Source organism: Macaca fascicularis, chromosome 2 (assembly GCF_037993035.2).
Source record: "Macaca fascicularis isolate 582-1 chromosome 2, T2T-MFA8v1.1".
NCBI lineage: Eukaryota > Metazoa > Chordata > Mammalia > Primates > Cercopithecidae > Macaca > Macaca fascicularis.
In genome coordinates this window covers 173,822,364-173,894,452 of record NC_088376.1, presented here as the reverse complement: position 1 = coordinate 173,894,452, position 72,089 = coordinate 173,822,364, and the positions used below count along the sequence as shown (strand labels likewise).

The window sequence follows — 72,089 nt, the reverse complement described above, 5'->3', positions numbered from 1 at the left end:
GACTCTTGGAACATTTTAAGCACTGACAATTGTAGTCATAAACAGATGACTGCTCTTTTCTTGCCCCCGAGCAATGATAACAAACATTCAATTGTTGTTACCTTTTTTTATAAAATGTGTGAAAGGATTTTTTTATTCACACCTTTGACTATCACCACTTGAGTTCATGTGAATTATATTTTAACACGCCCTGAGTTTTTACTAAGCCATTCTGTACTGCTGGATTTAAACATCTTTGGATGAAGCAGAGTTAGTGTGCCATTATACATTGCAAACTTGTGCTTCTCTTGTTTTTCTGGCTCAGTACCTCTAGCACTCCAATTCCAAAAGTTCTTGGACTCCACCTGGTTCTACAATCCAGTGTCTTCATCATGATTCACTGTTCTTCACTCCACTCAGGTCCTTTCTTCCGTCTTTACGGGGCTTAGAGGTCATGGTCCATTGTTGTAACACTTCCTTGTAGACACCAAAACTCCCTCCCAACACACAATTTCTTCCTCTAACTTATCTGAAAAAAAAATCCTCAATTCTGATTACTCCAGCTCTCTGTCTACTCTATGCCTGCACTTGTGCTGTGGTTGGGGAAAAAAGCAAAACACAGCTATACTGACAGATCTCACTTTAAATTCATGACAAGTAATCTCTCACATGGGCCCATGGCACTGCCAAGGAAAGTCCACCACATTTCCAGAATCTCCTTCTTTCATTTCTCTAGGCAAGCATTTAATATCTTCTCCTTTGACAAACTTGTAGTATCTCCTCCTCCACCCTCATTCTTGGCCAGTGGCTTTGGTTCCTATTTCCCTTAAAAAATAAAAATGATAAGAAAAAAACTACATACTCCCAATCATATCTCCTATCCTACCTGTACCCATGCTCCTATATACTCACATTCCTCCAGTTATTCAAGATATAAACTACCTGGACTCCTATCTGAGGACAGCCCTCCACTTATCACTGGATTCTATCCTCTTCATCTGTATTCAAGAATATCACTATTAAAAAAAGGAATATCACTACAGCCATTCTCTCCTCTCTCCTCTACATCATCAATTTTCACTCCTTCTACTTGTTTCTCATCAGCCTATAAACGTGCTATATTTCTCCCACCTCAAAAGAAAAGGAAAAGAACCGTTTCTTGGTCTCACATTCTTCTCCCTCTTCCTCCGCTGTTTCTCTGCGCCCATTAATTTTCATCCTCGCCTCCCATTTATTCATGAACCCTCCAATTTTTTTGCCCCCAATACCACCAAAACAGTTCTTGTCACGATCAACAATTTGTAAGATCCAATGGTCAGTTCTCGATTCGTATTTTACTTGACTCATCAGCAGCAGTAGGCAGAATCGGCCCCTTCTGCTTCATAAAATACGTTCTTTACTTGGTATTTGGGACATCTAGTTCTCTTCCCACCTCACTGGCTCCTCCTTTTCAGTCTTTTTCGCCGATTTTCAAATCTTTCTGACCACTAAATGTTGCCATGCTCAAGCTAAGTGCTTCTCTTCTCTATTTACATTCTCTCTCTTAGGTGACTGTAGCCTGGCCTGTAGCTTTAAACATTACCTATATTCTGACAATGTCTAAATTTCTGTCTCCAAATTGGAGGTTTCTCTGGATTTCTGGATTCCTATATCCAACTCACACTAAACATTTTCACATGGATATCTGTTAGGCATCTCAAAATTAATATATTCACTGTTCCTGTTCTCTTCCTCCGTTCCACAAAAACCTGCTTCCTGCCACCCATTTTTCCCACGTTGGTAATCGCCAATAGGTTTTTCCAGCTCCTCAAAACAAAGACAGTGCAGTATTCATTACTTTTTAATTGAGATAAAATTCACATGCCACAAAATTCACTCTTTTTAAGTATACAATTCAGTGGGTTTTGTGCAACCATCACCACTATCTGATTGCAGAAGATTTTCATCAACCCGAAAAGAATCCTTGGTTCAGTCGTTCTTTTTTCTTGCTGTTTGTTTACTCTACTTTCTTGTCTTAGGAAAATGCAAATTAAAACCACAATGAAATATTACTGCATACCTCTCAGAATAGCTAAAATAAAAAATAGTGATAACAACAAATGCTGGCAAGAATGTGAAGAAAGTGGATCATTCATACATTGCTGGTGCACATGCAAAATGATACAGCCACTCTGGAAATAGAGACGTAGTTTGGTAGTTTTGTTTTTATTTTTCATTTAAGTCATTCTTGACTCCTCTTTTTCACATGTTGCACTTCGAATCTATCAGCAAATTCTGCTAGCTTTACACTCCAAACATATCCAGAACCTAAGTACTTTCTGTCACCTACACTGTTATTAAAATTGGGATGTTCCAGGATTACAAAAACAGTGCCCTAACTGGGCTCCTTGATTCTCACCCTTGTCTCCCTCTCAAAAAAATAGCTGTAAAGAGCTTTTTAAAAATCGAAGTTAGTTAGATTGGCTGTGCGCAGTGGCTCACGCCTGTGATCCTAGCACGTTGGGAGGCTGAGGCAGGCAGATCACCTGAGGTCAGGAATTCGAGACCAGCCTGGCCAGCATGATGAAACCCCATCTCTGCTAAAAATACAAAATTATCCGGGTATGGTGGCGGGTGCCTGTAATCCCATCTATTCGAAAGGCTGAGGTGGGAGGACTGCATGAACCCAGGAGGCAGAGGTTTCACTGAGCCAAGATCACGCCATTGCACTCCAGCCTGGGCGACAAGAGTGAGACTCAGGAAAAAAAAAAAAAAAAATCTAAGTTAGATTGTCTGAATACGCTCTTCAGAATTATCTCATGGTTTTCCTTCCCTTTAGAGTAAAATCTAACCTTTACACAGTTTCCTTCAAGGCCCTGTATGATCTGGTTCTGTTCTCCAACCTCCTCTTCTACCTCTCTCTCCAGCTTGCTTAGTGGGCTCTAACCACAGCAACCTCCTTGCTGCTCTTCAAACATACCAAGTACACCCCCAACTCAACCTCTCTCTCATCAAGTACCCAAGAGGCTGCCTCCCTCACTTCCTCCATGTCTCTGCTCAAATGTCACCTTATCCATGAGTCCTTTCCTGAAATTTTTATATTAAATAATATGCACCAGCACTCCCAATCCTCCTGGCTTGTTTTAGGTTTTTTTCCCCCTATAGCACATATTTCCATTTGACAGAACACCAATACACTTGTTTATGTATTTACTCTTTTCTTTCTTTTTTTTCTTTTTTTCTTTTTTTTTGAGACAGAGTCTTGTTCTGTTGCCCAGGCTGGAGTGCAGCGGTGTGACCTCGGCTCACTGCAACCTCTGCCTCCCAGGTTCAAGCAATTCTCCCACCTCAGCCTCCTGAATAGATGGGATTACAGGCACCCACCACCATGCCCAGATAATATTTGTATTTTTAGTAGAGATGGGGTTTCACCATGTTCGCCAGGCTGACCTTGCACTCCTGACCTCAGGTGATCCACCTGCCTCGGCCTCCCAAAGTTCTGGGATTACAGGCATGAGCCACCATGCCCGGCCTATACTTACTCCCTGACTTCTCCCAACTAGTATCTAAACTTCAAGTTGGCAAGGAATTTGTCCTAAAACAGGACCTGGCATGTAAGAAGCACTCAATTAATATTCATTCACTGAATGAAAGAAAAAAGGAAAGAGCATATGGCCAGAACAACAACAACAACAACAAAAAGATGGGATAAGCAAGACAATCTACGCTTACAACAGAAGAATTGAATCTGGGGGTGCTTGTTAAGAATTGTGATCAAGCTTAAATTTTTCCCAGAAGAAAAGAAGTTTAAATAGTACAAGAATGTGAATTTGACAGATTGCATCTTGTAATAAGTAAGTTCTAAAGAGAGAGAGTGTTTTGTGTCTGAAAATGTCTAGCTAATAGCATCATGGGCATAATAATGGATCTTCATCTAAGTTTATTCAGTCTTTACCCAACTTGTCATGGATGGCCAAGAGACTAGCAAAGGTTAGATGCAGGTGGAACATACTCTGACTCAGGGATATTTATTTCGTGATTAGACAGCAGTTTCCTAATTGCTGTCCATCCTTTCTTCCCATGCACATGACTCAGCCCTTAGGGTTATCTCTGGATACCCATCACTTAGGTTGCTGGGCACTCCTGTGTAAAGAGAACCAGCCCTGAGAAAAGAGAAATTTCCTCCAGTGGTCTACACCTTAGTAGATGAGGGTAGCAGCAACAGGAGAAATCTATTTTACAGATTAAAATCAGAAGAAAGGAGAAATTTCTGCTAAGAGAGGGGAGAACAGTAGACTGTCTATCAACAAGATAAACTATAGAAAAGTGATCACTAGCATATGAACCATTCCCCAAGGCACTGTAGGTCAAAACAGATACATGTGTTGGAAGATCTAGGAACCTGTAGATGAATCCCTCTAGAACAAGAAAACAACATTAATAACAGTTTATATTTATTGAACTTTTTGTTAAATGGTGACCTAAACCTTTTATGCATATTGATGAGTTTAATTCTCACCATAACTTTACTGAGTAGGCATCATTATTATCTGAAAGGCAGCGAGATTAAGTAACCTGCTCATGGCCATGTAATTAGGAAATGAAGGGGTCTTGAGATGAACCCAGACAATCTGGCTTTGGAGTTCATCATCAATTTTTTTTTCTAAATCCTGTCAAGATATAATTTATATACTATAAAATGCATTTTAAAGTGTATAATTTAATTATTTTAGCATATTTGTGAAGTTGTGCGACCATCATTACAATTTTAGAACATTTTCATCACTCCAAAATAAGCTCCATACCCATTGTCAATCACTCCCCATTTTTCTTCAGCTCCCCAAACCCAAGAAACAACTAATCTACTTTCTATCTCTATTGAATTAGCTCTTCTGAACCTTTCAGATGAATGGAATTATACAATACGTGGTCTTTGATTCACCCATGTCTTAGCATGTATCAGCACTCCATTTCTTTTTTATCAAATAATATTTGGCTGTCTGGATACACCACATTTTATTTACCCATTCATCAGTTGAAGAGCATTTGCATTGTTTTCATCTTTTCCTGTTATAAATAATGCTTCTGTGAACATTCATGTACAGGCTTTCATTGCTTTGGGGTATAAACTAGGAATGGAATTGCTGGGTCATACAGTAACTTGGTATTTAACCTCTTGAGGAACACATGGTCTTAATCACTACACAGGATATTTCACACAGCAGATATGAAGTCACAACTGTCTCTAAAGATTTTGGGGTTATTATTGCCTCTTACATTCTAAAACTTTGTGGTTTTTCTTCTTTTGAAATTCAACATCCTGTTATTTCAGCATAAAATGGAACTTGGCTAATTTGAAGCTTGAGGTGAACACATTTTAATGAATCTATGATAAGTGACAAGAACTATTATAAGATCTGTGATGGATACAGGGAAAAAATATATTTCTATGAACAGTCTCTACACCTTTAATAAACCTTTATTGAGCATCCACCAAGTGCCACTCACCATTAATCCTTCACTGGCCAGGCATGGTCGTGTTAAGTCTGTAGTCTCAGCTACTCAGGAAGCTGAGGCATGAGGATTACTTGATCCCAGGAGTTTGAGGCTGCAGTGGACTATGATCGTGCTTGTAAATAGCCTCTACACTCCAGTGTGGGCAACATAATGAGATCCTGTCTCTAAAAAACAAATCAAGACAAAACAAAATGCCAAATCTTAAACCCTGTCTGCGTGTAACTTAAAATCTTCTGGAGAGGACAACTACATGTCAGTGTGAAATTTTATAAGAACAACTAAGTAAATAAATATGTGTTGCTTTGAAATCCTGTAATAGGAGCATGAACTCAGGGAGGTCAGAAAAAGCTTTCTTGAGAAAAAAACACTTAAGTGAGGATCTGAAGGGTTGAAGCAGTTAACGGGTGAAATGCAGGAGGGGAGAGGGTCACTGGCAATTAAAACAGCCTGTGCCGAGGCATTGATGCAGGAAGAAACCATGCAAGTATGAAGACTCCAAAGAAGAGAGAGAGTGCTCAGGGAGCAGAGGATGCTGGGAATGAGAGGTGAAGGGGCCAGACCATGCAGAACCTTATAGGCCAAATTAAGAAGTTTGCAGCCAGGCACGGTGGCTCACACCAGTAATCCCAGCACTTTGGGAAGCCAAGGTGGGCGGATCACCTGAGGTCAGGAGTTTGAGAACAGCTTGGCCAACATGGTGAAACTCCATCTCTGCTAAAAATACAAAAATTAGCCAGGCATGGTGGTGGCTGCCTGTAATCCCAGCTACTGGGAGTCTGAGACAGGAGAATCACTTGAACCCGAGAGGTGGAGGTTGCAGTGAGCCGTGATCACACCATTGTATTCCAGCCTGAGAGACAAGAGTGAAATTCTGTCTTAAAAAAAAAAAAAGAGTTTGCTTTTTAATATTAAATAAAAGAGAAGTAAAATGTGGTGTGTTCGTGTAATGAAATAGTATTCAGACATAAAAAGAAATGAAGTTCTAATACATGTTACAACATAGATAAACTTTGGAAACATTATTCTAAGGGAAAGAAGCCAGACCAAAAAAAAAGGACAAATGTATGATTTAAATACAAAACCCAGAATAGGCAGATTAACAGAGACAGAGAATAGACTAGAGGTTAGCAGGGGATGGGGAGGAGGGGGAAATAAGAAGATATTGCTTAATGTTTATAGAGCTCCTGTTTGGGATAATGAAAAAGTTTTGGAAATAGATAGTGGTGAAAGCTGCACAATATAAATGTACTTAATGCCACTGTATTATACACTTAAAAATTGTTAAAATGAGAAGTTTTTTTTTTTTTTTTTTTTTTTTTTTTTTTTTGAGACGGAGTCTCACGCTGTTGCCCAGGCTGGAGTGCAGTGGCGCGATCTCGGCTCACTGCAAGCTCCGCCTCCCGGGTTCCCGCCATTCTCCTGCCTCAGCCTCCTGAGTAGCTGGGACTACAGGCGCCCGCCACCGCGCCCGGCTAATTTTTTGTATTTTTAGTAGAGACGGGGTTTCACTGTGGTCTCGATCTCCTGACCTTGTGATCCGCCTGCCTCGGCCTCCCAAAGTGCTGGGATTACAGGCTTGAGCCACCGCGCCCGGCCGAGAAGTTTTATATTATATATATTTTACCACAATAAAATTTTTTCAAAAGAAGAAGAGAAGCCATTAACAAATTTAAAATAGGCTGTGTAGGGGAGTAGAACATGACATGATCAAATTTAGATTTTTGTCAAGGTCACTTTAGTTGTAGTATAGTAGAACTGGATGGGATCCAAAATGGATATGAATGGACCAGTTAGATCAGGACAGATCTAATAAATATAAATTTTAGATTACTAATTGGTGGAGATGCAGGGAGGTAATAAGGATGTCAGTCTGAATAGGGAATACCATAACAGATCCAAGTTTGAGTAGGTCAAAGTTTGAGTTGTGTGATGCCCATGGAGTGATATCAACTAGATAGTTTCTCATGAGTCTGGAACTCAAGGGAAAGATACAGACTCGAGTTATAATACAAAGACTCAAATCTCTCTTTTAAAAAACTGTGACATTGTTGAGGCCACAAGATTTGCCTATATAGACAAATTTGGAGAAAATAAAATGTAGTTAGTGATCAAATATCAAAATGTTTTTTATCAATAATAATTTTTAAACTACGTAAATATAGAAAAGAGAGAAACAAATGCAGTCCAGAAATACTGGGATATATTACCTGAAGGAGTGGGATTGGAGGTGGCCTGAGAATTTGGCATGATTTGATTTGTCAAAGAGGAAGGGGAGACAGGGTTATTGGTGGAAAAGCTATGCTAATCAGTGGGAAACTGTGAGGGCTCAGCAATGGTACAACTAAAGAAAAAGAACTGAGGCTGTGATGGATAGTATAACAAGGGTATAACATGATTATACATCACCACCACTGGGTGCTTCAGACCACTAACTCAAGTGCATGGGAGGCGGTGTGCTGGCCTCTCACCACAAGGCCTGTGGAAGCAGCCCAGCCTGCTAGCAGGACTCCAGGCTCTCCTGCTGAAGGTCTATTCTGAGAGCCAACCACCATACCTAACTTGGCGCTTGCAGCCTCACCACTCTGTGGAGCACTTGTGCTGTTCTCTGTAGGTGGGACCACCTGGCCTCCGGAAGAAGCCATTGAAGACCCAGGGCCATCAGTGACTCCCCACAGAGCTGGTTAATGGAGATGAGCATTATTCAAAGGGGAGCACACTCTGGGGCTCTGAGCACAGTGGATCCCTTTCAGGAACACAGAAATTCATCACCACACATCCCTACTGCTGAGTCAGTGCTCAGATTATACTCCTGGATCCATTGCTTGGAACTTGGCAGAAACAAATGTCTAGTATAGGGTACCCGGCTTAGTGCCTATCCCCACATGTACCCTTTAGCTTTTGTGCTTTTGAGATGGGAAAATGCGTCAAATCCACAGAAATTTCAAAAAGAAAAGAAAGATAGGAAGGGAGAGAGGAAGGACGAAGGGAAAAAAGGAAGGAAGAAAGGATGGAGGAAGGGAGGGAGGGATTGAGAGAGGAAGGAAGGACTCACTGTTGAAGGAACTATGAAATTGGCATTCCTGATTTTTTTTTTTTTTTGAGCAATTTGGCAAAATAGTAAATTGTTTTTAAAATCTGTGCAGTCACTCTACATTAGGAAAATGACTCTAAGAACATAACCTAAATAAGTTTTATGCACAAATATTCATTATAGAATTATGTAAAATGTAAAAAATTGTAACAAAAAAAACCCTTAATGTCCAACAATTAGCAAATAGTTAAGTGAATTAAGATACCATGCATTGTAATATTAGTCATCAAAAATATTTTATAGAAACTTATTTTTATTTACTAAAGCTTAAAATATGTTGTATTGCAATATTAAGCCACAAAATCAAAATAGTGTGATCTCAACTTTTTTAGGAGGAAAAAAAGACTGAAGAGACATTTGAAACAAAATCAATAGCAGTTATCTCTATGGGTAATGGAATTACAGGTGATTTTTAGAAAACATTTCCAGCTACACTTTACAGATTTTCTTCAGTATGAACATAGTTAATTTGTCATTGTAAATAAATATACAATTAGAAAGAATAGAAAAAAAAACCACAATGGGAGGGTGAATTGGAAATTCTGATTAAATCATTTTACTTGTATGGAATTTGGAATTACATCACATTCTATTCTGTCTATTGACCACAAGCACTGCCTTTCCCCTCCCCAGAGTCTTCCCCATTAGTCAAATATTAGGTCAGTGGAGGCTCATTCTTAGAGGAAGTTCCAGGGCAGGCATCTTTTTTGTTTGCCATCAGAGAAGCTGGCTGGCATGGTTTGGAAGGAAAGCATCCCGCCTCGTGAGTGTCAAACACTGATTTCAGCATGGCCCCTGTGCTACGGTGCCTCGTGTGACAAGGTGCAAGGCCAAGCAGGGGCAGCCTAGACTGACAGCTGGTGCCTTGGGCTTTGCCAGCCTCACTGAGTGGCTAGCCAGCTTGAAAAGGCAACAGGAAGCAGATGGCCAGCCCAGTCCTCTCTTTGGCTGGCCTATGACAGCCATCTGGAGAAAAAGAAAATTGATCCGCCGCCTGGAGAGGAAGGTGCTGGTAATAAATAACTCTGATTGTCACATTTTGCACATTCAGGGCCCAGGGAATGGCTGTGGAAGCTCTTCAGGTGTTGATGGGAAACAATCCCAAGCATCATAGCTCATAGATACACACGATACCTTTACTGGAGGGCAGCAGCTTTCCGGGATCAGGAGCCCACAGGACTCAACAATCCCACTAATACAACAGGACCCACAGTGGTGTGAATGTCACCCAAGCAGGCATAGAGTAATGCAGAAAGCCCGTGCAGGCTGAACAACATGCCACTGCATGAGATCCTCCATTCCTCTGCATTTGCCTCTCTGTCCCCAAGTTCTCCAGCTGTCCTCTATGCCCCTGAATGAAGTATCAGTTCTGTAAGGAAGCAATTGCAGTCTAAGTTCAGTTGCTCCATGTGTCTTCAGATGCATTCCTTTTTGACTTAAATTTCTGGCTTCTCCAAATGAAGATTATAAACCCTAGTTCTTTTTTTCTTTTTATTTTTTGAGACAGAGTCTTGCTCTGTCACCCAGGCCGGAGTGCAATCGCCTGATCCCGGCTCACTGCAACCTCTGCCTCCCGGGTTCAAATGATTCTCCCGCCTCAGGCTCCCAAGTTGCTGGGATTACAAGCACCTGCCACCACACCCAGCTAATGTTTGTATTTTAGTAGAGACAGGGTTTTGCCATGTTGGCCAGGCTGGTCTCGAACTCCTGACCTCAAGCGATCCACCTCCCAAAGTGCTGGGATTACAGGCATGAGCCACCATGCCCAGCCTAAACTCCAGTTCTTTAATGTTTAGGAGGCTCTGTGTTCTGGAAGTTGAAATGTCAATAAAGGGGTGTGTAAGTGAAGGCAAAAGGAAAAAAGAGAGAAAAAGGTGGGATAATCAACTAAGCCTCCTGCTTCTGAAGGTCAGTGTGCCGTCTGCATTTTCTGTGCTTTCCTGCAGCTCTGTAGCCCACTGTTCAGTCAGGCAGACCATCACTCCCGGGTTAAGAACCTCAGCAGTCTCTTAAATACCACCGCAGGAAAGTTCTGCAAATGACTCTGGGCAAATAGAAAAAGTGTACTCTCCAGGCCGATGCAACTCCTCGCCAAGGAACAGGACATGTAGTGTAGAGCAAGGGCTGAATTTTGGACTCAGTCACCCCTTTGGTGACATTAAAGCAGGGAATCACCAGAACAATAGCCTGCAGAGACACTGACTGGAGGGTTTAGCCCATTTCAGGTTGTGAAAGGAAAATAAATCTTGGGACAGCAAAATCACTACACTAAAAGAAAAAATCAAGCTGGGAACCGGTTAAGGCAAACCTGCCTCCCATTCTATTCAGTCATCCTTCTGCTCACTGAGATAAATGCATGTCTGATTGCCTAAAAGGCTAATGAGAAACTCAAAAGAATACAACAATCTGTCTCTCACCTATCTATGACCTGGAAACCCCTCACCCACTTCAAGTTGTCCCACCTTTCCAGACAGAACCAATGTACATCTTACATGTATTGATTGATGTCTCATGTCTCCCTAAAATGTATAAAAGCAAGCTGTGCCCTGACCACCTTGGGCACATGTCATTAGGATCTCTTGAGGGTGTGTCACCGGCGTGCATCCTTAACTTTGGCAAAATAAACTTCCTAAATTGCCTGAGACCTGTCTCTGATATTTTGGGTTAACAAGGTCTTCACCACTAACACAAAAGTAAGGCCCAAATTTTGTCATGGTCATAAAGTGCAATTCGTTAAAGGATCTCAAAAGCCATAGTTTGTTTGTTTGTTTGTTTGTTTGTTTGTTTGTTTGTTTGTTTATTGAGACAGAGTCTTACTCTATCACCCAGGCTGGAGTACAGTGGTGCGATCTCAGCTCACTGCAACCTCTGCCGCCCAGTTTCAAACTATTCTGCCTCAGCCTACAGAGTAGCTGGGATTACAGGCACCTGCTACCACCCCTGGCTAATTTTTGTAGTTTTAGTAGAGATGGGGTTTCACCATCTTGGCCAGGCTGACCTTGAACTCCTGATCTCGTGATCCACCCACCTCCGGCTCCCAAAGTGCTGAGTTTACAGGTTTGAGCCACCGCGCCTGGCTGGTTTATTTATTTAAGCATCAATGCATTTATTCAACAAACGTTTATGAAGGCCTACTCCATGCTCACTGCCAAGATAAAAAGTTGAGTAAGCCATGATCTCTATCGATAAGGAGCCCCTTTGATAAGGAAAACATAAGTGTTTACATATATGTGCGTGTGTGTATGTATGTGTGTGTGTTTGTACCTGAATTTATCCATTGACTATTGATTATCTATCATCTATCTATCTACCTATCTAGCTAGCCATCCATCCATCCATCCATCCATCCATCCATCCATCGATAATGAAAACTAAATGTTTGGTAAGCATGAGGGGAACCTCCTCTGCATGGAAAAGTTAGAAAAGCATGAAAACATTTGAGCTGGCCCTTAAAACTGTGAGTAAGACTTCTTTCTATCGAAAACTCTATTTTGGGGGAAGAGGGGCAGGCAGCATACCCAGTTAAAAATCTACATTCTGGGCCGGGCGCGGTGGCTCAAGCCTGTAATCCCAGCACTTTGGGAGGCCGAGACGGGCGGATCACGAGTTCAGGAGATCGAGACCATCCTGGCTAACACGGTGAAACCCCGTCTCTACTAAAATACAAAAAAAAAAATTAGCCGGGCGAGGTGGCGGGCGCCTGTACTCCCAGCTACTCGGGAGGCTGAGGCAGGAGAATGGCGTGAACCCGGGAGGCGGAGCTTGCAGTGAGCTGAGATCCGGCCACTGCACTCCAGCCTGGGCGACAGAGCGAGACTCCGTCTCAAAAAAAAAAAAAAAAAAAAAAAAAAAAAAAAAAAAATCTACATTCTGACTAATCATAATGTGACTAATTTCTAGCCAGTGAGATGTGAGTAAATATGTGAGACTTTCAAGAAGTCTTCTTAAAGGGGAAGGAATGAATATTTTTATTCTTTTTGCTTTCAGCCTGGAACTTAAATGTGATGGCTGAAATTCTAGAAGCCACCTTGAATTATGAGGTGTACTTAAGTTACGGGGTGTACTTAAGTCATGTGCTGGGGGTGGTAAAACAGGGACATAGGAGTCTGGGGCCTTGACACCTGTGGGGCTGCCACACTATCCTTGGACTGCCTCATTCTTGACTTTTTTTATGTAAGAGAAATTTAAATTTGTATCTTGTATGAGACACAGGTAACTTTTTTCATTTTATATACACAAATCGAGGCTGGTTGCAGTGGTTCATGCCTGTAATCCCAGCACTTTGGGAGGTCAAGGCAGGCAGATCATCTGAGGTCGGGAGTTTGAGACCAGCTTGACCAACATGCAGAAACCCTGTCTCCACTAAAAATACAAAATTAGCCGGGTGTGGTGGCGCATGCCTGTAATCCCAGCTACTTGAGAGGCTGAGGCAGGAGAATCGCTTGAACCCGGGAGGTGGAGGTTGCAGTGAGCCGAGATTGTGCCATTGCACTCGAGCCTGGGCAACAAGAGCGAAACTCTGTCCCAAAACAAACAAACAAACCAACAACAACAACAAAAACAAATCAAAATCTAATGACATAGCTGCTGGGCGCAGTAGCTCAGTTGGGCGCAGTGGCTCATGTCTGTGATTCCAGAACTTTGGGAGGCTGAGGCAGGTGGATCACCTGAGGTCAGGAGTTTGAGACCAGCATGGCCAACATGTTGAAACCCCGTCTCTACTAACAATATAAAAATTAGCCAGGTGTGGTGGCAGACTCCTGTAGTCCCAGCAACTTGGGAGGCTGAGGCAGGAGGATTGCTTGAACCCGGGAAGTGGAGGTTGCAGTGGGTCGAGATCACACCACTGTACTCCAGCCTGGGCGACACAGTGAGACTCCGTCTCATTAAAAAAAAAAAAGAAAGAAAGAAAGCTAATGACATAGAGACTTAAATGGCGTGATATGTTTGAAGAATGATATAAAGCTCATAATATTAGGTTGGAGTTGGACAAGGAGTATGGTAAAAATAAAGATGAATAAGTATTCTGAAAAGAGATTAATTAGGGTTTTGAATTCATATTGAGGGATTTGGATGTCTTTACAAACAAAAGGGATGTGATCATAACCGTTTCTTTGGAAACTGTATAGAAGGAGAGTGGGTTAGAAATAAGAGAAACATGGAGCAAGGAAATCATTCAGTAGGTTGTTGCTAGAGTCCAACCAAAAAATGACAAAGGAGTAAAGATGTGGACAGATCAGAAGATAGTTCTGAGCCAAGAGAATAGGGAATTAGGGTAGCCAAGGGTTGGGGCATAAGCAAAGGAACAGCAGATGCAGCCAGTTCTAGGCAAGACTGTGCAGTGTACAGGCCATATCTTCAATCCTGTGACAAGACAGATGTTTCCACTTCAGCCTTTGATTGGTTACAGGCCAATCCTTCATAGGGTGTAACCAATTGGAGGTCTCTAAAGGGCTCCTAGGGGTGTTGCCAAGTTCGTTTGGCTTTATAAAAATCCTAATTGGAGAGGCTGTTGTGCAACTTGCTGGAGCCCACTCCCATTCAGTGAATTGTCTTCAATACATATGTGCTTTCATTACTCCGTTCTTCTGTTGCTTTGGCTTTGGTTGCTTCATTCTTTTGTTACTTTGTGCATTTTGTTCAATTCTTTGTTCCACAGGCCAGAACCTGGGCAACTCTATTCGGTAACAGTTCTAGGGCAGAACTGACCTCCCAGTGGATAAGGAGGATGGAGTTCATGATTCCAGCTTGAGTGGATGGTCATAGCACTAGCTAAAACAAAGACGTGGTTGGAGAATTTCAGGAGGCAGGTTCTAGTGAAGTCCCACAATTAACTATTTATCTTGTGACCTTACACAAGTCACTTAACCCCGGTGAGTCTCACTTGTAGTAGTGGTAAATCGGAAAAGTTGAACTCAGAAGTCTCTGCCTCTTTTGTGTGTATATATATATTTATAAAATATAAAACATATACAATATATCTTACATATTATATAAATATAGGTATTATATAATTTATAAATATAATTTATAAGTATAAATTTATAAATATATAAGTATACAAATTATAATACATATTGTATTATATATCCTATATATAATATATAGTATAGATTATATTATGTATTTATTATATATATACGTTTCACAAAACAGTTAAATTCCCATGGTTCTGTGTGGTGACATCTCAAGGAACAGAAGCTGTTGATTCGACTCCATGTACCAGGACACAAGCTCTCACATGAAACATCTGAGGAACTATTCAACAAATGTATAGTTGATCCTCTCCTTTTGTTAAAAGTCTATACATTTCCTTTTTGTTTTAGTAAATAGGCAATGGATTCATACAACTTGAAGAGGAAAGAGGCCGACAGATACATTCAGTATATTTTCCAGAGCCTGAAGCTCCTAGGAAAGAATATGAATTAACTCAGTCAATGTGGCTGGGTGCAAATTACACGATGTAAATAGATGTCGGGAAAATTAATAGATTTTACATCATACTTACATCATTGTGCCAATTATTAGAATCTGAAATAAATATCTAGAAAGATTTCTAGTTATAAAATCTCAAATTGTATAGATTACTTTTTCTTTTGCCCAAATTTTGGGAATTCAACTCCCTCTTTTACCATAGCCATGTTCCCAAATCAAGGTCCTAGCATCCTCAATAAGAATTGGTTCTTTTAGGTAGCATTTTTGTTGTTGCTGTTGTTACAGCTTGAGACTTCAAATTGAATTGCTCTGCAAGGGTTTTCTGATCTTAAGTATAACAAGATGGTAGTGAAGGTGAGGTATGGGAATTCATTGAGTTGATGTCAAAAAAGTCCTTCAAGTTTTGGGAGCCTGATATACTCCTCTCCTCAAAAGCTAACTTTATCCATACATTCATTTATTTAATAAATATTTGTTGAATGTCAGCCAGTCTTACAGATCCTGAAAAACGGAACAGGAAGTAGAAAGATAAATATTTCTACCCTCATGGAGCTTATTATAGTCTAGCACAGAGGAGCAGAAATGGGTAATAATTTAAATGTAAATTCCGGCTTGGAATGTGGTAAGTACTAAGGAGAAAAAAATAGCACAGGAAAAAGGGATTGTATATATTAGATTTTTTTAAATTATCTTTTTTATGGGGCAACACCTTCTTCTGTAAAATAGAATGAGTGCTCCTGATTGTGCGTATTAAAGAGGAAGATTAAAACTTTAAATAAGGTCTTCAGAAAGGCCTCACCAACAAGATGAGTAAGGACCTGAAAGAAGTGGCCTAAGGATGTGAGGCCCATATTTGAGGAAGAGCAATCCAAGCCGGTACAAAGGCACTGGGGCAGGAAGTTCCATAGGCCGTTTGAAAAACAGGAAGCAAGCCAATGTAGTTGCCACAGAGAGAAGGGAGTGGACAGGGGAGTTGAGAGAGTTAAAGAGGTAACAAAATAAGAAGCTGAGATGTGAAGCCTAAGGGGTCTCCATCAGACTGGATGGGACAATAATAAAGTCGTTTCTAATGATCTGCCAAATTACAAAGCAGAAGATGAAGTCATGGACAGCTGCTGAAATATCAGGGAGCCAAAATGTCCCATGTTTTAAAGAAAAACCCATTCTCTACCAGACTTTTTGATTTCTGTACTGATTTTAAATTTAGCTATGAGAATAAAACAAAAGAAAACTGACTTAAGGGAAGGTCAGGAACTCGGCTGTTAAAAAGCCTTTCTAAGGAAGATATGCAATATTTTCCAGGTATGCTTAGACTGAATTCATTAGGCTTGTCCACAGTGAATGATGACCTCTGAGTCACTCACAGCGCTGTGATGCTGCAAGTCATCCACCCCTCTGCTGCTTTCCTGTTCTCCGTCTTATTCTGCTTTGATTTTTGTTTTTTTAAAATAAGTCCATCATCCCATTCAGCCTGATTTCTACGGCAGGCTGAGTTCTACAATCAGTTCTCAGCTCACAATGAAATTTTCATCAGCTGAGTCATTGCAGTTGAATAGACATAGTCCCGTCCCCAGGAAGAGGACAAGATGACCTAATTGGGCTTTTTCATTTCTACCACCAGTGATACCATGAATACAACACAATAAGTAGTGTGCTTAGCATTGTAAAAGAGTAGAACTTCTCTATATTTAAAATAATCAGCGCTCATTAGAAGCAGAACAGTGTAAATTAGTGACTCTAACACTGGAAGTTAGAACATGAAAGTCTAATTCCTAGTTTTATTACTGATTTACCATGAGATCTTAATTGATGTGTGGCATTGTCCTCAGCCTTATTGTCTATAGCTGGAGAATCTAAGCCTTCTTTTATTCTGTAGCTTCTGATTATTGGCAGTATCAGAAATGAATCGGAGCACAGTAATCAAAGCCATTTCCATTTGGCTCAAGAATTATTAATTTACTTTTGTGAAACTGACTTTTTGGGAAGTCACAGCATTTGTAATTAAAGTATAAAGCACACAGCTGATTCAATAAAAATTAGAAATTATATGTACTGTATATGCTTTGTATCTCATGACCTTCCTCCCTTTCTTACTCCTCTTTCGTCCTTCCTTTCTCCTCTTTTTTCCTTCCTTCACTGCCCAAAGTAAATCTGTCCTTCATCTTTATTTTCAAGCAAGCTTTCTAGATCACACCTTGTCTAGAGGCTGGAAAATACTTAGTTTTTAAGAAGGGAAGTTGGAACCTCCTGGACTTTAAATGCTCATGTTTATAATATCTTTTCTCAGATAAAATAGCAGGTTAAAAAAAAAAAAAAAAAAAGCCCAGGTAACTAGATCAGATTATAAGTACCAGCATCCAAGGTCAGAAAAATCCATGCACAACAGTTTCCACGGACTACCCTGCTTTGAGTAGACCAAGGAAGCCGTCAGCAGAGGCAGGCTTTTTGCTGCATGCAATGAATCCAAGGCTTAACTTTTGAACTTGATGCCATCTAGCGTCTTATCTCAATTCTAGATGAAATCTAAAGTATTTTCTTTCCTCCAGTAATCCAAGTTACCTACTATCTAGGCCTCTTAAAAACAGGGAGTCTTAGAAAATACCCTCAGAAGTATTTAAGGAGCTGAACGCAGTGGAAGTTTATACACACACACACACACACACACACACATACATACATATATACACACTTTATGTTCTGGAATACATGTGCACAACGTGCAGGTTTGTTACATAAGTTTACACATGCCATGGTGGTGTGCTGCACCCATCAATCCATCATCTACATTAGCTATTTGTCCTAATGCTCTCCCTCCCCTAGTCCTCACCCCCTGACAGGCCCTGGTGTGTGATGTTCCCCTCCCTGTGTCCATGTGTTCTCATTGTTCACCTCCCACTTATGAGTGAGAACATGCAGTATTTGGTTTTCTGTTCCTCTGTTAGTTTGCTAAGAATGATGGTTTCCAGCTTCATCCCTGTCCCTGCAAAGGACATGAACTCATCATTTTTTATGGCTGTATAGTATTCCATGGTGTATATATGCCACATTTTCTTAATCCAGTCTATCATTGATGGGCATTTGGGTTGGTGCCAAGTCTTTGCTATTGTGAATAGTGCTGCAATAAACATACATGTGCATGTATCTTTATAACAGAATTATTTATAATCCTTTGGGTATACACCCAGTAATGGGATTGCTGGGTCAAATGGTATTTCTGGTTCTAGATCCTTGAGGAATTGCCACACTGTCTTCCACAATGGATAAAAACCCTGGAAGAAAACCTAGCCATTCAGTGGAAATATTTAAGGGGCTGAATGCAGTGACTCACGCCTGTAATCGTAAGACTTTTGGAGGCTGAGACAGGATGATTGCTTGAAGCCAGGAGTTCAAGACCAGCCTGGACAGTATAGTGAGACCTAGTCTCTACATTTTTTTAATAAAAAATTAAAACATTAAAAAAGAAGGGCAAAGTGCCATGATACATAAAGTTTACCCTTGAATGGTTTCAAGGGAAAAAATCTAGATAGATATCACAAATGATAAAGCAAATGGAGTCAAATGTTAATAATTGATGAATCTGGGAAAAAGGTATATGAGTGTTATTTGTACTATTTTTATTTTTGCAACTTTTCTGTAAGTTTGAAATTATCTCTACACATATATAAACAAGTACTAACAGTATGAGTGTATTTTGTATATATATATATTACACATATGTATGAGTCTATATATGTACATGTTACATGCACAGAGAAAGCTCTAAAAGGAAAGGCACTAAGGTATTACAAAGAGGATATCCAGGTGGAGGGAATGTAAAGTTTTATTTTTCTCCTGCCTATATTAGTTTTCTACACCACACACATACTATATCTGTAATAATAAACATATTTTTAAAGAGCAAGTAAATGAAAACCAGAACAATATACCATTTGTATTAGAAGGAACACCAAAATTTTGGCCATAAGTCCTTCAAGAGGACTTACGAATCATAAACTGCTTTGACTCCTTTTGAGCAATGCTCTTACCATCATATATAAAGAATCTTTAGGGATATGCAGCCACATATCTTGATGCTGAGGCTTGATTTAAAATAAACACTAAATATGTCAGCTACGTCAACCACTCACCATGGTGTCTGGTTAGGTCTGGATGAGCATGAATTTAAGTATATTGCTATTCATTCATACCTCAAAGTCACCTCATTTACATATCCCTGAAATTTGTCAGTAATGGTTTGTCTTAGGGCTAGAAATTACCAAGGTGTGAGTAGTGTATGAGGTTGCAATCCAACAGACAATGGCTGGTGAATACCACTGGCTTGTTTCCCTTCTTTGACTGGACATAACAGTTCCCAGACCTCGATTTTGACATCCATACAGGTAACAAAGTCATAGCAGGGTTCGTGAAGGTCAAGTTAACTTTCCCCAACTGCCTTTCACTGCCTGGGTTCAGGCTTTCAAGCAGCAATTCCTGAAAAGTTGGAGAGGCCACATGGCCATTAGCTGGTGTCTTGCACCCTCACGGGCCTTAGTCCTCTCCTGATAGGGCAATCTGTGAAGTTGTTAATGGCTTAGCTTTTAGAGAATACCCTTCATACTCTACTCTGTTCATCACTCACCTCAAAGAAGCTTTTAAATTTGATGTCATTTGGGCTAACAGGTATTTTTTTCCAGAAACAGTATTCACTCTGCGCTATGTAGGTTTGTCGGCATTTGTACTAATCAAGGGACATCCTCAACCCTGCCCTTGCTAACTTTAAGTCTTTGCTCTGGCTTTCCCAGAATCCTGCCAAAAATGATTATGTCATCTAAATAGATAAATGCCTCTAGGTAATTTATATCCCCCAATTACCTTCTCCATTAAACACTGAAAACTGTCAGAAGCCCTGGAAATATGTTTGGGCAGTTTTCCAAATTAATATTCCACCCCTTTCTCACATACAGGGCTGATGAAGTCAATTTTTTTCTTGATCTCCTTTAGCCATATGTGTTTAATCATTCTTATGCTTCAAGTCCAGACGTGACCTCCAGTGTCTCCTTGGCAGTCAGTCCAAGGTGGCTTGAACTTCTGGGACAGGTTACTAGTCCATTTTGGTGCACATATTCAGAATGCAATAGTCCATGTAATGATAGTTTGCCAGATTGTTTTTATACCACCATGATGGGCCATACCTAAGGCTCTAGAATTTGGGTATAATGATGCTAATGACTCCTTAATATGCTGTCATATGTAGTTGGTTTTTGACCTTACAGCCTATCTGGAATGCTCCTGGAAAGTGTGTGGATCATTTTAGTTCTATTCTTTGTTGTCACTCTGAACATAATGTAGTTTTCATTCAAGGAAGGAGAAAAGTTGTCCTCCTAGCATCTCCTTCCCCTTGTTGAGTATTGAGAAATCAAAATCCAAACATTTTGCTTTAATTTGGTAGATACTATGGATGCTACTCTGTTTAGAAAATCAAGGGTATGTCATATGTCTCTGTTTGGCCAATGTGTCCATTCTCTTTTTTTAGGTAGCAGAAAATAAACATGAGTAGAAAAACACATCTAACTATGAAAGATTGGCTGGGCATGGTGGCTCACACCTGTAATCCCAGCACTTTGGGAGGCAGATCACGAGGTCAAGAGTTTGAGACCAGCCTGGTCAACATGGTGAAACTTCGTCTCTACTAAAAATAAAAAATTAACTGGGGATGGTGGCAAGCACCTGTAATCCTAGCTACTCAGGAGGCTGAGCCAGGAGAATTGCTTGAACCCAGGAGGCAGAGGTTGTAGTAAGCCGAGATGATGCCACTGTACTCTGGCCTGAGTGACAGAGCAAGATTCCATTTCAAAAAAAAAGGCAAGGTCTGCCGGCTGCTAACACCACCGGCTTGCCTTTCTAAAAGATTGGAATTTATTCTCGTAAGTAATGACACCCTCCAGAGGCCTCCCAGAACAGTGCATATAATACTAGATTATCTACCTCCTAGATGATCCCAGAGTCACTGGGAGAAATTCAAGTCTAAAATTTAAAAAATTAATAAAAGCAAGAGTAATTCTCTGAACTTAAGTCATGCAAGCTCAAAGCTGTTTACCTCTGACTTGTGAGATGACATCAACATTTCCCATTAGAGCTTCAACCTTATATAATTTTAGGGCTTTCTATAAAAGAAGGAATATAAAATTACATACGCAAAATTAGATATAAAGGAGAGTATTTAATTAAAATGAGAAAAAAATAGCAGCACATTACAAAATTCAATAAGCTGGCTGTGGCAAAATAAAGACGGCCACGATTTCTTTGCTATTCGTCCCATTGAGAGGCGAAGTCTAGTTCCACTTCCCTTGAATGTGGACTGGCTTCAGTCACTTGACAAATTTGCTGCGGCAGAAGTGAGACTAGGTCACAAGAAGCTTGTTATACTTTCACTCAGGCCTCTTGGAACATACACTCTTGGAACCCATCCACAATGCTGTGAGGAAGCGCCAATATTCCCGGGAGGCCTATGTGGGCAGGAACCGAGGCTCCTGGTTGAACAGCTTCCAACTGAGCTGTCAGTCAGCAGCCAGCAACAACTCTCCAGCCATGCAGTGATTACTCCCACTGTTGTAAACCACTCTCTAGCCATTTGCCATAGTGATTAGAATGAGGCTTTGGAGCCAGACTGCTTAAACTTGAATATCTGATCCCACTTTATAGCTGCATGACTTTGGGAAAGTTACCTAAGTACTATACTTCCGTTTCTTCATCCAAATAATGGAGAAATAACTTTCTATTGCAAATGGTTTTTGGAATTAAACAACCTGAACTGATCATTACGTATAGAGAATTTAAACAAATGCCTGCAAGCGCTCAATAAATGTGAGCTATTGTTATAAATAGGTATCATCTAAGCTTCCACAAAACTCTTTGATGCTGGCTACTAGAGGGCGTTCAGCAGTCTCCTAATGCTAACTTGCCCCTCTTCTGTGTGATTCTCTGAGATCTTCTCTTTGGTCTCTTACCCTCAGACCTCCCCTCAGGCTTCAGTGCTGTCCTGGCTTCCCCCAGGAAGATGGAGTAGCTTAGGCACATCATCAACTTTCCAGGTGCATCTTTCTGGCATAAATTCTGTATCCTTTTTCTTCAGGTCTTCCCTTTGGATACTTTACTACTTACCAGTATTTTATTCATACTATAAAATTATGATTTCTCAAGGCAATCTGTATGTTCTGATTAAGAAAAAGTTTTCACACAAGGAGGTTGGCTCAGGTGAGTACAAAGATGAATGTTTTAAAGAAACTTGTTTTCCCTATACTTAAGCATCAGACAGGAATTTCCGCATCTTCTTTGACCTTTCTGCTCTGAATCTCATTCCTTCTCACCCTTTCAAGAATTATACTCCTGAAGTTATGCCTTTTCTCTTCTGCATCAGACAAATTTTCTTTCCTATTGGTTGCTTCCTCGTATGCAAATATGCACCATTACCATTCACCCTTAAAAATAAAATCAGAGCTGGGCGAGGTGGCTCACACCTGTAATCCCAGCACTTTGGCAGGCCGAGATGGGTAGATCACGAGGTCAGGAGATCGAGACCATCCTGGCTAACACGGTGAAACTCCGCCTCTACTAAAAATACAAAAAATTAGCTGGATGCGGTGGCAGGTGCCTGTAGTCCCAGCTACATGGGAGGCTGAGGCAGGAGAATGGCGTGAACCCGGGAGGCAGAGCTTGCAGTAAGCCGAGATTACGCCACTGCACTCCAGCCTGGGTGACAGAGCGAGACTCCGTCTCAAAAATAAAATAAAATAAAATAAAATAAAATAAAATAAAATAAAATAAAATACACCTCTGACCCAACAATCCCTTCCACTTATTAACCCAATTCTCTTTTCTCCTTTACAACCAATTTTCAAAATGTTTCTACATACATCATTTCTATTTCTTCATCTCCCATTAACTCTCAATCAACTTCAATCTCAACCATAACCTGAAACTCCATCATCCTAAGGTCAATAACGACATCCAGTTCTCTGACATCATCTGAATTGACCACACAGAAGCACTGGCACAGCTGTACGCTATTCTATTCTTGAATTATTCTCCCCTTAGCTTCCCTGACACCATGTTCTCCTAGTCTGGCCACTCCATTTCACTCTCCTTTTGCTCTTCCTCATCTGAATGTTAGAAATGTTAGATTCTACCTGGCTCTTCACCCATTTTCTTTGGATGATCACATCTATTTATGTAGCTTTTAAAACCATCTATTTGTTCACATCTCCTTAATTAATATATCTATTCCACCTTCTGTGCCCCTACGGTTGTATATTCAACTGCCCCCTTGACATTTCTTAGCAGTTTTACATGCATCTCAAACACAACAAACCAAAATACAACTCTTGATTTTTCCCAGGACTTGAAGGGCAAACTTGGGCATAAAGCACAACAAAATAGGGGAAACTCCTCCCCTAATAATTTTTTAAGGAAATAACTTAATATTTAATATTTTAAAATAACACCACATCAGTAGACAAAAGGGTTAGTACTTGATTAGACATCTTTATGATTATGTTATAATTTAGTATTGTTTTCATTTCATCTTATGTTTAAAGAGAGGAGGAAACGCAATATTTTTAATGCGTAAGACTTCTAAAGAGGCTAATCAGGCTCCATCCTCCCTCAGTTTTCAACCTATCAGTAAATACGTCGGCACTCTCATCCATTCAGTTTTAGAGCCAGATACCTGGTTATCACTCACGGTAAGCTCTCCAGTTTCCCACATTCAATCCGTGAGCTAGTCTTGGTATATGATTCCCCAAGATAGCTCAGTCCATGGGCTGCTCTTTACCACTGCCACAGTTACTCACTTGTAATCTCTCACCTGGACTACTGCAAAGAACCTGCTTACTGCATGTTCCACTTTTACACTTGCTCCCTTCTAATACGTTCTCTAATCAACATAAAAATTGTTTTAATTCCAGTGGCTCACACCTGTAATCCCAGCACTTTGGGAGGCTGAGGCAGGTGGATCACCTAAGGTCAGGAGTTTGAGACCAGCCTGGCCAACTTGGCAAAACCCCATCTTTACTAAAAATACAAAAATTAGCCGGGTGTGGTGGTGGGCACCTGTAATCCCAGCTACTCGGGAGGCTGAGGCAGGAGAATCACTTGAACCCAGGAGGCGGAGGTTGCAGTGAGCTGAGATTGCACCACTGCACTCCAGACTGGGCGACAAAGCCAGACTCCATAAAAAATAAAATAAAATTTATAATGTAGCTTTAGAGGTCTTTTAAAAAATTCATAATGTTACTTCCATTGCTAAGCACCCCTTAATGGTTTCTCACTGCTTTTCAAGTATTATTTCAAGCAGGGCATGGTGGTTCATGCCTGTAGTCCCAGCACTTTGGGAGATCAAGGTGCACATTTGAGGCCAGGAAATTGAGACCAGCCTGGCCAACATGGTGAAACCCCCATCTCCACTAAAAATACAAAAATTAGCTGGGCATGGTTGCAGGCACCTGTAATCTCAGCTGCTTGGGAGGCCGAGGAAGGAGAATCACTTGAACCTGGGTTACAGTGAGTCAAGATCATCAAGTCACTGCACTCCAGCCTGGGTGACAGAGAGAGACTCTGTTTCAAATATAAATATATATAATATATAATTGTATGTAATATATAATTTTATATTATATATAATACATAGATAATTTCAACTCCTTGCCATGGCCTTTTGCTCTGCCTATCCCGATAGGTCACTGTACTTTTCACAGTCACACCCTGGACACCAGTTCCTATTCCAGTCCTGTCTTGTTCCTTCTTATCTTTTTGTCTCTGCATTCTTCAGTGACATCTTCTCAGAGAAATCTTCTCACTGGAACCCACCCTCTAGCCTTCTCTCACTTAGCCCTGTTTGTTATCACAGTTTGTAATTTTCATTTCATTTTGAATGTTCATTTCTTTTGCTTGCTTCCTTTTCAAACATCCCTACCACTGTACTGCCAACTGGATCAGATCAGAGGCCTTATTTACTCTGTGTCTTTATGCCTGATGCATAGTAGGGGCTCACAAAATTAATGGTGAATTAATGGATTCTACTCACAAATGGAATCAGGGCTCACACTAATCCCATGACAATAGATCCAGTGCTTCTTCCACACCCTTTCCCACTAAAATAAACAACTCGAAAATTCTGGGCCTAGACTAAGTCAACTTATTTGCTTTTAATCGCAAGACACAATAAAGAATCCAGCCCGTAACCTGTTTTTAGTGACTGGCAATAGAAAGAATAAATAAATAAATGAGCAAGTGACTCGCATCTTCTATTTCCTCATTAGTAAAATAAGAAGGACAATAATTTTTAAGTTCTTTCCAGCTCTAAATTTCAAGACCCCTGAAAGTGTCATCAGGCAAATATTTCAATGACAGGCAGGAGGTTCAGACACAAACCTAGACTCTACTTCTGGAAGCTTCATAGCAAGTTTACTCTTGGAAGTAATACAGAGATTTTTCAGGAATTCATCACAATAATGTCATCTTCCTGTCTCTGTTCTGTTTGAAACAAACAGAGATGTTATTTTGCCTATTTCTTGTTGAAAATGGGGATGTTATATGAGCTTCACCATTACTTTGTGAATACTGATCAGCTTAAGAGGTGCTTATAGTTTACAATATAATCCACATGAACACTTAGCAAAGTGTCTGTTGCAAAATAAGTCTCTCATAAATGGTAGTATATTTACGTACGTATATTTTCTATAGGTATACATATATATATATACACACACCAAATTTCACATTGTCTGTGACACCCGAGATGTTCCCAACATGAAAATAGGAAAAACTGGCTTTTTTTTTTCTTTTTTTTGAGACGGAGTCTTGCTCTGTCACCTAGGCTGGAGTGTAGTGGCACGATCTCAGCTCACTGCAACCTCCGCCTCCCAGGTTCAGGCAATTCTCCTGCCTCAGCCTCCCCAGAAGCTGGGATTACAGGCATGCCCCACCACGCCCAGCTAATTTTTTGTATTTGTAGTAGAGACGAGATTTCACCATGCTGGCCAGGCTGGTCTCGAATTCGTGATCTCAAGTGATCCACCTGCCTCGGCTTCCCAAAGTGCTGGGATTACAGGCGTGAGCCACCACACCTGGCTGAAAGCTGACTATTTAAACTTTCTGTCTCAATCCTTTCCAAAGAATAAACATTAGACAGCTTTGAAAGATATTTTAGAAGCATAGATTTGGCCTCTTTGACTATGCACATACTGTTTTTCTACTCTGAATATGGTATATTAAGAAGAGTGAGCAAGCTGACAAAATTCAGTAAGGTATTTAACAGCTTCTGATGCATTCTAAACCAAGGTTTCTTGGAATTAATATTCTAACATCCGTGGAATTTTTTACTAGACTTTAGTAAATCTATTTGATGTGTTAAAACTCAGTCACACACTTAATGCAGCCGGGCATTTAGACTGTTAATTTCAGTCCCTCTATACATGGGTATTTACTCCAAATGACCTATCACATTAAATAAAGATTGTTTTCTAAGACATTTTTTAAAGCCTCTCACTAGTGTCTACTGAATTAGTGGTCAAATACTAAACCATAAAAATCATCCATTAGAAGCTGGGAAACATACAACCCAACATGGAATATGCTTGGTAATCATTTTGACAAGAGTGAAATTGAAGTAAGAAACCTTGCTTAATCCACTGAACCAAACGTGGGGAAGTGTAATAAAGACACCACTCTCCAGCACTGTACTCAACCAGATACTTCCGTCTGGGTTGGAGGAAATGGAACCACCAGAAGCAGCCTAACTCATGACATGGCGGTCTGTACTCAGCTAAGCTTTGACAAGCTGGCACCCAGTCCTTACTTGGGCACAGGCACAAATCTAAAATCTGCTCTTAGGCACAGATGCATTGGCATGAAATCTGTCCTTAGGCCCAGGAACTGGGACTTTTGGATACATTTGCATAATATATCATTCCAACAAAGTAATTGAAACTGTGGGGGGTGGGCAAATGTGATAAAATACAGCAGGCAGAGGAGGAAGAATTCAGACATTGTTGGCATCAGAACCACAGTCTTAAGGGGGGAAAAAAGTATTTTTTGTAGAAAATTTCTGGAAGAATGTATGCCAAATTGTTAATAGTAGTTATCTCTTAGAGAAGTGATTGTTAAAGTATTTTTCTGAAGTTGCACATTTCTATAATTTGATTTTTAAAGCACATATTACTTATGTGATTGGAAAAAAAGAATTGGAAAGCAAGAAATGTGCCACACCCACAATTTATTTGCCAGCAATCAATTCCCAAGTCTTCACTTACAGACCACTAAAAAAGAAATTTGGAATTTCTCCTTTTTGATTTACACTTGCAAGGAACAACCTAGCAGCCCCTTCACAAATGTTAAAAGATTCCTGGTCTTCTTTATGGAATAAACTCCCCACCAAGTAGATTTGCCTAGTATTCAAGGTGAGGTTGAGTCATATGTATAAATAAAGATTTTTAGTTCATCTTCATAGTTCATCTTCAATAAAACAGAATATTTTTTAAACCAATGGTACTGGAGTCAAATAATTTCATTAAAAAAAAGTTTGGTCAAAATATTGAATGGTGCTTTTTACCTGCCACAGCAATTAAAATGCCTCTAATGAAATACCATTGAAATAAATTATAGTCCTTTGTTCAGAGCTCATCAGAAAAGATCTAATTTATAACATTGACTATAACTTGTGAAAAAGTCTCTGTCTGAAAGCTAATACCATGATAAATTTTAATCATGTGGCTGGAACTAGCTTCAAAGCTGTATTAATTATACATTTAAGCTCTACATACAAACTCATACATCACAGTACACCCAGAACATGTAAAATATAGTCTGAACCAAATTAAAATATGCCAATTTCCTCAGCAGTTGTTTGCTTTTGATATACTGTAGTTATTTCAGTCCAGTCTTTATAAACATTAAATTACTGCTGTGTTTTCCTAGCCATTTTGCTTCCTCAGAGAGAACTCTAAGCTCTGGTTAACTTTCTGGTATGATTTTATACTTCTGCAGAATACAAAGTGACATCCAGAATGCCTTTCTTCATCCAAGCTAAGTAAAAAGGTTAAAAGTTGCTAGCAAGTTTTACCTTATCGCAAAGTCTACCGGCTGCGCCCACCACCCACCACAATTCCTACTCTCACACTCCTATTACTCTAGTTTTTCACCCCAGCATCACAAACACAGGTCAAGTCACCAGAGTCCCATAAGTATAGGCATATATTCCATGCTTCAGAAACAGCCTCACTACCACTACTGAAAGCAGCCAGTCAGCAAACTGTTACCAATCTGTGGCAGGATAAGGAGCTGTGCCAGATGTAAATGAACACACTGCTTCCTTCATTGAGAAAGTCTTTTTACAAAGAAAATATGAGCTGAACTGAATGGCATGCTTAGCGTTGTAGTGAGAATTGCATATATGTGATACATCACAGTGAAAAATAAAAATAAAAATTTATAGATTCAAAATTTAGTTTTCTAATCTCTCCTGTCATTTGTTTCCTAGCTGCCTTCCCTAAAGCAACCACCTTTACCATTTTATAGATATTCTATGCATATGAAATTGTGTTTGTGTAAAACAAAAAAGTATTATATACAACATTCTTTACTCTTCTAACATTGCATATTGGATTTTGTCCCAAATCAATACATATAGAGCAGCTTTATTCTTTATGAAGTTTGCATAGTTTCTCATGCCATGCCTGTACATAATTTATTTAACCAGTTCTCTAATATTAATATTGCTGCTGCCTTCAATCTTTTTGCTACTCCAAACAATGCTATATGAATATATATGAATATACTTTTAAGTTTGTCATTTAGGGTGTGGTGAGTATATAAGTAGGTAAACTCCTGTAGTAGAATTGCAAGATCAATGAATATGTGCATTTGTAATTATGATAGATATTGTTAGATAGCCTCTTACAGAGCTTACACCAAATTATATCCCCAAAGGCAGTGTATTAAGATGCCTATTTCCTCATACTCTTTCAATACAGTATACTATCAAAATTCTTTTTTCTTTGCTAAATTGACAAGGGAAAATGGCACCTCAGGATAGTTTTAATTTTTATTATGTATAAAGTAAATACCTTTGCTTATGTTCAGACCCATCTATATTTACTTTAATGCAAACTGTTTTATACTGTGTTCGTTTTTTATTGGATTGTTAGTCTTCTTCTTACATATTTATTTGTATATGCTGAGGAACATATCCTTTGTTCTGTGTCATGAGGTGCAAAGGAATATGTTTTTTTCTGGTTTGTCTGTCATGCCTAATTTGTCTTGCTTAAGGTATTTTAATGCCATGACAGTTTTATTGTAATTATACTGGCCAAATTAATCAACTTTTTCATTTATGATTTCCTATTTTTTGATTAACCTTAGAAAAGCCTTCCCAACACACACACACGAACACACACATACACACACACCTGTGTGTATACATATATAGTATTTTCCTAGTATACTTAAGTTTTCTTTGTAAGTCTTGGAAAAATCTGGAATTTTGTTATAAGTAATGATGTTAGGATCCAAAATTAATTTTATTTTCCAGATAGCTATCCAGTTGTCCTAATACCATTTATTATTAGTTTGGTGCAAGAGTAATTGTGGGTATTGCCATTACATCGCTTAACCCCTGACTTTCTATCCCATTCTTGCCATATATTAACATCTGATACATATTTGGATCTACTTACAGACTTTCTTGTTTATTCCATTTACCTGCCTGTCAATTCATGCAATAATTAATGTAATTGTTATTATATTAATGTAATTACAGTAGTGCTATATTTTAACATTTGGGTGGGTAATTAACTTGCTACTCTTCTTTTTCAAGAATTTTCTTGGCGTTTTAAAATTCTCTGTATGAATCAACACTTCCACTTCCAAAAACAAATGCATAGACAAACAATAAATACTCTTACCACATTTATTGGTACAGTAAGAGAATTAAGCTTATTACTTAAATTAGGAAGAACTGACATACTTATAATATTGAATCTGTATATTTAAGAAAATATATGTTTTCCATTCGTTTGTATAGGTTTTGTACACTTCTTGTTACATTTATTTCTAGAAATTAATTTTTGTTGCTATTGTAAATGTGATGAATTTTTTTCATTATATCTTCTAATCGGTTATTTTCTGTACCCATGAAAGCTGTTGATTACTGTTTATTATTGTACTCAAGTAGTTATGAATTACCTTACTGTTTGCTACAATTTTTTAGTTTATTCTTTTGTGCATTCCATGTAAGCAAGTATAACATTTGCAAAAACAATTTTACTTTCTTTTTTCAAATATATATATAACTCATTTCTTCTTTTTTCTAATTTCATTGTCAAGTATAGTCAGGACTATGTTAATAAAGTAGTAGTGATAGTAGACACTCTGGCTTTTTCTTGATATTAATGGAACAACATAGACACATTTTAAGCTAATAGTCACCATCTAAAAGCTAGCATCATATTTAATATGTTCCCAGTGTGTTTTAATTAAACATAATGCTGACTTTTAAAAAGTGACTATTAGTTTAAAATGTGTCCGTAAAGTCTTTAGTTGACTGAGTTTTTTTCAGTGCTTGATTGGGTGATCATATTATTTCTCTTATTTGTTCTTCTCATAGGTGAATTATATTAACAGAGTTACTAATGTTGAATCAATTTCCCCATTCCTAGAATAAGCCAGTACTATTATCCTCACCAATGCTCAGTCATTGCCTCAGGGGGCAAAGCAAGGGAAGGAAGTGTGGTTTTTTCATGAACACCATAGTGGATCTAAAAGGGTGGCATCCAGAGGTTGTCATCAACTACGCTCCTCATAGCAGCTTCTCTTAAAGGAAATTTGAGCGACACATTTCTGCAGCCGACACGTGAGTCAATAAAGCACTGGACGTCAAAGAACCTGAACTTCAGAACAATGACTTCCAACCAGCGGTCCATGTGATCTTGGACCAGTAATATACCCTTTGAGACTCACCTTATTTCTTGCTGGATAATATCACAAAATAGTGTGCTAATGTTTTTCAAGGTATTTATTCTAATGTTAGCTCCAAGAACAGTGTTCAGCACATAACAGTCACTCGATAAATATTTGTCTAAAGAAAAGAAATGAATGAATAAGTGAAAGAGACATTAGGAAAGAGAAGACGAAGCCCTTTAAAAACATATGTATAAAAGGAGCTTCAAAATATGGATTCTATCTATATCTTGTTACCATTCTCTTCCTATCACATTCCATTCCTCCGATACTGCATTTACAGAGCATAGCAGCTGCTCGAACATATAATGGCTTTTATAACTCCACATCTTTGTGCATGCAGGTCTCTTGCCCTGGAACGCCTTTTGATCCTCTGTGACTGACAAAAACTATCAGAATCCAGCTTCAATGTCCCTTCTTCTCTGAAGACTTTCTTGACATCTCCAAGTTAGGGATCATTTCTCCCTCCTTTGTGTCGTCACGGTATTTTGTTGGTATATCTGCTATAGCATTTACTTACTCCATAGCGATTCCTCTGTATATCTTCCTCCTCCCACTAGATGATGGGACACATTAAGGGACCCTTAACTAATGAGCTACAATTGAATGTAGGCATGGAAGGATATTGATTTCTCTTATTTATTCTCAGCTCCTGGGGTAGCCAGACAGTGAATCAGAGGCCTCTGACCACAAGTAAATTCATCCATTCATCCCACTGTGCAAAAACACATCTGCTAAGCATGCCGTGATTTGAAAAAGATAGGGAAGAACTGCCTTAACATAACAATCCATGTTCTAAGTCTTTGTACACTGGGCACCTTGGATGGAGACTGGTACATAAATATTAGCAATACATGAATTCACATCTTTTGCATACTGAATGAGTAAAGAAACTGTTCTTAGTTTCAAATTGTTATTGAGACTTGGCATTCACTGTTACATAATTATTTGATTAATATCTTTTGGCCAGACTAAAATCCATTGGAGATGGGTTCATGTTTATTTTTTGGTTATCATTGTATCCCTAGCACAATATTTGGCTGGGGCTGGAATATGGTAGATATTTAATAAGTACTTGTTGAATAAAGAAAAAAATAAACAAATTGTAAGACCGCCTCAGGTGGCTTAAATTAAAATCTTTTTAGAATCTTTATACCTCAGGTTGGCCTGATAGGCCTGCCATGTCGTCAACAGTTCCTGGGGATCCCTATACTATGTTCCAGCTCATCTTTGCAGAGTGCTTTCTACCTGCTCGGCTTTCACAGTAGCTGCTTATTTCCTGATTACCATTACCTCGCATGTTCTGCATCTGTCCAGCCATCAGAGAAAAGGCAAGTATAAACAGAGACTAACTTTGGTACTAGTCCCTGGCAGTCTCCTTCCAGAGACATAGTTAAGTACTCATATTGCCTTCAGAACACATCTGCCTATGGGCTCATCACAAGGTACTGTAATTGTTGGTTAACCTTAATCTTTGTTGCTGCAATGCTGGACCAAATGGCTAGCATCTCATAACTGCTTATCAAATGTTTGTTGATCACTCACTATATTGGAAATTATTAATCAACCAACCAATTATCACATCGAATAATCATTAAATCATCAGGTGTTCTCTGCAGTCAATATTGAGTCCGGCAATGGGCTTGGTGCTGAATGGATGCCAAAGAAGGACAAAATACTTCTCTGCAGAGTTCACGGAAAAGAAAATTTTTTTAAAAAGGGCAAAAGTGTTCCAGGGAAGGCTAAAACAGTGTTGGGACAATGGAAAGGGTAAAAGCATGTGTTTCAAAGCCCAACTTCCTGAGCTTGAATCTCATCTTTTCTACTTAGTAAAGAGATGCTCTTGGGGAAGCATATCCGGGATATCAATCTTGTCACTTATAAAAGAGAGATGATAAAAACAACTATCCCTTGGGTTGTTTCAAGGATTAAGCAAACACGTGCATTTAAAGTGTTTGGAAGACACCAGGCATAGTGGCTCACGCCTGTAATTGCAGCACTTTGGGAGGCCGAGGCAGGCAGATCACATGAGGCCAGGAGTTTGAGACCAGCCTGGCCAACATGGCAAAACTCCGTCTTTACTAAAAACACAAAGATTAGCTGAATGAGGTGGCACACACCTGTGGTCCCAGCTACTCAAGAGGCTAAGGCAGGAGAATCTCTTGAACTCAGGAGGTGGAGGTGGCAGTGAGTCGCGATTACATCACTGCACTCCAGCCTGGGTGACAGAGCAAGATTCTGTCTCAAAAAATATAAAACTTTTTAAGAAAGTGTTTGGGCTAAAAGAAGCTATTTATTTGAGACTCAACAACCAGCCCAACCATATGCTTCCATTTCAAAACAATTGGAGATGGCCTAATAGGAAGAGCTCCGGTCTGCAGCTCCCAGCATGATCGATGCAGAAGATGGTGACTTCTGCATTTCCAACTGAGGTACCTGGTTCATCTCATTGGGACTGGTTGGACAGTAGGTGCAGCCCATGGAGGGCGAGCTGAAGCAGGACGGGGCATCGCCTCACCAGGGAAGTGCGAGGGGTTGGGGGATTGCACTTTCTTAGCCAAGGGGACCATGACAGACAGCACCTGGAAAATCAGGACACTCCCACCCAAATACTGCGCTTTTCCAACAGTCTTAGCAAATGGCACACCAGAAGATTATATCCTGTGCCTGTCTCGGCGGGTCCCACACCCACGGAGTCTTGCTCACTGCCAGCACAGCAGTCTGAGATCAACCTGTGAGACAGCAGCCTGGCATGGGGAGGGGCTTCTGCAATTGCTGAGACTTGAATAGGTAAACAAAGCAGCCGGTGAAGCTCGAATTGGGTGAAGCCCACCACAGCTCTGCAAGGCCTGCTACCTCTGTAGACCCCACCTCTGGGGGCAGGGCATAGCTGAGCAAAAGGCAGCAGAAACTTCTGCAGACTTAAACATCCCTGTCTGACAGCTCTGAAGAGAGCAGTGGTTCTCCCAGTATGGCGTTTGAGGTCTGGGAATGAACAGACTGCATCCTCAAGTGGGTCCCTGATCCCCATGTAGCCTAACTGGGAGACACATCCCAGTAGGGGCTGACTTGACACCTCATACAGGCAGGTAACCCTCTGGGATGAAGCTTCCAGAGGAAGGATCAGGCAGCAATATTTGCTGTTCTGCAATCTTTACTGTTCTGCAGCCTCTGCCGGTGAAACCCAGGCAAACAGGTTTCTGGAGTGAACCTCCAGCAAACTCCAACAGACCCGCAGCTGAGAGACCTGACTCTTAGAAGGAAAACTAACAAACAGAAAGGAATAGAATCAACAACAACAAAAAGGACATCCACACCAAAACCCCACCTGTAGGTCACCAGCATCAAAGACCAAAGGTAGATAAAACCACAAAGATGGGGAGAAACCAGAGCAGAAAAGCTAAAAATTCTAAAAACCAGAACACCTCTTTTCCTCCAAAGGATCGCAGCTCCTCACCAGCAACAGAACAAAGCTGGATGGAGAATGACTTTGACAAGCTGACAAAAGTAGGCTTCAGAAGGTTGGTAGTAATAAACTTCTCCGAGCTAAAGGAGGATGTTTGAACCCATCACAAAGAAGCTGAAAACCTTGAAGAAAGATTAGACAAATGGCTAACTAGAATAAACAGTGTAGAGAACACCTTAAATGACCTGATGGAGCTGAAAACCATGGCATGAGAACTATGTGACACATGCACAAAATTCAATAGCCGATTTGATCAAGTGGAAGAAAGGGTATCAGTGATTGAAGATCAAATGAATGAAATAAAATGAGGAGACAAGTTTAGAGAAAAAAAGAGTAAAAATAAATGAACAAAGCCTCCAAGAAATATGGGACTATGTGAAAAGACCAAATCTACATTTGATTGGTATACCTGAAAGTGATGGGGAGAATGGAACCAAGTTGGAAAACACTCTTCAGGATATTATCCAGGAGAACTTCCCCAACCTTGCAAGGCAGGCCAACATTCAAATTCAGGAAATGCAGAGAACACCATAAAGATACTCCTAGAGAAGAGCAACCCATCAGATTGACCAAGGTTGAAATGAAGGAAAAAATGTCAAGGGCAGCCAGAGAGAAAGGTTGGGTTACCCACAAAGGGAAGCCCATCAGACCAACAGCGGATCTCTCAGCAGAAACTCTACAAGCAGGAAGAGAGTGGGGGCCAATATTCAACATTCTTAAAGAAAAGAATTTTCAACCCAGAATTTCACATCCAGCCAAACTAAGCTTCATAAGTGAAGGAGAAATAAAATCCTATAAAGACACATGCACATGTATGTTTATTGTGATGCTATTCACAATAGCAAAAACTTGGAATCAACCCAAATGTCCATCAATGATAGACTGGATTGAGAAAATGTGGCACATATACACCATGTTATACAATGCAGCCATAAAAAAAGGATGAGTTCATGTCCTTTGCAGAGATATGGATGAAGCTGGAAACCATCATTCTGAACAAACTATCACAAGGACAGAAAACCAAACACCGCATGTTCTCACTCATAGGTGGGAATTGAAGAATAGGAACACCTGGACGCAGGGCAAGGAGCATCACACATGGGAGACTGTCATGGGGTTGGGGGCAGGGTGAGGGACAGCATTAGGAGAAATACCTAATGTAAATGACTAGGTGATGGGTGCAGCAAACCAACATGGCACATGTATATCTATGGAACAAACCTGCACTTTGTGCACATGCATCCTACAACTTAAACTATAATAATAAAAAATAAATAAATAAATAAATAAATAAGACGTTGATGTCTAGTTCAAAAAAAAAAAAGAAAGTGTTTAGAAAAGCCTCTGATATGTAGTCAGTGCTCAATAAATATTAAGCATATCATTATTGTTATTATTAGAAATAATTTCAAGGAGGAGCCCCAGACCCTGAAGAGTAGTAATAACTGCCATTTATTGAACCCTTACTACATGCCAGGGAGTCTGCTAAGGGTTCCATATGTGTTACCTCATTTAGGCCTTGCCACAGATTCTGTGAGCCTGCATACCATTAAATACACACTCTACAGATGAGCAACTGAGGATTCAGAGAGTTCAAAGCATGTTGCTCAAAGTGGTAACAAATAAGTGCCCAAACTCTCTTCTCATCTGGTCCTCCCTCCTGATCCTGCTTCCTTTGTCTACACAGAAAAAAAGCAATTTTAACTCTAGAGAAATTAAAAGAATCCAGTTTTTGAGGACTGGACCATTTTTAAGGACTTGGGGGAGGTGGTGTTAAGGGGTTAGAGGACAGATTTTATAAACTTCTGGTTATAACCTTCTGGTTAGAGATTTTGCATCCTTTAAAATGTGGCATGATAACCAGTGATGAGCATTTTTTCATGGCCTCCAATCCTGCACCTTCCACCTACTAAATCTAAACAAAATTATAAACTTTCGGGCCCTCATCTTTTCTATTCTTTTTCTTTTCTTTTTTTTTTTTTCCGAGATGGTGTCTCACTGTCACCCAGGCTGGAATGCAGTGGCACAATCTTGGCTCACTGCAACCTCTGCCTCCTGGGCTCAGGGAATCCTCCCACCTCAGCCTGCTGAGTAGCTGGGAACACAGGCACATGCCCCCACGCCTGGCTAATTTTTTGTATTTTTGGTAGTGATGGGGTTTCATCATGTTGCCCATGCTGGTCTCAAGCTTCTGAGTTCAAGCAATCCACCTACTTCGGCCTTCTAAAGTGCTGGGATTACAGGCATGAACCACTGCACACACCCGTTTGCTTTTTCTCTAAGGACTAAACGAGATCATTGTAATGTATGTAAAACAACTGACACAGAATAGTCACTTGATAAATATAACTATTAATTTTAGAGCATAACTCATATGTTGTATAATGACCTAAATTTTACCTGCAAAAATACTCTCAGAAATTACATTAATCTTTAAAAACTCATGATAGCCACCAAAAATGTTTTTCTTAAATATCTTGATCTTAGAACTCTTAGAAAGAAAATCACATAACTACATTGCTTTTCAATACTTACACTTATATTCTAATTGTAGTTTTGATCCTACTCTGAAAAAAATAAAAATTTTAAAAAATGAATTTATCTCTTATGGTCAAGCCCACTGAAATGATCCTTTTAAAGTGAATACTAACCAAAAGTTCATAGACCAATGAAACATTTTAGAGACCCCTGAAATAAAGCTGCACACCTACAGCCAGCTCATCTTCAACAAAGTCAACAAAAATGAACAATGGGGAAAGTACACTTTATTCAATAAATGTTGTTGGGAAAATTGGTTAACCACATGCAGAAGAATGAAATTGGACCCATATCTATTACTATATACAAAAATTAACTCCAGATGCATTAATGACCTAAATGTAAGACCTCAAACTACAAAAATTCTAGAAGAAAATATAGGAAATATTCTTCTAGACACTGGCCTAGGCAAAAAATTCATGAGGAGGACCCCAAAAGCAAATGCATCAAAATCAAAAATAGACAAATGGGACTTAATTAAACTAAAGAGCTTCTGCACAGCAAAAAGAAGTGATCAACAGAACAAACAGACAATTTAAGGAACGGAAGAAAATACTTGCAAAATATGCATCCAAATATGATCTAATATTCAGAATCTATAAGGAACTTAAATGAATCAACAAGAAAAAAGCAAACAACCCCATTAAAACATGGGCAAAGGACATAAACAAACACTTCTCAAAAAAAGACAACTAGCAGCCAACAAACATGAAAACATGCTTATCATCACTAATAATAGAGAGATGCAAATTAAAACCACAATGACATACTATCTTACACCAGTCAGAAGGGCTATTATTAAAAAGTCATCACTATGTACAGAGAAAAAAAAAAAAGTCCAAAAACAACAGATGTTGACAAGGTTGTGGAGAAAAGGGAATGCTTAGTGGGAATGTAAATTAATTCAGCCACTCTGGAAAGCAGTCTGGAGATTTCTCAAAGAACTAAAAATAGAACTACCATTCATCTCAGCAATCCCATTACTGGGTATATACCAAAGGAAGATAAATCATTCTACCCAAAAGACAAACACTCTCATATGTTCATTACAGCACAATTTGCAATAGTAAGGACACGGAATTAACCTAGGATTGGATTTAAAAAATGTGCTACATATACACCATGGACTACTATACAGCCATAGAAAAATTAAATAATGTCCTTTGCAGCAACATGGATGCAGCTGGAGGCCATTATCCTAAGCGAACTAATGCAGAAACAGAAAACCAAATATCACGTGTTCTTACTTATAAGTGGGAGCTAAATCTTGAGTTCACACAGAATAAAGATAGGAACAATAAACAATGAAGACTCCAAAAGGAGGAGTGGGGAGGGCTGAAAAACTTCCTATTGGGTTCTATGTTCACTAGCACTATGTATCACTAAGAGATCTAGGTGATGGAATCAATAAAAGACCAAACCTCAGCACTCCACAATATACCCTGTAACAAACCTGCACATATACCGCCTGAATTTAAAATAAAAATGACAATAAAAAATCAAATAATAAAGTAAATATTAAACAAAAGTTACTTCCTTTTCAAATTCTAAGATACGTGTAATAATTGAAAATATAAGAACCTGGCTGGGCACGGTGGCTCATCCCTGTAATCCCAGCACTTTTGGAGGCTGAGGCAGGCAGATAACCTGAGGTCAGGAGTTTGAGACCAGCCTGGCCTACATGGTGAAACCCCAGCTCTACTAAAAATACAAAAATTGGCTAGGCATGGTGGCGGGCACCTGTAATCCCAGCTACTAAGGAGGCTGAGGCAGGAGAATTACTTGAACCCAGAAGGCAGAGGTCACAGTGAGCCAAGATCACACCACTGCACTCTAGCCTGGGCGACAAAGTGAAACTCTATCTGAAAAAAAAAAAAGAAAGAAAAAAGAAAATATGAGAACCTAAGATACAAATATCTAACCATTATATTAACATGAGCTTTTTAAACAACTTTTCCTCTTGCTCACTTCGGCAGCACGTATACTAAAATTGGAACTGATGCAGGATTTTTCTTGCCCCTTCCCTGGACTCCCAACAGGGACTTTCCCCTCTACTTCGCCCACCATGCTCAGCCCCTTGCAGAAGGGAGCACATAAGTGAGTGAGTGAGTGTGGGATCTGGCCAGCTGCTCTGGGTGCTGACACAGGAGCAAGCTCCGTGTGGAACTCGCGGCCAGACTAAGCATGTTGCCTCAGGGGGAATGCAGGCACTCAGGTGAAGGTGCTTTCAACCCTGAAGCTCCAGAGGAGGTGTTACAGTGCTCTTTTAGTTCCACCATCCACAGTCCAACAACAGAGGTGAGTTAGCAGCTCGTTTGGCCCCTTGCCTCATTGCGTAGGATGGCTGCCCTCTGCTGGCGAGGGCAAAGGGCCAGTATGACAGCCTTTCTGGGTACCCATACTTGGTGGGTCCCAAGCTCTTGTCCAGAGTCCGAGAAGCATGAGGTCATGTGGATTATTAAAGGATGGTGAAGGTGGAGAATTTTACTGAGCAATGAAAAGAGCTCTCAGCAGAGAGGGGAGCTGGAGAGGGGATGAAAAGGGCAGGTCATCTTTCCCAAAGTTAGGCTGTCTCTTCCCTGAAGTCAGGCTGTCTTCTCCTCTACCAACTGAATCTGGGGTCTTTATAGGCACAAGATGGGAAGTACATGCTGATTGGCTTGTGAGTATGCAAAAAAGGTTAAAGCAAAGACAACACTCAATGATGGGCATGACAGTGTAGAAAACCAATTAGGAAAGGGTAGATATACATGAAATAGGTGAAGGATGGGGCTCAGTCAGAGGAAAGCGTGCCAAACAGGAAGACAGGTTCTCAATCCAGTCTGAGGATTTAACTGTTAGCTTAGCTTTCAGGCTTTAAACTGTATTCTGCTTAGAGGTGGGGTTTCACTGGGGACCCTCCCCTTTCCGCTTGGGCATTTGGCTGCCTTCTGTCACTCTCAGAACAAAACAGAGATTATCATGGCCCCTACACAAGGATGGCATGCAGATTCATGAAATGTTCCATTAAAAAAAAGTAAAAATAAATAAAACAATTTTTTTTAATTTTTTTAAATGGACAATAATTATACACAGTGATATTTTGATACATATGATGTATAGTGATCAGATCAGGATAATTAGCATATCCCTCATCTCAAACATTTATCATTTCCTTAAAACATCAATACATCTCTGACTGGCTATAGTAGTCAATTTGGATAGATAGAGGTTCTATTTCAATGGATGAAATACATAGGCTTTTGGAAAATCCTGAGTAGTGGAGAGGTTTTTTTTCTTTTATAATCTGAGTGGAGATTTCTTTTGATCTGAGAGGACAGCAAAGATCTGGTTAAAAGTTTGCATGAGAATATATATCAATTCTTTAAAAAGCAAAGATTTTATTGATAAGATGGTTTCTAGAGAGAAATGCATTTCTCTCAAGAGAAGATTGTACAGCCTTATAATTGTTTCCATTCACATGGAACAACTCCAGCTGCTTTCAAAAATCAACAAATGATAAGCAGAAGGAAGATGGAAAGAAAACAACAGAATTTTTGCTATGTCCAACTGATAAACACTGGATTGCCTATAAACTACGTTAAGCATAATTAAGCACAGAATTAACATCGTTTGTAATGCAATGAAAAAAGGCAGCTGAGACAAATGAAAAAGATCGCCAATACATTGCTTTGATGATCTAAATCAACACTGCCAAGTTATTTATTTACAAAAAATATGAACAAAGGGCCAAACAATTAATTTTCCTTCTGGATGCATGTGCATAGGCTATGGCTAAAGGTTCAAAGAAATTTTCATCCTGTTATTCATCAAGTTTGTTAAATCTTAACCTTCCATGAACCATGCCCATCAGTGTATCTAATTACCTAGAATGAGTCAAAAAAACAGTCCTAACCTTATAGTTCTTAGTTACAGCATCATGGGCAAGAGTTGAATGTTTTTAATAAAACTTTCAGGCCCCTATTTATGATAGAAGTCAAAAATTATTTGATGTTTCCAGTGTTTTAAGTATGGTGCAAGTACTTGAAATATGTCATTCATTCACTCAACAAACATTTACTAAGACTATACTTTTGATAGGCAGATACCCTATTAAGTGTTAAAGATATGAGTTATAAATTTCTCACAGTCTAGTGGGAGTGACAGGCATATACAGATGCAATTTTAATACAATAAGAAATGCAGTGATAGCATAGAATTCTGATGTGGAGTGGCAAGTAGGTGGGGAGTGGTGGCAATTTGCACAGACAAAAGATATTTTACTTTACCTTGTGAGAGAAGCGAGTCAAGAATACTTTCTTAGAGGAGATGATGACTACATTGAGATCTCAAGGAGGAACTGGATCGATTTTCATTAAAATCTTCATTAGTAGATATCATAATTTTCTCCATTTTATAGGGGAGGAAATGGACATACTCTGACTCAGAACTGATCAGTGGCAGAACCAACATTTTGAACCCAAGCCTACCTGATCCCGATGTCACACATTTTCCAACATACTGTATTTTAACTTCTGGTAATAGAAAAGTTGAAAGTGGAAGAAAATACTCTATATTGAGCTCCAAGTCATAAAATCTTTTTACCATTACCGATCTGACCTAGCAATTCCAGCACAACCTTCCCTTCTTACAATTTTTCCCATGTTCAGCTAAGAAAATATCGTTGCTGGCTTGTATTTCTACCATATACTCTTAGAAATTCTCGTGAAAAGCCAAGACAGTTATTTTGGAGAGGAATAGGTATGAAAACCTAAAACTGTCAGTAAGAACAGAGGACGTTCTATTAAAATTTTTTTAATAAGTGGCCAGGTGCTGTGGCTCACGCCTGTAATCCCAACACTTTGGGAAGCCAAGACGGGAGGATCGCTTGAAACCAGAAGTTCAAGACCAGCGTGAGCAACATGGTGAAACCCCATCTCTACAAAAAATACAAAAATTAACCAGGCTTGGTGGTGCATGCCTGTGGGCCCAGCTACTCAGGAAGCTGAAGTGGGAGAATCACCTGAGCTCAGGAAGTCAAGGCTACAGTGAGCCGTGATCATGCCACTGCACTCCAGCCTGGGCAACAGAGTGAAACCCTGCCTCAAAAAAAAAAAAAAAAAAAAATTGTAAAAGTGCCTGGAAAAATTTTTTGTGAGATGGAGGTGCAACAGCCTGAAGATCTTCCAGAATATGGAATTTATTTACCTCTTCACTATAGTGCAGAAAAGGAGTTTCTTGATCATTTGCCTACCCCTATGAAAGAATTGGGGCACAGTTTTATTTTCGACCTACTATATTATCAAATTGAAAAAGACTAAATGAGAACTTTAGAAAATTAGGAGCCATCCTGATTACCAATTGCCAGCAGTTCATGCTACTTCAGATTTAGCCATCCATGAAAGAACACTAAAATATATCATTGACATTACCATTACCATTTACGCATAAAACACGAGATTGGGAGTAATCTACAGATCAGTTCGTTTAGCAGATATTTATTGGTGACCTACTATGTGCCCAGCAATGTTCTGCCCACTAAGAATTTAGTGTCAAGCAAATTGTAGTACCTGCCCTTAGGAGACAATCAAGCAATTAGAATATAAATGCATAGAGTCCAGCCTACTCATTTTACCCATGTGGAAATAGATGATAAGAACATTAGTTTGTCTAACTCTCTTTATTCACTGTTGGTGAAAGGAAAATTGATACAGCCTTTTTTGGAAGACAATTTGGAAATGCATCCCAAATTTGAAAATGTTCTTAGTTTTTGACATGGCTATGCTAAACAGGAATTTATTTTTCAGATGTACATGCAGAAGATCCAAAGATATGTGTCTGATAATATTCTTACAGCATTACTCATATTATGGACATATTGGGAACAATCTAAAAGTCTATCAATAAAGGATTGACTGAATGACATATTGTACAGGAATTTACAAGATGAAGTCAATTTGACATAATGTAAACATGGGAAGACATTCAAAACCAATTGATATATGGAACAAAAGGTATAAAACAGCTTGGATAATATGGTTCTTAGCTTAAAAAAGAGAAAAACACTACAAACACATGTTTGGAAAAATAAATACTGTGGAAATTAATACCAAATGATAAGCAACGGTTAATAAAGTAGCTACAGATAATTTTCACTTTTATGTTGTATATCTCTATAATGTTGTATTGGACATTTTTTTTAAATGAGGTCTTGGTATATTGCCTGGGCTAGTCTGTCTTGAACTCCTGGGCTCAAGCAATCTTCCTGTCTCAGCCTCCTGAGTAGCTGAGATTACAGAAGAGTGCCACCATGACTAGCTCTTTTTTTCATTCTTTAAAAAAGGAGAATGTTCAACTAAATTGATATAATCTATAAACATTTTTTCTCTTAAAAAATATTAGACTTTTTAACTTTCTGGGCTTTTATATCTATGAAAGTACTTTGAAAAATACAAAGCCTTAGGCAAATTATGGGATTATTTCTTTGTATTAATTATCAATAATACATATATTGGAGCACTCTGGAAAAGAATATGCTTATGCAGAAAAGATTTTACACTATTAAAATAACATTAAAAATTAGAATAACAGCATTGCTTTATAGTTTCTTACAAGCATTCTTTAACTTTAGTTCAGGTCTCTTGAGTCCTAATCCAGTTCTCTTTTTATGCACTTTCTTGCCATATGGGTTATCTGTTAAAAGCTTTTGCCTGAAGGCAAAAATTTTCTAAGCAGCCACTAATTCTCATTACAGAAAATGCACATTTCAGAGTGTTTCTATGAATGGAAAAGAAAGCTGATGATAATGCTGATAAGCCCTTGTAGAAATATACTGTGGAAACTAAACTTTATACCACAAGAATGTAAAACTAACCAGTGACTTGACCTGTCCATGTGGAGACCTCACAAATTATCTAGAAACAACAGTAACCAATGCATTTGGGAGGCATTTTTGCAGAAAGTAATTGTAATCTTATTTAAATATTTTTTATTTAAATATAAATATTTTATTTATATTTAGATGCAAGAAGGCAAAATATGAAAGTGCTCCTCTCCATCAAATATAAAATGCTCTCAAACTGAGATCAGAAACTCAATGTGTAAGAATAAGGCACATGATGGGAGAACTGAAGTTTCTACAAGCCTGGACAAACTGCAGCCAGGTTCTGGGCTCCCTTGAAAGAGAAAAGCTGGCTGGATTGCAAAATGAAGTGTCAAACCACCTAACAGATACTTTAATGCATGCTAAGTGCTTTATTTGCAAATTCATAGGATTCACAAACCAGAAGTTGAAGAACGCAATATTTAAGAAAATGTAACATTTATCAGTCTTCAGATTTGGCCACCTTTGTGTGCCACTGTGAAAAATAAAGATATCCCTTCATTCAACTCAAACAAGATTTGAATTGCCCAAATGGGTGGTTGCGTATGTAAGAGGATGTTAAAATGGACAACTCTGCTGAGGACAAAGCCAAGAGCCATCAGACAGCAGAGACAGCTGTGAAACAGGCCATCTCTACAACTCAGAATAAGCTCTGTGCAGACATTTCTATACCTCTCACTTACATAAAAGGCATAAACCGGTACTCCCATTCCAAGCCTAGTGAGAGGGTTCCAAGGAACCACTTGGAGAGCATATAATATGTCCCTACAGTGCGGGGGGCTGCCCTGGGGAATAATGCTCTCACCTGAGAAATCTGAGGGGTGACAGAAACGCTGTCTAGAGGAGAAGCCAAAGGAGGGAATATGACATTGGATAGCCTAAAATCTCAGAATTTCCAGAGCAAAGGGTGCGGCAGTGTTCCCTGTGGATTTGATGTAGGTGTGTGTACAAAAGCCAGTGTGGGATTATCTTAGAATCTGTTAGTGAGGTCTCTCATAGGGCTAACAGACCTCAGCAAAGAGATACTAAGGGCTTCACCAGATTCCACATTGCTAAAGGAAGGATTAATCCACCACTGAAGCACAGATGTATTAGCCTGTATTAAGGACTGCAGTTGAGAGAGCTTCAGTGACAGGGACTCTAAAGTACCCAAACAGAGTCAGCTGCATAATTAAACATTTGAATGTTTGCTGGATGTTTTATCATATTAAGAAATGGCTAATGTCTAAGTTTGATAAAGGTATTGTGGTTTTCAGGTAGATAGATGGATAGACAGATAAATGATATTAAGTATTGAAAAGGAATTCTTAAATTTTAGAGTTTTGTTGACTTATTTATGATTAAATATGAAATTATATATATGAGATTTACTTCAAAAAAATATGAGGGCTGGGTGCAGTGGCTCATACCTGTAATCCCAGCACTTTAGAAGGCCAAGGCTGGCAGATCACTACTAAAATACAAAAATTAGTTTGGCATGGTGGCAGTCACCTGTCATTTCAGCTACTCAGGAGGCTGAGGCAAGAGAATCTCTTGAATCCAGGAGGCAGAGGTTGCAGTGAGCTGAGATCGCACCATTGCACTCCAACTTGAGTGACACAGCAAGACTCCCTCTCAAAACAACAAAATAAAATAATATGGGGCTGGAGCACAGGGCAAAACTTCAAAACATCGGATTTGACAGTTTCTTTTCTTGCACAGGCAACAACCAAAAAAAATAGACAAACTGCATCTCATGAAATTGTTTTTTAATTTGTGCATCAAAAGACACTACCAACAGAGTAAATAGACAGCCCATAGGATGACAGAAAATATTTGCAACTCAGATGCCTGATAAGGTGCTGATATCCAGAATATACAGAGAACCCCTAATACTCAGCAACAGTAAAACAACCAATCTAATTCAAAAATAGACAAGCACTTGAATAGACATTTTTCCAAAGACATACAAATGGCCACCAATGTGCCCAACGAGGCTGGGCACAGGGGCTCACGCCAGCACTTTGGGAGGCTGAGGCGGGTGGATCACTTGAGCTCAGGAGTTCAAGACCAGCCTGGCCAACATGGTGAAACCCTATCTCTACTAAAAGTACAAAAATTAGATGGGCATGGTGGTGGGTGCCTGTAGTCCCAACTACTCGGGAGGCTGAGGTGGGAGAATCACTTTAACCCGAGAGGTGGAGGTTGCAGTGAGCAGAGATCACACCACTGCCCTCCAGCCTGGTGGCAACAGAGTGAGTGAGACTCCGTCTAAAAATAATAATAATAAGGCCGGGCGCGGTGGCTCAAGCCTGTAATCCCAGCACTTTGGGAGGCCGAGACGGGCGGATCACAAGGTCAGGAGATCGAGACCATCCTGGCTAACACGGTGAAACCCCGTCTCTACTAAAAAATACAAAAACCTAGCCGGGCGAGGTGGCGGGCGTCTGTAGTCCCAGCTACTCAGGAGGCTGAGGCAGGAGAATGGTGTGAACCCGGGAGGCGGAGCTTGCAGTGAGCTGAGATCCGGCCACTGCACTCCAGTCTGGGCAACAAAGCGAGACTCTGTCTCAACAACAACAACAACAACAACAAAATAATAATAATAATAATAATAATAATAAATTTTTAAAAAGTCAATGAGCACATTAAAAGATGCTTAATATCACTAATCATTAGATAAATACAACTCAAAACTACAATAAAATGCCACTTCATATTCACTATGGTGACTACTTTCCAAAAGAAAAAGTAGAAAATAGGCTGGGCGCGGTGGCTCAAGCCTGTAATCCCAGCACTTTGGAAGGCCAAGATGGGCGGATCACAAGGTCAGGAGATCGAGACCATCCTGGCTAACCCGGTGAAACCCCATCTCTACTAAAAAATACAAAAAACTAGCCGGGCGAGGTGGCGGGCGCCTGGGTCCCAGCTACTCGGGAGGCTGAGGCAGGAGAATGGCCTAAACCTGGGAGGTGGAGCTTGCAGTGAGCTGAGATCCAGCCACTGCACTCCAGCCAGGGCAACAGAGCGAGACTCCGTCTCAAAAAAAAAAAAAAAGAAAAAGAAAAAGTAGAAAATAAGTTTTGGCTGGATGTGGAGAAAATGGAATACTTGTAATAGTCGGTGGTAATATTGATGTGGACAGGAGGCAGGGAAATACTAGGTAGAAAAGGGTGGGGTCCCTGGTGAGGGCTCCACCCTCAAATCTAGACCCTTGGCCCAAAGTGAGAACATGCATTCCTGTTTTCCCAAATGAATGTTGCCTTTTCCAAAACCACCTTGGCCTGCCCCACCCCTCATCCTGCACCCATAAAAACCCCAGGCCCCACCAGCAGAGTGGCAGAGCAACATGGCAGAGAAGTAGAGAAGAGAAGCAGCAGCTTGACATTGGTGAGAAGCAGTTGGACTTCAGAGGGACAGCTTGATGGTAGGACCTCAGAGAAAAGTTTGGCTGTGGACAGCTGAACTCCAGGGGAAGACCACCTTCCCCCTCCATCCACTTTCCAGCTCCCCATCCTGCTGAAAGCCACTTCCACTACTCAATAAAATTCTCCGCATTTACCATCTTCAATTTGTTCATATGACCTGATTCCTCCTAGACACCAGACGACCTGGATGCAAGTGCAAGAGGCTGTCACACTGACTCTCCACCCTCCACTGAGCTGTCTAACACTTAAAGCCAACCACAGATGGCAAGACTAAGAGAGCACGCTGTAACTCATGCCCTCTAGGGCTCCAGGAGTCGTGGGCCGGTTGCCCAGGGGCTTGTCCTGGCCTCTGCACTCGCTCATGTGCACGCTCCCTGTCCTGCAAGGGGTTGAGAGTTGTGGGTTGAGTAAACAAGCCAACCCTTCCATGAGTCCCATGAAGAGGTCATATATACTTCTATATATGATTGAAATGCTCCAAATAAAATTAAGAAGAAAAAAAAAGTAAGCTTTACATCTTTGCCAAAGGTGCAAAGCAATGTATATCATGCCATTTTGTTGGTGTAAGAAAGAAAAGAAAAGAAGAATCTATATTATTTGCCCAATTTTGAAGGGGACAAAAAGCAAATGTTAGACAAATAATCCAAACTAAAAATTCTTACAAAAAAGGATGTGGAGATTAAAGTGTAGAAGATAAGGATGAAAATAAGACTTTTCTGAGGATACCTTTTACTATATTTCTGATTTTTAACATATGTAAAAATTTTATATAGTCACAAGATCAATCACAGTTAAAAAGCACATCCTACAATTGAAAACAAAGTAAAGTGAATGCATCTAATTATGTCAAATTGGTGAACTAACCACAAAGAGAAATAATTATCCCAAGTCATTTTGAAAAAAAAAAAACAGGGAGGTAGCTGCTCTGACATTTCGTCCCAAGGATGTAGCCTAAAGATGAAATAAGGCAATAAACCTTCAACTTCACTCAATAGATTTGTTATTGGTAGGAAACCTGGCATGGCAATTTTGAAACGATGTTCTATATATTGAAAGATAAAGCAAATTATAAAATATGTTCACGTAATTAGAAATTAAGCTACTCACAAGACCCTGCGAGGCTGCCGAGCTGGCATGATCTTCTACAGGAAAGGAGTGAAAAGTGTGGATCCCAAGACTGGCAAAGAGATTCTGTACAACCTGGAGTCTCTTATCAATTCTGCTGTGTTCCCTGGCCTGCAGGGAGGTCCCCACAACGACGCCATTGCTGGGGTTGCTGTGGCCCTGAAGCAAGCTATGACTCTGGAATTTAAAGTTTATCAGCACCAGGTGGTGGCCAACTGCAGGGCTCTGTCTGAGGCACTGATGGAGCTGGGCTACAAAATAGTCACAGGTGGTTCTCACAACCATTTGATCCTCGTGGATCTCCGTTCCAAAGGCACAGACGGTGGAAGGGCTGAGAAGGTGCTAAAAGCCTGTTCTATTGCCTGCAACAAGAACACCTGCCCAGGTGACAGAAGTGCTCTGCGGCCCAGTGGACTGTGGCTGGGGACCCCAGCACTGACGTCTCGCGGACTTTTGGAAAAAGACTTCCAAAAAGTAGCCCAGTTTATTCACAGAGGGATAGAGCTGACCCTGCAGATCCAGAGCGACATTGGTGTCAGAGCCACCCTGAAGGAGTTCAAGGAGAGACTGGCAGGGGATAAGTACCAGGGGGCCGTGCAGGCTCTCCGGGAGGAGGTTGAGAGCTTCGCCTCTCTCTTCCCTCTGCCTGGCCTGCCCGACTTCTAAAGGAGCCGGTCCGCTCTGGACCCGCCTGGCGCCACAGAGGAAGCCGCCTGCCGGAGGACCCCCACTTGAGAAATGGATGAGCTGCTCCACAGGGGAACCGTTGACACTTGGGCCCTCTGAGGGAGTTTCTTTTGGACTTTTTTCATGTTTTCTTCACAAATCAAAATTTGTTTAAGTCTCACCGTTAGTAATTCTGGGACAGGTTATTAATTAAAGGATTTAAATTTGAACCTGGCTTTCTCACAGCTGGATCTAATTCTAGAAAAATAAAATACTATGTAGCCACTTGGCCATAATCATTTAGACCGTGGTGTAGGGCAAAGCTATTAGGAAGATTCTAGCGTTTTACTCTCCCTGGGCTTTCTTCCGCCTTGCTGCAACAGAGAGGAAATGCCCGTGTCCACAGCTTGTACACACTGCCCCTCTCACTATCTTGTTATCCAGTGGCATGCCAAAGGAGAACTGAATTCGCCTCTGAACCTTCTGCTGTAAACCAGAAGTGTATGTCAGCCAAGTGTACACAAGATGCACCCAGTATGGTGGGAGGGTTTTGCTGTCAGTAACTCAAAGTTTGGTGTAGCAATGGTCTCCTCCCTCCATCCTGGGAAGTCACAGTCCCATCCTGGTGTGAGAATCAACCAGGCTTTCCTGCTCCACCTGAGATAACCAACTCCTCCCGTAATCAGGAAGCCAAATGTCACCTTCCCAAAGAAACTTTATTTTCACGTAGCTGAAGTGCAAAACATAGATGACCATTTTTAATAAGCACAATCAAATTTTTAACCACAGAATGTCTACAAGAATTATAGCTTTAAAAAATACAACCAATTTTCATATTTCAAAAATATTTGAACTCAAATAAATTAATTTCTTAAAAAGTAAAAAAAAAAAGAAAAAAGAAATTAAGCTTTACAGTGTAAGAGAAAAGGGTATACAACTATAAAATTAAGCAAGTTAAGGAAAAAAATCTGTATTAGTAAATTAGAATTGGAAACGTTGCCATGAGGTCATAATTTTTGTTTGTTTTGTTTTATTTTGAGACAGAGTGTCACTCTGTCACCCAGACTGGAGTGCAGCGGCTAGATCTCGGCTCACTGCAACCTCTGCCTCTCAGGTTCAAGCAATTCTCCTGCCTCAGCCTCCCGGGTAGCTGGGATTACAGGTGTGCGTCACCACGCCCGGCTAATGTTTGTATTTTTAGCAGAGACAGGGTTTCGCCATGTTGGCCAGGCTGGTCTCAAACTCCTGGCTTCAAGTCATCCACCTGCCTCGGCTTCCCACAGGGCTGGGATTACAGACCTGAGCCACTGCGCCGGGCCAGGAGGTCATCATTAAAATATATATCCCTCTGTCTTGGAACATGGGGGTGAGGGGTTGCTGAACTCTTGAGAAAAAGAAGACACATTGGCAGCTCAGGACATGATTCAATTTTTTAATGACAAAAACTAATCATGACACACACCTGGATAGAACAAAAAAAGGAAAATAAATGCTTTGGAGGTGGGGTCAAGATGGCTGAATAGAAGCAGCGGCAATCGGAGGCTCCCATCGAAAAGATCCGAAACAGCATGCGAATTCTGCCCCGGCAACTGAGGTATCCAGGTTCTGTCATTAGGACTGACTAGGCAGCTGGCGTGACCCACGGAGAGGAAGGAAGGACAGTATGGTGCAGCGACCCACCTAAGGGCCACGTGGGTCGGGCGAGCCCCCACCCCCAGCCAAGGGAAGTAATGGGTGAGGATGCTAGCGAGCCTGAGAAACCATGTTTTTTCCAGAAAACTGCAACCCACAGATCGGAAAATCCCACTCAGGAGCCCGCGCCACCAGGGCCTTGAGTCTCAATGGAGTCATGGAGATTCTCAACAGCCACTGGGCTAAAATCGACCTAAGTAAACCTGCTGAGTTCACGGTGGGAGGGCAGCCATCACCACTCCTGCAGCTGCCTGCAGTCTAAGCCATCTGAGCTCCTTGGGCCAGGGGCAGCAGCCAACACTGGGGCTGCAGGGCCTCCCTCCAGGAACTCCAACTCCATACCGGGACTCAGGGACAGAACTCTGATCCCCCTAGGTCTGAGCCCCTAGCGGGAGGGGTGGCTGTAGTCTCCACAGACAAGCAGACTTAGTCCTTCCTCCTGCTAGCTCTGAGGAATGCGGACAGCCCAGACAAGTGGGTTTCCCAGCCTCCACCCCCACCCCGCACAGTACACCCCCTCCACCAAAGGATAGCCAAAGTGCCTCCTTAAACAGGTCTTGCTTCCCATACGTGAAGGAAAAATAAAATCCTTTTCATATCCGGGCATGGTGCAGCTACTCGGGAGGCTGAGGCAACAGAATCGCTTGAACCCAGGAGGCGGAGGTGGTGAGCTGAGATTGCACCATTGCACGCCAGCCTGGGCAACAAGAGCAAAATTCTATCTTAAAAAAAAAAAATCCTCTTCAGACAAGCAAACAAGCAAATACTAAGGGAATTTGTCACCACCATTCCTGCCTTGCAAGAGCTCCTGAAGGAAGCACTAAATATGGAAAGGAAAAACTGGTACTAGCCACTGCAAAACACACGAAAATATAAAGACCAATGACACTATGAAGAAACGGCATCAACTAGTGTGCAAAAGAACCAGCTAGCATCATGATGACGGGATCAAATTCACACTTAACAATATTAACCTTAAATGTAAATGGGCTAAATGCCACAGTTAAAAGACACAGACTGGCAAGTTGGATAGCCTTGAGACTTATTAGTGTGCCGTATTCAAGAGACCCATCTCACATGCAAAAACACACATAGGTTCAAAATAAAGGGATGGAGGAAAATTTACCAAGCAAATGTAAAGCTGAAAAAAGCAGGGGTTGCAATCCTAGTCTCTGACAAAACAGACTGTAAACCAACAATGATCAAAAAGACAAAGAAGGGCTACATAATGGTAATGGGATCAATTCAACAAGAACTAATTATCCTAAATATATGTGCACCCAATACAGGAGCACCCCGATTCATAAAACAAGTTCTTAGAGACCTACAAAGAGACTTCAACTCCCACACAATAATAGTGGGAGACTTTAACACCCCACTGTCAATATTAGACAGATCAAGAGACAGAAAATTAACAAGGATATTCAGGACTTGAACTGAGTTCTGGATCAAGTGGACCTAATAGATATCTCCAGAACTCTCCACCCCGAAACAACAGAATGTACATTCTTCTCAGTGCCACATGGCACTTACTCTAAAATTGACCACATAATTAGAAGTACAACACTCCTCAGCAAATGTAAAAGAACTGGAATCATCACAGACAGTCTCTCAGACCACAGTGCAATCAAATCAGAACTCAGGATTAAAAAACTCATTCAAAACCACACAACTACATGGAAATTGAAGAACCTGCTCCTGAATAACTCCTGGGTAAATAATGAAATTAAGGCAGAAATCAAGAAGTTCTTTGAAACCAATAAGAACAAAGAGACAATGTATCAGAATCTCTGGGATGTAGCTAAAGCAGTGTTAAGCGGGAAATTTATAGCACTGAATGCCTACATCAGAAAGCTAAAAAGATCTCAAATCAACACCCTCGTATCACAATTAAAAGAACTTGAGGAGCAAGAGGGAAAAAAAAAATCCCAAAGCTAGAAGAAGACAAGAAATAACTAAAATCAGAAAAGAACTGAAGGAGCTGGAGACAAAAAAAAAAACAAAAACAAATCTTCCAAAAAAATCAATGAATCCAGCAGCTGGATTTTTGAAAAAATTAATAAAATAGACCACTGGCTAGATTAATAAAGAAGAAAAGAGAAGAATCAAATAGACCCAATAAGAAATGATAAAGGGGATGTCACCACTGACCCCACAGAAATACAAACTACCATCAGAAAACGCTGTAAACACCTCTACACAAACAAACTAGAAAATCTAGAACAAATGGATACATTCCTGGACATCTCCACCCTCCCAAAACTAAACCAGGAAGAAGTTAAATTCCTGAATGGACCAATAATAAGTTCTGAAATTGAGGCAGTAATGAATAGCCTACCAACCAAAAAAGCCTAGGACCAGATGATTCACAGCCATATTCTACCAGAGGTACAAACAGGAGCTGGTACCATTCCTTCAGAAACTATTCCAAACAGTTGAAAAGGAGGGACTCCTCTCTAACTCATTTTATGAGGCCAGCATCATCATGATACCAAAATCTGGCAGAACACAACAAAAAAAGAAAACTTCAGGCCAGTATCCCTGATGAACATCAATGCCAAAATCCTCAATAAAATACTGGCAAAGCGAATCCAGCAGCACATCAGAAAGCTTATCCACCATGATCATCAAGTCATCTTCATCCCTGGGATACAAAGCTGGTTCAACATATGCAAATCAATAAGCATAATACATCACATAAACATAACCAACGACAAAAACCACATGATTATCTCAATAGATGCAGAAAAGGCCTTTGATAAAATTCAACATCCCTGGACAGGCTCAGTGGTTCATGCCTGTAACCCCAGCACTTTGGGAGGCTGAGGCGGATGGATCACGAGGTCAGGAGTTCAAGACTAGCCTGGGCAAGATGGTGAAACCCCTTGTTTAGTTTGGTTTAGAAACTACCAAAAATACAAAAATTAGCTGGGCGCTGTGGCGGGTGCCTGCAATCCCAGCTACTCAGGAGGCTGGGGTCGCTTGCATTTGGGAGGCAGAGGTTGCAGTGAGCAGAGATCGTGCCAATGCACTCTAGCCTGAGCAACAGAGCAAGACTCTGTCTCAAAAAAAAAAAATTCAACATCACTTCATGTTAAAAATTCTCAATATACTAGGTATTGACGGAACATATTTCAAAATAATAAGAGCTATTTATGACAAAGCTAAATATCACACTGAATGGGCAAAAGCTGGACGCATTCCCTTTGAAAACCAGCACAAGACAAGGATGCCCTCTCTCACCACTCCTGTTCAACATAGTATTGGAATATCTGGCCAGGACAATCAGGCAAGAGAAAGAAATGAAGGGTATTCAAATAAAAAGACAGGAAGTCAAATTGACCCTGTTTGCAGATGACATGATTGTATATTTAGAAAACCCCATCGTCTCAGCCCAAAAACTCCTTAAGCTAGTAAGCAACTTCAGCAAAGCTTCAGGATACAAAACCAATGTGCAGAATTCACAACCATTCCTATACACCAACAATAGACAAGCAAGCAGAGAGCCAAATCATAAATGAACTCCCATTCACAATTGCTACAAAGATAATAAAATACCTAGGAATACAGCTAACAAGGAATGTGAAGGACCTCTTCAAGGAGAACTACAAACCACTGCTCAAGGAAATAAGAGAAGACACAAACAAATGGAAAAAGATTCTATACTCATAGATAGGAGGAATCAATATTATGAAAATGGCCATAATGCCCAAAGTAATTTATAGATTCAATGCTATTCCCATCAAACTACCATTGACATTCTTCACAGAATTAGAAAAAAACCACTTTAAAATTCATATGGAAACAAAAAGAGCCCACATAGCCAACACAATCCTAAGCAAAAAGAACAAAGCTGGCATCACACTACCTGACTTCAAACTATACTACAAGGCTAGAGTAACCAAAACAGCATGGTACTGGTACAAAAACAGACATATAGACCAATGAAACAAAACAGAGGCCTCAGAAATATGATCACACATCTAGAACCATCTGATCTTCGACAAACCTGACAAGAACAAGCAATGGGGAAAGGAGTCCCTATTTAATAAATGGTGCTGGGAAAACTGGCTAGCCATATGCAGCAAACTGAAACTGGACCCCTTCCTTACACCTTATACAAAAATTAACTCAAGGTGGATTAAAGACTTAAATGCAAAACCCAAAACCATAACAACCCTAGAAGAAAATCTAGGCAATACTGTTCAAGACATAGGCATGGACTTAGATTTTATGATGAAATTGCCAAAAGCAGGCCGGGTGCAGTGGCTCACACTTGTAATCCCAGCACTTTGGGAGGCTGAGGTGGGTGGATCACGAGGTCAGGATATTGAGACCATCCTGGCTAATACAGTGAAACCCTGTCTCTACTAAAAAGCCAAAAAATTAGCCGGGCATGGTGGTGGGCGCCTGTAGTCCCAGCTATTTGGGAGGCTGAGGCAGGAGAATGGCATAAACCTGGGAGGCAGAGCTTGCAGTGAGCTGAGATGGTACCACTGCACTCAAGCCTGGGGACAGAGCAAGACTCCGTGAAAGAAAGGAAAGAAGGAAGGAAGGAAGGAAGGAAGGAAGGAAGGAAGGAAGGAAGGAAGGAAGGAAGGAAGGAAGGAAGGAAGGAAGGAAGGAAGGAATTGCCAAAAGCAATTGCAAGAAAAGCTAAAATTGATGAATGGGATCTAATTAAACTGAAGAGCTTCTGCACAGCAAAAGAAACTATCATCAGAGTGAACAGGCAACCTACAGAATGGGAGAAAATTTTCGCAATCTACCCATCTGACAAAAGCCTAATATCCAGAATCTATGAAGAATTTGAACAAATTTACAGGAGAAAACAACAACAACAACATCAAAAAGTAGGCAAAGGATATGAACAGACACTTCTCAAAAGAAGACATTTATCTAGCCAAGAAACATATGAAAAAAGCTCAACATCACTAATCATTAGAGAAATGGGAGTCAAAACCACAATGAGATACCATTTCACACCAGTCAGAATGGCGATTATTAAACAGCCAAGAAACAACATATGCTCGTGAGGCTGCAGAAATAGGTGCACTTTTACATTGTTGGTGGGAATGTAAATTAGTTCAACCATTGTGGAAGACAGTGTGGCAATTTCGCAAGGATCTAGAACCAGAAATAGCATTTGACGCAGCAATCCCATTACTGGATATATACCCAAAGGAATATAAATCATTCTATTATAAAGATACATGCACACATATGTTTACTGGAGCACTATTCACAATAGCAGAGACATGGAACCAACCCAAATGCCTATCAAGGATAGACTGGATAGGGAAAATGTGGTACATATACACTATGGAATACTATGCAGCCACTAAAAGGAATGAGATAATGTCCTTTGCAGAGACGTGGATGAAGCTGGAAGCCATCATCCTCAACAAACTAACACAGGAACAGAAAACCAAACGCTGCAAGTTCTCACTCATTATGGTAGTTAAACAATGAGAACACACGAACACAGGGTGGGGAACAACACACACCAGGGCCTGTCAGCGGTAGGAGGGGAGGGAGCACATCAGGACACATCCTAATGCATACAGAGCTTAAAACCCAGGTGATGGGTTGATGGGTGCAGCAAACCACCATGGCACACGTATACCTATGTAACAAACCTGCATGTTTTGCACATGTATCCCAGGACTTAAAGTAAAAAGTAAATAAAATTAAATTTAAAAAAGAAGGTTGGGCATGGTGGCTCATGCCCGTAATCCCAGCACTTTGGTAGGCTGAGGCAGACAGATCACCTGAGGTCAGGAGTTCGAGACCAGCCTGATCAACATGGTGAAATCCCATCTCTACTAAAAATACAAAAAAAAATTAGCCGGGCATGGTGGCGGTCACCTGTAATCCCAGCTACTCGGGAGGCTAAACCAAGAGAATAGCTTGAACCCAGGAGTCGGAGGATGCAGTGAGCTGAGACTGCACCTTTGCAGTTCAGCCTGGTCGACAGAGCAGGACTCCATCTCAAAAAAAGAAAGAAAAAAAGAAGGAAGGAAGGAAGGAAGGAAGGAAGGAAGGAAGGAAGGAAGGAAGGAAGGAAGGAAGGAAGGAAAGAAGGAAAGGAGGGAGGGAGGGAGGGAAGGAGGGCGGGAAGGAAGGAAGGAAAACAAATGCTTCAAAGTCAACTTAAATTTATTTATTTAATTTTAAAATTGCAAATATACTGGTGAATGAAAAAGAAAAAAGAAAAAAGCAAGTTCCAGGGGAAGAAGAGGGGTGGGGGAGGAGTGGAGAGAAGTACAGGGGTATAAAAAGAAAGGAGAACAAGTGTGTGTGCATAATGAGCTTCGAGACACCTTCCGTGTCAGGCTCCTGTGAGACTTGATGCTCCTGAGAAACCTCTTGGGAGCTCCTCTGCGGAGAAATGAGAACAGAACCCTTTCTAGAAGCTTTGAATTAACAGATGAGTACATTGCAAAGAAAAGACCCTATTTCCTGTTTATTTCTGTTCATTTCCTGTGACTGATTTTATTGTTCCTAATTACACCATAATTATTAAATACCCTCTGGATTTTAGTCCAAACAAGAGAAGATCAAGAAGAATGACTTATAGCGGAACTAAAGGATAACTTCAAATTAATGTGTACTAAATGCTTGGTTTACAACAAACCAGAGAACATTTATTATAAAGCTGCAAGATGCTATTGCAAACAGAGATAAAAGCTCTTAGCCAAAGAATATAGAGCCTGAAGCAGAGGGTAGACTTCATGGAAAACTTGCAAAGAACTCAAAAGCGGAAACATAAAAGAACACTCAGCAGACCAGAAGGGTACAAGATAATAAAGACACTGATGTCAATACCTTTAAAAATTGTAGTTAGGAAAACAAACAAAACAAATTTAATTTAACTTAATTGAATGTAATGTAAAATGACAAAGATACTCTTGAAGATAAATTTAGAAGCAACAATTTGGAAAAATAATAGGAGCAGATTGAACACCTTGTTAAGGAATTTGGAGGAAAACTGGCCAGAAAACTTAAGAGTTAGAAGGAAAATAACCAGATGGGGCGAAACAGTGGGACTTTTCTATTCTGTTAATCTTGTAGTGGGAGAACCAGGCTACTGCTCTGTGAAGACCAGAAGTGAAAACTGAAGGATTTCAGTCTGGAGCGAATGACGGGCAAGAAGATAGTAGGAAAAAAAGTGATAATTTAGTGATACTCTGTTTTTATAAGGCACACACTGATGCCATCTTTGCAAATCTCAACAAGAGTAATTTAGACATAGCCTTCTGGATTTATGAGGGAAAACATTCTTTCAAGTGCTCTTAGTATCCATAATATTTGACCACATGCCAAGATTACCCATATGCTGCATAATTTAGTGAATGTTCTAAGCAAAAGTCACTCTAGAATTTTCCAAGAGTTGGAGAAACCATCACCTAAAGATGAAGGCCAGAATAGGACACTTGACATGGCAGAAGACATAGAGGTTATCAAAATTGATCCAGGTTGTTTAGACTCCGAATAATCAAGACAGATTCATGGCATAGAATGCAGTGGAATAATAGCACTCCAGGTGAAATTTTTGACTAAACATGCTCAAGTATTCAGCTGAAGGAAACTTGATGAAACCACCAGATTAGTCAGTGAGCTCCAGGAGACTCAGAGCATCTGAGCACCAGGCCTGCTCTCAACATTATCTGTCTCCGATCGCCTCTTAGCCATGCATCTTGCTGAACAAGTGACCAACAGTCTGAAAAATTGTACAACTCCAAATTGTAACCATGTATGGAGTTTTAAAAAGCAATGAGGATTTCCATTCTTTCCTCCAACACTGAATACAACTTTGTAGTTTTAACAGACGATACTGAAACATTTAAAAAGATTAATTTTGCTAGCTAGAAATGCAATAATATTTGAAACTAATTGTATTTTATTATATATAATGTATATTTTTTTCCTTTCTTAATTTAGAAAAGCTTTACAGGAAATAGTAAATATTTTTAAACTGTATTTTTAGTTAGAGTATGGAACAATTGATTTGAGTGTTCCAAAGATTGGACAGGTATTAAGTAATCATGCTGAATGTTGGATTCTGGAGAAACAAAACACACACACACACGAAAAAGTCAGGAAGCAATGACATCCTAGTAACAACTAATGCAACTAATGCCCAAATATTGGTTTCTACCTGTTACTCCTCATTAAAAAGAACCTGGTCTTCTTCAAGATTAATGGATTTCAAGTCTGGAGCAGGAGGCATATAAAATCAGTCTTGGATATTTTATGCCAGAGACAAAGGAGGCTTTAAATATCAATGAATTCATTTCAAAAGAATACAGCTTAAGAAGGGCTTATATATCAAATCTGGGAAATTTTGAGCCTATAATTTCACCTATAAGTAAGCATAGGTGAAATTAATTGCAGGAAAAAAAAAGAGAGAATAAGGTTGGGTGTGGTTGCTCATACCTGTAAACCCAGCATTTTGGAAGGCCAAGGCGGTAGGATTGCTTGAGCCCAGGAGTTCAAAATCAACCTGGGTGACATAGTAAGACCCTTTCTCTATATAAAAATTTAAAAAAAAAAGAAAAGAAAGAAAAAGAGAGAGGAAGAAGAGAGAAGTTCAATTATAACCACTGGTGGTGATTATTATACCTTTTTTTTCTTTTTCTTTTATTTTGTATATTTTTTATTTCAACAGCTTTTGGGGTAGAAGTGGTTTTTTGTTATATGGATGAATTGTATAGAGGTGTACTCTGAGATTTTAGTGTACCTATCACCCATGTAGTGTACAATGTACACATGCATACTTTTTTATCCCTCACTCCCTTCCACCCTCTCCCTTCTGAGTCCCTAAAGTTTATTGTATCATTCTGTATGCCTTTGCTTACCATAGCTTAGCTTCCACTTATAAGGGAACACATATGGTATTTGGTTTTCTAATCCTGAGTTACTGCACTTAGAATAATGGCATCCAACTCTATCCAAGTTGCTGCAAAAGACATTATTTCATTCTTTTTTATGGCTGGGTAGTATTCCATGGTACATATATATATCACATTTTCTTTATCCACTCATCAGTTGATAGGCACTTAGGTTGGTTCCATATCTTTGCAATTGTGAATTGTGCTGCGATAAACATACACATGTAAGTGTCTTTTTGATGTAATGACTATTTTTCCTTTGGGTAGATGCCCAGTAGTGGGATTGCCGAATTGAATGGCAGATCTACTTTAGTTCTTTGCCAACTCATTCTTTCTGAAAGTTTGAAGTTAAACCAAAATAATTAGATATCCATCCTGCTTTTTTTTTTTTTTTTTTTTTTTTGAGATGGAGTCTCTCTCTGTCTCCCAGTCATCTAGAGTGCAATGGTGCAGTCTTGGCTCACTGCAGTCTCCACCTCCCAGGTTCAAGCGATTCTCCTGCCTCAGCCTCCTGAGTAGCTGGGACTACAGGAGCATGCTACCATGCCTGGCTAATTCTGGTATTTTTAGTAGAGAAAGGTTTCACTATCTATGTTGTCCATGCTGGTCTCAAACTCCTGACCTTGTGATCCCCCCACCTCGGCCTCCCAAAGTACTGGGATTACAGGTGTGAGCCACTGTCCCTGACTCCCATCCTGACTTAAGTGCAAGGAAAACGCTTTTTTACAGAAGAATACTAACTAAGAAGTGTAGAATAATTATAGAAGTAGAAAATCTTCGGCTGGGCATGGTGGCTCACGCCTGGAATCCCAGCACTTTGGTAGGCTGAGGTTACCTGAGGTCAGTAGTTCAAGACCAGCCTGACCAACATGGTGAAACTCCATTTCTACAAAAATACAAAAATTAGCCAGGCATGATGGTGGGTGCCTGTAATCCTAGCTACTTGGGAGGGAGTGGTGGGAGAATCACTTGAACCCAGGAGGTGGAGGTTGTAGTGAGACAAGATCATGCCACTGCACTCCAGCCTAGATGACAGAGCAAGACACTATCTGAAAAAAAAAACAAGGTAAAAAATCCTCAATCTGTAACTCACCATAAAATAATTGATACATGCAATAATCATTAATAAATGCCAGAGTCTTGAGGGAAAATGTTTTTGGGTAACAGTATACTTACATAGCACCCTGCAGATTATTTGCTCATTAAAATGAAAAAATGCACCTTTAAAATGAAGAGATCACTACCTTAATCAAGTGATTAAATTTAGCATCATCTAATAATATGTATTTCTGAGGGGTTGAAATATAAAATATTCAGTGTATTAGTCCATTTTCATGCTGCTGATAAAGACATACCCAAGACTGGGAAGAAAAAGAGGTTTAATTGGACTTACAGTTCCACATGGCGGGGGAGGCCTCAAAATCATGGCAGGAGGTGAAACGCACTTCTTACATTGCAGCAGCAAAAGAAAATGAGAAAGAAGCAAAAGCAGAAACTCCTGATAAACCCATCAGATCATTAGACACTTATTCACTATCACGAGACTAGCAAAGGAAAGATCAGCCCCCATGATTCAATTGCCTCCCCCTGGATCCCCCTCACAACACATGGGAATTCTGGGAGATTCAACTCAAGTTGAGACTGGAATGGGGACACAGCCAAACCATATCATTCCACCCCTGGCCTTTCCAAATCTCATGTCCTCACATTTCAAAACCAATCATGCCTTCCTAACAGTTCCCCAAAGTCTTAACTCATTTCAGCATTAACCCAAAAGTCCACAGTCCAAAGTCTCATCTGAGACAAGGCAAGTCCCTTCTGCCTATGAGCCTGTAAAATCAAAAGCAAGCCAGTTACTTCCTGGATACAGTGGGGGTATAGGCATTGGGTAAATACAGCTGTTCCAAATGGGAGAATTGGCCAAAATAAAGGGGTTACAGGACCCATGCAAGTCTGAAATCCAGCGGAGCAGTCAAATTTTAAAGCTCCAAAATGACCTCCTTTGACTCCAGGTCTCATATCCAGGTCACGCTAATGCAGGAGGTGGGTTCCCATGATCTTGGGCAGCTCTGCCCCTGTGGCTTTGCAGTATACAGCCTCCCTCCCAGCTTTCACAGGCTGGCGTTAAGTGTCTGTGGCTTTTCCAGGCTCACGGTGCAAGCTGTTAGTGGATCTATCATTCTGGGGTCAGGAGGACAGTGGCTAGGCAGTGCCCCGGCAGGGACTCTGTGTGGGGCTCCGACCACACATTTCCCTTCTACACTACCCTAGCAGAGGTTCTCCATGAGGGCCCCACCCCTGCAGCGAACTTTTGCCTGGCATTTCCATACATCTTCTGAAATCTAGGCAGAGGTTCCTAAACCTCAATTATTGACATCTGTGCACCCACAGGTTCAACACCACGTGGAAGCTGCCAAAGCTTGGGGCTTCCACCCTCTGAAGCCACAGCCCAAGCTGTATGTTGGCTCCTTTCAGCCATGGCTGGAGTGACTGAGACACAGGGCACCAAGTCCCTAGACTGCACACAGCATGGGGACTCTGGGTCCAGCCCACAAAACCATTTTATCCAACTGGGCCTCTGGGTCCATGATGGAAGGGGCTGATGTGAAAGTCTTCTGACCCTATGAATGCCTGGAGACATTTTCCCCATGGTTTTGGGGGTTAACATTAGGCTTTTTGCTACTTATGCAAATTTCTATAGCCAGCTTGAATTTTTCCTCAAAAAAATGGGGTTTTCTTTTCTACTGCATCATCAGGCTGCAAATTTTCTGAACTTTTATACTGTTTCCCTTTTACAATGGAATGCTTTTAACAGTACCCAAATCACCTCTTGAATGCTTTTCTGCTTAGAAATTTCTTCAGCCAGATCCCCTAAATCATCTCTTTCAAGTTCAAAGTTCCACAAATCTCTGAGGCAAGGGTAAAATGCCACCAGTCTCTTTGCTAAAACATAACAAGAGTCACCTTTGCTCCAGTTCCCAACAAGTTCCTCATCTCCATCTGAGACCACCTCAGCCTGGACCTTATTGTTCATATCACTATCAGTATTTTGGTCAAAGCCATTCAACAATCTCTAGGAAGTTCCAAACTTTCCCACATTTTCCTGTCTTCTTCTAAGCCCTCCAAACTGTTCCAACCACTGCCTGTTACCCGGTTCCAAAGTTGCTTCCACATTTTTGGGTATCTTTCAGCAACACCCCACTCCTGGTACAAATTTACTGTATTAGTCCATGTTTATGCTGCTGATAAATATATACCCAAGGCTGGGCATGGTGGCTTATGCCTGTAATTCCAGCACTTTGGGAAGCCAAGGCAGGCAGATCATCTGAGGTCAGTACTTCAAGACCAGCCTGGCCAACATGGTGAAATCTTGTCCCTACTAAAAATACAAAAATTAGCTGGGTGTGGTGGCACACACCTGTAATCTGAGCTACTAAGGAGGCTGAGGCAGGAGAATAACTTGAACCTGGACAGTGAGCCAAGGTCACACCTCTGCACTCCAGCCTGGGTGACAGAGCAAGACTCCATCTAAAAAAAAAAAAAAAAAAAAAAAAAAAAAGACATACCTGAGATTGGGAAGAAAAGGAGGTTTAATTGGACTTACAGTTCCACATGGCTGAGGAGTCCTCAGAATCATGGCGGGGGTCAAAAAGCACTTCTTACATTGCAAGAGCAAGAGAAAATGAGAAAGAAGCAAAAGTGGAAACCCCTGTTAAACCCATTAGATATCATGAGACTTATTCACTATCATGAGAACAGCACAAGAAAGGCCCCCATGATTCAATTACATCCCCCTAGATCACTTCCACAACATGTGGGAATTCTGGGAGATACAATTCAAGTTAAGATTTGAGTGGGGACACAGCCAAACCATATCACTCAGCAATCACCTATGAACTCTTCTTGCCCAGAATGTTTATCCAAAATTTAATAAAGCCTTTAGAACTAACTTCAAATTTACAGCAAATTCAAGAAATAGAGGATGATGTTAAATGACACAAGAAAAGAATTGGCCAAATCCAGAATGTGGGGCATTTTAGAAGACAACTGGTCTAGACTTTTTGAAAAATTAATATCAAGAAAAATGACAAGGGACTATTTTTGGATTAAAAGAGATTAAATAGATATAAATGCCAAATGCAATGTCTGAAACTTGATTGAGTTCTGGTTCAGAATAAAATCATTTTGGAAATAATTGTGCAATATAAATATAGATTGAACTTTATATTCAAATTTTTGTGTTTGATCATTATATTAAAGTTATGTAAGAAAACATCTTGGCAGGGTATGGTGGCTCATGGCTGTAATCCCAGCACTTTGGGAGGCCAAGGCAGGTGGATCACCTGAGGTCGGGAGTTCAAGAGCAGCCTGACCACCATGGAAAACCCCCGTCTCTACTAAAAATACAAAATTAGCTGGGGTGGTGGCGCATGCCTATAATCCCAGCTACTCAGGAGGCTGAGGCAGGAGAATCGCTTGAACCCGGGAGATGGAGGTTGTGGTAAGCCAAGATTGCGCCATTGCACTTCAGCCTGGGCAACAAGGGAGGCTGAAATGGCAGGGCGACTTGAGCCCAGGAGCTTCAGGCTGCAGTGAGCTGTGAACCCAAGGCTCATGTTCCTCGCCTCTTCCCCAGACCATTTCATGACTGTTCCTGCAACTGGCTTCATTGGCCCAAGTGAGCATCTCAGATTGGGTTGCTGGTGTTGGTTGGAATTCAGATACTGGGTTGGGGGAGTCCCTCTGGGACCTGGCTGCACCCTCCCTGTGGGAGCTGGCAGTTTGGGGGCCCTGTGGCAGCTTCCTTGTGGGAACAGAGGGCCAGGTGAAGACTGCCTCTTAAGGAAGGACACTGGTCCAGGCCCTGGGGGTGCTAAGAATGAGGAGTGACTCTGATCTGCAAGAGCTGGAGGGACCTCCAGAGCAGGATTCCCTGGACTGGACTCCAGGGTCACCGGAAGAGGATGGGATGGGAGTCCTGACTCCACACTTTCCCAGTAGATCAAGTGGGGTTCAGCCTTGATTCTTTGGTTTCAATGGAACAATCTTGCCAACACCGTGCTCCCCATTGTAAGTGAAAGTTTTCTTCTGGTCACACACCTGGGACTCTGCTCACCCCTGGGAAGCCCTTTCCCAAAACCATGTGTGTTTCTGGCAAATAGCAAGCCACCACCAGATTTCACCCTCACCCTGCTGTACCCCTGCTTTCATGCCTGGAATCTTGAAACTTGACTTCCCTTTGTCATAAAGCCACAATCTGGAGGCTGCAACATCGCACCCCCGCAAAAAACAAAAATCTTATTGTGGCCAGACACAGTGGCTCATGCCGGTAATCCCAGCACTTCGGGAGGCCGAGGCGGGCAGATCACAAGGTCAGGAGTTCAAGACCAGCCTGGCCAATATGGTGAAACTCCGTCTCTACTAAAAATTAAAAAAATTAGCTGGGCATGATGGTGCGTGCCTGTAGTCCCAGCTACTCGGGAAGCTGAGACAGAAGAATCTCTTGAACCCTGGAGGTGGAGTTTGCAGTGAGCCAAGATCACACCACTGCACTCAAGCCTGGGCAACAAAGTGAGACTCCATCTAAAACAAACAAACAAACAAACAAAAAACAAAACAAAACTTATTTTTAGAAGAATCACACTGAAATCTGCAGCAATGAGGTGTCATAATGCCCACATTTCACTTTCAAATAGACAAGAAGGAAAAGCAAATGTCAAATGTCAAGCATTGTGGAACCTAGATGGTGGATATATGGATGTTTATTGTAATATTTTTTCAACTTTTTGGGAATGTTTGGCATTTTTTCATAGTAAAACTTTGAGGAGAAATAGAAGAAAATATTTGTAACTCATATCCCTGATAAAGGACTTGTATTCAGTGTATATAAAGAACTCTTACAACTCAATAATAATAAGACAATCTGATTTCAAAGTGGGCAAAGGATCTGAATAGACAGTCCTCTAAAGAAGGCAGATGAATGGCCAACAAGCATGTGAAATGATGCTCAACATTAGTAGTCATTAGGGAAATGCAAATCAAAACTATTTCAAGTCCATTAGGATGGCTAAAATAAATGAATAAATACATATATATTTATATATATAATGCCAAGTACTGATGAGGATGTAAAGAAATGAAAATTTTAATGCCTTGCTAATAAAATTGTAATTGTCAATGAAATTGTAATTGCTTATGGAATTTACACACAGACTGGTAGTTCTTCAAAATGTCAAACATAGGCCAGGTGCGGTGGCTCACGCCTATAATCCCAGCACTTTGGGAGGCCAAGGTAGGTGGATCATGAGGTTAGGAGTTCGAGAGCAGCCTGGCCAACATGGTGAAACCCCATCTCTGCTAAAAATACACAAATTAGGCCGGGCGCGGTGGCTCAAGCCTGTAATCCCAGCACTTTGGGAGGCCGAGACGGGCGGATCACAAGGTCAGGAGATTGAGACCATCCTGGCTAACACGGCAAAACCCCGTCTCTACTAAAAACACAAAAAATTAGCCGGGCGAGGTGGCGGCGCCTGTGGTCCCAGCTACTCGGGAGGCTGAGGCAGGAGAATGGCAGGAACCCGGGAGGCGGAGCTTGCAGTGAGCTGAGATCTGGCCACTGCACTCCAGCCTGGGCGACAGAGCGAGACTCCGTCTCAAAAAAAAAAAAAAAAAAAAAAAATACACAAATTAACTGGGTGTGGTGGTGCGTGCTTGTAATCCCAGCTACTCGGGAGGCTGAGGCATGAGAATCACTTGAACCCAGGAGGCAGACGTTGCAGTGAGCCAAGATCACACCACTGCACTCCAGCCTGGCGACAGAGTGAGACTCCATCTCAAAATAATAATAATAATAAAAAAAAAAGTTAAACACAAAGTTACCACATGACCCAGCAATTCCACATTAAGAAATATATCCAAGAGAAGTGAAAATATATGTCCACACAAAAACTTGTACACAAATGTTCATAGCCTTGTTACTCATAAGAACCCAAAAGTGGAAACAATCCAAATGTCCATCAGTGAATGAATGAATAAACACTGTGGCAAATCCATACAATGAAATATTATTCAGCAACACAAAGGAATGTTCTGATACATGCCTTAGATATAGATAAACCTTGAAAACATTATGCTAAGTGAAAGAAGACACACACAAAAAGACAAATACTGGATGATTCCACCTATATGAAATGTCTAGGATAGGCAAACCCATAGACAGAAAGTAGAAGAAGGACTGCCTGGAGCTGTGAGAGGGGATAATGAGGAATGGCTGCTAACATATATGGAGTTTATTTTGGGGGAAGATAAGAATGTTCTGGAATTAAATAAGAGTGATGCGCAACTCTATGAACATAAAAACCATTGAATTATATATTTAAAATGATACATATTACGGTATGTTACATACAAAAATATTTAAAAGACAAAAACAAAAGCTACTCACCCCAGAAATCCAGAAGTTTAGCCTTGAAGCTTTGAGAGTATTAATCAGTAATGAAAACTTTTCTGTTTTCTTTACTGCTGTTTCTTTCCTGACCCTGCTTCAGCACCTTCCACCTGGGGTCTAAACCCCCAGTTACGTAACTGAGTGATGGAAGAGCAGAGATATTACATAAGGAAAGATAAAATTAGCGAACCATGTACCTCTTTCTGACATTAGCCTTCCTGCCTACAACAAACTAGCTAGAGAGAGGAGAACTCTCATTTTAAACGAAGTTCGGAATGAGTACTGTTAAGTAGAAATAGACCTTTAATTTCTGAACTGGATTACCTGCAAGTGGCCAGAAATATTGTAATGCAACCAAAATTTCATTCAGGGAAAGGGAAAGAAGTAACTCTAATGAATAAATTCAATGGGACAATTGAAAGTAAATAAATAAATTAATTGAAGATAAATTAGGATTACATCCTGTAAGTTGGTTCAGTTCAATATACCAATTACAACTAAAAGATATAACTGACAACTCGGGTGTCAAGTAGCCCAAAATACTAAGCTTTTCATCAGGCCTGTACAGAGACTCTCCTCTGCTCGTGTTGGCTATGGTCCTACTTCCTGGACGAGCTCCAGATAGTCTTTCTAATTCTATAGCAATAAAACATAAATATGGTGTAATAATGATGTATATTAAGATATATTTTAACAAGAGTGATCAGATGTTAAAGAATGCACGTTTGGGTTTCCAAATGGATATTAACATTCAAAATTTCCTCAATCCAACTCCAAAGGGAAGAAAGGGTTAAAAAAAAAAGTACTAATTACAACAGCATGTGTTACATGCTGTATCAAGATAGTGTGGTATAGTCAAAAGAGCATCTACTGCAGAGCAAGGCCGACCTGGGGTTAAATTCTGGCTCTCCAGATTCCTGGGAAAGTGGCTTTGGGTCAGTGTTCAATCTCTTTGACTCAGTTATATCTCCTGTAAGCACACTATTTCGTTCTGTTGCATAGAGTGCTGGTTTGTTACAGGCTGTTTGTTTCAAAAATAATGTTTTTGAGAGAAGAATCTATTTATTACTCCACTGAGCAGTAAAATTAATATACATTTTTTTCGTGACCCATCAACCAGCACATAGAGTAAGTGACATCATATGTTCCCAGCCAATTTATTTGCTTACTCTGCCATGATCATTCTTTTTGCCATTATTATTATTATTCCATGTTTTTTTGAGCAGTTTGAACTTTTAATGGCTGATGAGCAGCAAGCAAATTGATATGTTGGAGATGCTGCAGGACACTATGGCAGAGTTGCACAATGAGTGTTAAAATGTACGTTTTATGGTAAGTGAACACCTTCCAACTACTGGTGAAGATAACTAATGGTAAAGTTCAGCAGTCAATCAGGGGTTAGTGGAGGTCTTTAGAAATATAAAGATCAACTGCCGGGCGCGGTGGCTCAAGCCTGTAATCCCAGCACTTTGGGAGGCCGAGGTGGGCGGATCACAAGGTCAGGAGATCGAGACCATCCTGGCTAACACGGTGAAACCCTGTCTCTACTAAAAAAATACAAAAAAAATTAGCCAGGTGTGGTGGTAAACACCTGCAGTCCCAGCTACTTGGGAGGCTGAGGCAGGAGAATGGCGTAAACCCGGGAGGCGGAGCTTGCAGTGAGGCGAGATCCGGCCACTGCACTCCAGCCTGGGCGACAGAGTGAGACTCTGTCTAAAAAAAAAAAAAAAGAAATATAAAGATCAACTAAAAACAGCCTTGTAGGGAGTGACCAACAATTGTTTGTATAGTTGCCTACAGAAATTATGCCTGGAGGAATGTCACAATTTTTGATCTGAAAGGTAAACAGTGGTTGCCAGTGTATGGTATCAGGAAAAACATTTCCATGGTCTTTTGCTGTAGGGATCTCATACAGTCCAGTTAGCCTTTTTGTGTCAAATGCAATCATCCCAATGCTACATATGATTTGTCTGTAAAATTCTTACAGTGCAATGTGATGTAGATTAAATGAGATAGTCTATAAAAGTCTCCTCTCGAGTAGGAGGTTGCATGCAATCTAATTAGACTAATTAGATCTAATCTAATATCTGATACATAGTAGATGGTCAACAAAACACTTTTTTTTTGAGGCAGAGTTTCACTCTTGTTGCAGGCTGGAGTAAAATGGCATGATCTCAGCTCACTGCAACCTCCGCCTCCCAGGTTCAAGCGATTCTCCTGCCTCAGCCTCCTGAGTAACTGGGATTACAGGTGCCTACCACAATGCTCAGCTAATTTTTTGTATTTTCAGTAGAGATGGAGTTTCACCATGTTGGCCAGGCTGGTCTCAAACTCCTGGCCTCAGGTGATCCACACGCCTCAGCCTCCCAAAGTACTGGGATTACAGGGGTGAGCCACTGCGCCTGGCCAATAAAACTCTTTTTAATAAAGGATTTTGCTAAGAGTTACGGTTGGAAATAGGGAAGCAAGGAATAAAGAGGCCTAACCCAATCTAAAGGATTAGATGACACATGACATCAATCTTGAATAAATAGGAGTTTATCAGGTAAAGAAGCTCATAAACTACATTCAGTGTAGAGAGAGAGCAGCATGAGCTAGGGTGGAGTGTGAGAGCACTTGTGACATCAGGGCAACTGCTAGTAGATTAGTATGACTGAATAAACAGTGATGGAGAAAGAGATGAGACAGGGTAAGATCACAAACACTGGGCCTTCTCTGAGAGATCCTGAGGAGCGGTGGAAAGATGGTAAGTGGGGATGATCACTATGTTGTATCACTGGCTGCAGCATGGAGGTTATATTGAAGAGGAAAACAGTGCAACGGGGAAGGTTGTAATGCAGACAAGGTATAAACCTCTTTTTTTTTTTTTTTTTAAGACGGAATCTCGCTCTGTGGCCCAGGCTGGAGTGCAGTGGCGTGATCTCGGCTCACTGCAAGCTCCGCCCCCTGAGTTCACGCCATTCTCCTGCCTCAGCCTCCCAAGTAGCTGGGACTATAGGCGCCCACCACCACGCCTGGCTAAGTTTTTTTATTTTTAGTAGAAACGGGGTTTCACCGTGTTAGTGAGGATGGTCTCGATCTCCTGACCTCATGATCCGCCCACCTCGGCCTCCCAGAGTGCTGGGATTACAGGCGTGAGCCACCAGGCCGGGCCATAAGCCTCTTTTTTTTAAGGTAGGTACCCGGCTAGGTGTGATGGCTCTCGCCTGTAATCCCAGCACTTTAGGAAGCCAAGGTGGGAGAATTGCTTGAGCCTAGAAGTTCGAGACCAACCTGAGCAACATAGTGAGACCCCCATCTCTACAAAAGATTTTTTAAATTAGCTGGGCATGATGCCATGTGCCTGTGATCCCAGCTACTCAGGACATTGAGATGGAAGGATGTCCTGAGACCTGGAAGTTGAGGCTGCAGTAGGCTGCAATTGCATGACTACACTCAGCCTGGGTGACATTGTAGGACCCCTTCTAAAAATAAAACAAAAACAAAAGAGAGAGAGAGACAGAGAGAGAGAAGGTAGGTACTGACTGGTTATGGGAGATGAAGGAGCAGTCAAGGATGACCACAGAATTCTGGTTTACTCCATTGCATGGAAAGATCCAGCATCCACTGAGAATACAGGATACCATATGCAAATGGTCAGAAGGCACAGGGACATTTGAGGCTTGACCAGATCCTCTAGCAGTAGCCTAGTTTAATTATTTAAGACTAAATGCAAGTCTTATCTGCTCCATGTTGTCTTCCATGTGATTCCACAATATTCTGTTTGCCTTTGTGTTTCCTACGGGGCCGGTATGGTTTGGATTTGGGTCCCCACCCAAATCTCCTGCCGAATTATGATCTCCCGTGTTGGAACAGGGGCCCGATGGGAGGAGACTGAATCATGGAGCAGATTTCACCCTTTCTGTTCTCATGATACTGAGTTCCCATGAGATCTGGTTGTTTAAAAGTGCGTAGCAACTCCCGCTTGTCTTGCTTCCTCCTGCTCTGCCATGTAAGAGGTGCCGCCTTCCTTTTTGCCTTCTACCATGATTGTAAGTTTCCAGAGGCCTCCCCAGCCATGCCTCCTGTACAGCCTGCAGAACTGTGAGTCAATTAAACCCCTTTTCTTTACCCAGCCTCGGGTAGTTCTTTACAGCAATGCAAGAATAGACTAATACAGCTGCCTAAAGGTTATTCCCCATTTTATCAATGGAATATCTACTTCAGTGTAATTTCTGTGTATAGTTCTCTAATTGTTCCAGGCTCTGTGACAGAAAGGTCATTTGCCCACATGACAGCTGTTGCCCTCCTTCCCTACAGAACACCAGTTTTATTAGGGATGATGATGTGTTCAGACATACCTAATCAATCCTGACTGCTAATAAACCAATCATGTCAATTTCACTGCATTTTTCCATATACTTTCCCAACTTCAATGAAGCTAGCCATGGCCATGGGACCCTTTTCTTGCAATTAAATTTAAAACAAAGTTTACTGGAAGGTTTCTAGGAAAAAATTTCCTCCCAAGTAAGAAAGAAACTCCTTTTTCCTCCAACTTGTCCCCTTATTCCTGCTTGGAATGCCAAGGTTGGGGATATGATGCTTAAAGCTACAGGAGCCATGTTGCAGAATAATTAAACTTGCCAAAGCCAACGTGTCCAAAGCAGAAAGAGAGAACATCCTGGTATCTTGTTGTTGAGTTCATTCAGCCTTTGCCCATAACCGGGAACTACCTCCTTCCTGATTGCTGATTAAACAAGATAATAAAGATCATTATTGCTTAAACCACCGTTAGCTGTGCGTTCTGATGTTTGCAGCTGGATGATATGGGTGTCTAAATCTTTTTTTGTTTTGTTTTGTTTTGTTTTTGTTTTGTTTTGTTTTGTTTTGTTTTTTTGAGACAGAGTCTCGCTCTGCCGCCCAGGCTGGAGTGCAGTGGCCGGATCTCAGCTCACTGCAAGCTCCGCCTCCCGGGTTCACGCCATTCTCCTGCCTCAGCCTCCCGAGTAGCTGGGACTACAG

General features: G+C 40.6%; 2 pseudogenes; both read left to right on the top strand.

Annotated features, from left to right (window-relative positions):
* Positions 1-39,909: 39,909 nt before the first annotated feature.
* Positions 39,910-40,008, top strand: LOC135969745 (U6 spliceosomal RNA; annotated as a pseudogene).
* An 8,363-nt stretch (positions 40,009-48,371) lies between these two features.
* LOC102116725 (serine hydroxymethyltransferase, cytosolic pseudogene) lies at positions 48,372-49,351 on the top strand (annotated as a pseudogene).
* The last annotated feature ends 22,738 nt before the right edge of the window (positions 49,352-72,089 follow it).